We start from the raw sequence: 68,234 nt of genomic DNA on the forward strand, positions 1-68,234 counted from the left end.
ACAGACGTTATCTGGTTTCATTATCCCAAGGAACTTGTGAGATAGGTGTTATTGTTCCCATGTTACAGATAAGGAAACTGAGGCTCATACCCAAAGGTACAAAGAGTCCTGGAAATGCAGCACTTTTCCATTTGCATGCACACCATTGTTTTTAACCTTCACTGCAACCCTTGTGAGATACATACGATAATCTCATCTTTGCAAATGAGGAAATTGAGGGAAAGAAAACCATTCCCGGGATCACTCAACTTAAAAATATTAGAATCCTGATTCAAACCTAGAATTCCCGGCTCAACATTCCATATCCTCTTCATGACTGTGGTTTTTCTCAGATGTAAGATCACAAAGAGGCAGAAACATTCTTACTATTCTATTTCTCATATTGCTGATATATTCCTTTTATTTCTATTTGAAAGAAAATCACTACATGAAGCATACACAGTTACCAGTGTGACTTCAGCTGTACCAGCGGCAAAGGGCATTATCTTTTTTTTTAAGATTTTATTTTATTTATTTTATTTTATTTTTATTTTTTAAGATTTTATTTTTTAAAGTCATCTCTCACACCCAATCAGGGGCTGGAACTCATTTCCCCAAGATCAAGGGTCACACACTCTACTGACTGAACCAGCCAGGCACCCCAATCTTCTTAAACGCTTTTTCCTCGTGTGAACTATTTTAACAACACCTGAAGCTATCTCACTTAGCGTTTCTTTAATTCATAGGGAAGCCCAGCACTCTCTCCTGTTTGTTTACTCTCTGCTCCACTATATATTGTCCACTTATGAAATTTGTCTCTTTGTTTATTGGACTCTTCATTATATTGGTATATTGAAGTGCCTTCTTTATTTTTTTAAAGATTTTATTTATTTATTTGACAGAGAGAGTGAGAGAGCACAAGCAGGGGGAACAGTAGAGGGAGAGGGAGAAACAGGCTCCCCCTGAGCAAGGAGCTCCACGTGGGGCTTGATCCCAGGACCCTGGGATGATGACCTGAGCTGAAGGCAGATGCCTAACCATCTGAGCCCCCCAGATGCCCCTGAAGTGGTGTCTTTAAATATTAACCCTTTGTCATATTTGGCTCCCACATTTTTTCCCAGGTAATTGTTTCCTTTTTGATTTTGTTAATTTTCATTTTATGAGAGTGGCATACAGTCTAATAGTAAAATGTTGTTTCCTATATTGCTTCAGCTCTCAGAAGATTGTGTCCCTCTTCTAAATATCTGGTTAGAATCAAATCCCTTTGTGTAATGTGCTAATCCATCTGGCACTCAATGTAGCATAGAACATGGATCTAGGGGTACCTGGGTGGCTCAGTCAGCTCAGCGTCTGCCTTCGGCTCAGGTCATGATCTCAGGGTCCTGGGATCGAGCCCCGCATCAGGGTCCCTGCTCAGCCTGGAGCCTGCTTCTCCCTCTCCCTCTGCCCCTCCCCCTGCTTGTGCTCTTGCTCTTTCTCTCTCTCCCTCTCAAATAAATAAATAAAATCTTAAAAAAATAGAATATGGATCTAAAGCGTATTTCCCAATTTCCTAATTTAAGCCAAAGCTAGATTAAGCTCACACCCACCAGGACCGTGGCACCCGGTGGGAATGGCCAGGATCGTCCTCATGTTCATGTCATAGCGTTGACACGGCTCATATTTTGGACCTCCCTTAGAATGTTACCCAACACCAAAGATTAAATTATTGATTCGTTCATCACATTTTGTGACACTTTCTCAAATAGCTAAAAATGTACATATCAGTGGGTTTATTTCTAGCCTTTTTTCCCCAAGAGGGGAAAATGGATTTATTTGATTTATTTTTCTACACCACTTGGGTAATCTTTTAATTATTGTAGATTTATAACATAATTTTTTATGTGGCATGGTAGAATAAAATATTGTGGCATCTTATACGATTTGGGGGCATGTATACAATTTAGGGGACAGAGAAATATAGGGGGAGTACATTTATTTTTGTAAAATTTACAGAAACTATGAGAACTTAACTTTCATTGGCTTCATGGTAAATTCGCCTCTGTCATCTGCCTATTTTCCCCTTGTTTAAATTGTTTACATTTTTATGATCCTTTTATCCTAATGAATTTTATAATCATTTTCTTTGGTTGTTTTCATTTGTTTGTTCTATTTCGCATTACCTAGGAATTTTAATTCAACTTGGGAAGAAATATCATCCTTGGAAAATTTTTTCTCTTCTACAACACAACATTGTTCTGCATTCCATTGTCTTCTTTTGTACTACCCAGTACATTCTTCATTATTTTTCATAGTCTATTTCTTGTTACATTTATTCCCAAGTAATAAATGTATAACTGGTTTCCTCATTGTAATTTCTTTCCTGTTTTAATTAATGAGATGCTAATGCTGGTACATTAGATTATAGACATTTTATATCTAACAACATTTTGCAGGTTTATTTATACTTTTTATCACCTGAAATTGGATATTTTGTTTCTATGGGCCCAACATGCATTCTTCTTATGTCTTAATTTTGGTTCTTAATTTATTGAGCAGACATTCCAAAACAATATTAAATTAAGGCAACACTTAATTTTATTCTGCTTTTTTAAAAATGTCTCTAGGGTTGTCCATTGACTAAAACATTGTCTCTTGATTTAAAAAAAAAATCATAATATTTTAAGAAAATATACTTCTAATCCTTTCTTTTAAAAATGTGTACTTGGAATACGTGTTGAATTTTTTAAAATTACATTTTAGCATGTATGGGAATGAGTCTATGTGTGGATTTTTATTTAATTCACTGATGTCTTATAATACTTTTTAATTGAACCATCCTTGCATTTCAGGGATACATTTAACTTTATAATGCAATGCCCATTTGATAAGGCTTTATTTAAGATTTTCCCATCTATGTTCATGACATTTACTGCTTTCATGGAGTGTTATCCTTATCAGAAGTGTAATAGGTGTTTCTCTGTCAGGAATACTTTTTATAACATAGTATTATCTATTTCCTAAATTATTTTTAAAAAATTCACTGAGATTCAGAGACTTTTGTCTTAGATTGTAACAGTTTCTTTTTTTTTTTTTTTTTTAGATTGTAACAGTTTCTTATGACTTTCTGATTTTCCCCTGCTGTTATCAATCTATAATGATTTTCTTTGTGTTGTGTCAATTTTAGGAATTCTTATTTTGAATGAAATTACCCATTTCTTTGAGAATTACAAGTACAGTAACATCCTTACAGGTAGTTATTTCTTATAGTTATTTCGATGCATTTCTATTTCTATTCTAATCTCTATTTTCATGTGCTTTTTTAGTTTTTCTCTATTAGACTTATCAGAATTTGTCTATATTAATAATGTTTAAAGAATCAACTCTTGTTTTTGTTGACTTGATTTTCTCTTTCAATTTATGATTTCTGTTTTTATTTCTTTGTGGTTTTTATGCTCTGTGATATTAAGTTGAATCATTTATTGACTTTCTCTTTTTAATTTTAACAATAAAACATTTAAAGGTTTATTATCATTTCTCTAACCTTGATTTTGATATATGGTATATTATTATTATTTTCTAAATTGTCTGTTACTGAGTTCTTGATTTTCCCACTGTCCCATTTGCCCTTCAGGAGATTATTTCAAAATATCAGAATACTATTTTGTTTGTTGGTTCTTATGACCCTTATTTTCAATTTTTACTTGTATTTTGGTTACAGTAGCCTATAAAACCTTGGATGAAATTCATTGATCCAATTTTACGTAAACTAGGAAGTGATAAGTTTTGTAAGTGTTCATCAAATAAGTCTAAAGACGTTATACCTCATGTATAAACTACAGAACTTTGTTTACTTGTCATGGCTTTGATTATAAGGAACTTAATGCTCCCCTATAACAGATTTTTTGCTAGTTTTTACAGGAAGTTCTTATATTCTTTGCTTTGTGTGTTTTGTTTCTTTGTTATTAGGTGCATATAAATTGATAGTTATTATATCTTAAGTATGTACAGTGTTTATCTTTATATAACCACCCATTTATTTAACTTCATATGTTTTATCTTGAATTACTTGATATTCTTATTGCAATCCTTGCTTTCCTATATTTATTATCATTGCCATATCTTTATGGAAACACTTAATTTTAGATTGTGTGACTTTTTACTAAGTGTCTTATCCTTGAGCAGCACCATGTTAGAATATCTTTTAGAATCCCTTTTGAGCATCTTTGCCTTCAGAGGAATTTCCACACGGTATTTTTCTTCTGGTTTTAGTTTCATTCTTTTTCCTTCTATAAAAGTTTTTAAACTCTTGGTTGAATTTGATTCACCTGAGTGATCATTTTCATAGCTGATATTTGCCTTTCTTTTAAGCCACTTTATAAGCATTTTAAAAGAATTAAAAGAGAGAAGATCCCTGGCCCTCCCTATATCATCATTCCAAAAGAGCACAGCATTATCTAATAAAATTTAAGCACTTCAAATTTCCAAACTCCCCTCCATCACCTCCACCAATAGCTTTCTTTTTCTATTTGGGTTGTGTTTTCTGGAGCTCTATAACTGTTCATTTGTCTTCCTTCAAATGCTGATTCTTATTTCTTATGTTTTGGTCTCAATATTTTTAGCTATAATTGCCCTATTTTAAATTTACTCTTCAAGTTCTTTTTTGTCCCCCCAAAATACCATATGTAAAGTCATCTTACTTTTCCCTCAATTCTTCTACACAACTCTACAGTATCCTGCCCTTTTTTTGAAATTTCAACAAACCATAGCATTTTATTAATTCTATTTCATGAAGAACTTTGCAGAAAAAATGTTCCAAAGCCAAATCTTTCTTGTTAATGAATGCTTTATAAAATATCCTTTCTCTAAAGGTCACTATTATTCTTGCTCCAATTATAGTATTCGTGTTCACATAAATCATTGAATTATCACCTCCATTCTTTTCTAGTACTTTCTCACCTATTCTAATGGAAAATTTGTCCTGAGTAAATGATAAGTGTAATTTAAACCCTTCTTCATTTAACACCAATTTCTTAAAAATGTCACACTTACTTTTAACAGCTATAATAAATAGCAATATTAGATTAACTCTCTTTAAAACCAGTTTTGTAACTGGTAGTTTTGAGGCATTCCTTATCCACTGGTAGTGTGTGTAGTAGTGAGAAATAAAAAATTGTGGGAAATGGATAGCAAGGAGAGAGGCACAGAGGAGATGAATAGTAACCAGGATGAAGAACCGTCAGATTAATAAACAAGCATTATTCTTCGTTAATACCGGAATTTCCAGCATCCGTGCACCCCCTACTGACTGAAGTCCAAATGAGTCTCTTTTAAAATATATAATGCATGTCATAAATCAATCAAGTTACTCAGGAAGAGTCTTTATTTTCTTCCTAAGAAACTTTGCTGGATCTTCGTTGGCTATAGGGTAACACCACAACTCAGTAACACGTAACTCAAAGCCACTCCACATCTGAAAGAAATCAATTTCTTTCCTAACTAACAGACATTTATTTTTTTTTAAGATTTTATTTATTTATTCGACGGAGAGAGATCACAAGCAGGCAGAGAGAGAGGGGGAAGCAGCTCCCTGCTGAGCGGAGAGCCGGATGTGGGACTCGATCCCAGGACGCTGGGATCATGATTGAGCTGAAGGCAGAGGCTTTAACCCACTGAGCCACCCAGGAGCCCCCTAACAGACATTTATTAAGCGCCTAATAGAAACCCTGGAAGAGGGGTACCTGGGTGGCTCAGTGGGTTAAGAGTCTGCTGTCAGCTCAGGTCACGATCTCAGGGGCCTGGGACCCAGCCCTGCCTCCACCCCTCCCCGCCCCCAACCATTCCCTGCTCTGCAGGGGGTCGGTTCCTCCCTCTCCTCCTCCCTCTGCCTCTGCTCCGCCTTCCCCTCATGCTGTCTCTCTCTCCCTCAAATAAATAAATAAGATCTAAGATCATCAAAAAAAAGGAAAAGAAAAAGAAACTTGGGAAGATATATAAATGGCCAATACAGAATCCCTGAGTCTTAAATTCTCACAGCGGAGACAGACAATACACAGGAGCTTCTGAGCCTCACGTTCTCTGCTCCCCCTCCATGCCCCGCACCCGCCACGACAAAGCACAGTGCAGTCTCCAAAGTGGACATGCGGTGAACTTTCACACGCGCCTAACGTCACCCACAGTCTTCTTTCTCCCTAGAACTTCCTGCTACCTCTTCTCTCCTCTTGAAAGACTATTTTTACCTCTTCATGATCCAACCAACAAATCATTCTTCAAACATTTGAGTTTTTCCAATTTTACATTATTACAAATAATTCTGAGGTCTAGATCTTTGTCCAAATTCCTGGATATTTTGTTGCAGTAGATTCTTTCGTTGGGAATCACAAAGACAAAGAGGAATGTTTAAGGTTCTGCCCAGGAGCATTGTATGACTTCCTTTATTGAAGTTTCCTGTTATGTTTCTCTGAAATTATTATGATTCTCCTCCTATAGGTCCTATGTATCTCTTGTTAAGATTTCTTCCCACGTATCTCATATTTTGGGTTATTTTGAATGAAAATTTGCCATCATTGTTTATAAAGTATCTTTTGCTGGTATGAAAGGAAGCTATTAACTTCTGCATTTTTCAATTAATTTTAAATAAAACTTTAAAGGTTCTATCTGTATCAGCTTTTCAAATAAATCACAATCACCCAAAGTAAAATTTTAGTAGGTATACAACCGATGCTATGTGCTGATAAATCCTGTTAAAAATGTAAGTATCTGTGGGCGCCTGGGTGGCTCAGTGGGTTAAAGCCTCTGCCTTCGACTCAGGTCAAGATTTTAGGGTCCTGGGATCGAGCCCCGCATCTGGCTCTCTGCTCAGCGAGGAGCCTGCTTCCTCCTCTCTCTCTCTGACTGCTTCTCGGCCTACTTGTGATCTCTGTCTGTCAAATAAATAAATAAAATCTTTTTTTAAAAATGTAAATATCTGAATGTACCCGTGCTGAGACACCAGTTGGCCAATGTGAATAACTGAAATTATTTGAGGATTTCATCTCATTCAGAGTTGTAGTCAATACCATTTGAAGAAATAAGGACCCTCTGAAATCACTTCTCACAGAAGGCGTTTTCAACGCTATTACTCTTAGTGACGAGACAAACTCAGAAAAGGGAAAAGCCTGGATATGCAGATACAGTTTTACTTTATTCAAACAATGACTTTTACTGAATTCCAACAATTGTCAACAAATGGGTTCTGTTACCTCTGTTTCCCCATCTGCTAGGTGTCTGAAATGTTTGCAAGAAAGGCCTACGTTATTCTAAGATCTCATTATGATATATCAGCCTGCAAGTTCTCGTAAACATTTTCATTGTTGTTCAAAGAAACATGCAGGCCATAAAAGGGGATGTTTTCTGCTGGAGCTAACGCTTCACTTTGCAGTCTTAGCCTCCGAGAAAAATGCTTACTTTCCTCTCTTCCATGATGGTTTAAGTACATGCACTTGTCAAATATTTCTCTGATGAAAAGTAGAAGTGGGAGCAGCAGGGTGGATGGCGGTACGTTTTGGCATTAAACAAACTGGCAGCACACGGGGAGAGCGGTACGCCGAGCCGCCTGGTTATCTTCCCATCCATCACTCAGGCACGTCTTCTAATAGGGCCGCGCACTGATTTACTAAGGACATATGGCTCAGCATTTTCTTCCCGGCCTTGGGCCCAGGCAAACAGCTGTTCTTTCAAATGAAGGCATTTTGGGCTGTGAGCACATCCCTCCCTCCAGGCCTGCTCTGGGCCACCAGCTGGGCTCCAGCTCTGTTTCTCTCTGCTCTGGCCTCCAAGACCAGCGTCTGAGACTGGCCCACAGAGCTGCTGGGGGCACGGCGCAGACTCGCGCACTTGTGGGTTCTCCCCCTGGCCCCCTGGGCTCTTTCCGGCTTATGGACCGTCATGGTGTGCCTTGAAAGTTCCCAGTTCTGAGACTCGTCCAGTTTCATAAGCCTGTACACTCTTGTCGACCCCCGTGATAAATAGGACACGGCATCACCTGCTGCTGGGGTTTGACTTTCTATCATGTCTTTATTCACTCATCAATGGCTTATTGAGCAGCTACTTGATGTCTGGCACCGTGCTCGGTCAAGGCTAAGCACTGGACACACAGCTGTGACGAAGACAGACATTCTCTCCAGAGTGTTCTTCTGTCCAGCACTCTCCCCAGAACAAAGATCAAACCCCTGGGTTCTTGCAGGCCTCTGTACCCCTCCAATCCTAAATGCTGGGGTTTCGCTTGCTTTGTAGGCTAGAAGGGGATGAGTTCAGTTTCTACTTCATGGAAAATTCACTTGGCAAATTTCCAACATGATGTTGGATATGAACAGAGTTTCTGTTCTCTCAGTCAGTCAGGAAGCACCCATAGAGATAGAAAGGTCACACTCCTTTGCTTTGTTTCAGCTGATTTGTTTGGGAGAAGGTAGGAGAACATACGATGGGAATGGGAGTGGCTATCTCGATAGCATCTCTTCTTCAGGATTTCCCAACAGGATGCTCGGGTGAATCAAGGATGTGCTTCCCCACAGCCAGCAAGACTGGCCTCCCAGTGTTCTGGTCTCCATCTTGGATGCAATAATCCAATTCAGCCTTCCTTTTGTTAACCGCCTGAACCAGCCAGTCTGGGTATATCATGGCAAAACCAAAGACAACGGGTTCCCCGGTGAGCATAGGAGAGATAACTGCTGGCCCTCCAGGCCCTTGCTGTCGGGCTGTCTGGTATAGAGACCCCCAGGGCTTTGGAAAAATCCCATCCGAATATTCCTGTTGGACCCATATTCAAGAACCTTCCATCCACACGCTCATGAGCGCCTCAGTGTACCCCCGCCTTGAATCTTTTGATCCGTGGTCAGATGCGTTATCCATTGCGCCACTGGGCCTGTGCTTGTACCCCACACCTTGATGCTCTCTTTCTTTACTGGGAACTGAATCTTGACCATGAACACATTTTTTTTTTTTAAAGGATCAGATCAGCTCTTACAGGATGGTTCATGGCCAACAACTGACTTTTCTTCCACCTTTCCATCCTTTTGTCCTCGATTTTAATACAACTTCAACAATACGCCCAGAATGTCGCACTTCTGCACCACGGACCTTTTAAGAAGATGATAATAAAGGAGAAGTTGACTGGACTGCAAATTCTCTGAATAGAATCCGGCAGGCACTCATCACACTTCCGGTCAAGTGGAAAACATTCTGGCTCACCCCCACCCCTTCTTGCAGAAGGAATCAGGGTAGCCTGGCAGGTCGGACTCTGGACTGCCAACCTTTGCGCGCTCCTGCGACTGGCCTGGACACCTACCGCCGGGCAACCAGGAAGTGCGTCACGCAAGTAATTAAGTGACGAGTCAGGCTGGGAAGCGCAAGACACCTGTGATGGGAAAGGCACGGCGCTGTCTCGACCCTCCTTGACTAGTGGGGATAATCGCCCCGACCGCCTTCCTGCGCAAGGTGTCCCACTGGCCAATGAGCGGGTCCTGTGGTGTGCTTTGGGCTGCCCTCGAGAAAGACCAGATATTCGTTAATCTCACAGCACTGCCCGGCACTCATTATGGAATGGGATGGACCCCGGGGGGGGGGGGGGGGTTGATCTTTTGAAACGGTAGTCAGGGTAGTCAGCCGAACAGCTTTCAGGAAGCGGATTGGGGCTGTAATTGTTCTCCCCCTCGGTGTTCACGCTGTTGGCCACTGAAATGTTATATCTGAAAGGTCATCAAGATAAAGTCAAGCAAGAACAGGCCATACAAAAAAGGAGCTGTCTGAATCCGACCCAGGCCAAGATGCAGCTGGATTTGTAATTCCCCGTTTCCAAGGTCCCCTGCGGATGGGGTACTTGGAAGGGGAGAGCCCCCTACAAGGCCTCATCTGTTTCTGAATTGGTCCATTTGCCTCCAGCAAAGATAGAGAACTAATTTGCCTCCAGCACAATGCGGGAGACTGCCAAGCTCCACAGACAGCAAAAAGCCAGGCTCTGTCTCCTTTCACAAACCTAATTACGCCTCTCAGAAAGGGGGTGAATCTCCGTGCAGATTGTACCCCCTCTCGTTTTTTGAGACAAGAGGCACGGAGTTAATTTGCTGTTTTGGCCGTGGTCACCAAACAACAGGCCACTGTCTGGGTGACTTCAAATAAGAAATGTCCTTTACAAGGGTTTAAAAAAAAAAAAAAAAAAGGATAACGCTCCTAAGTACGGCCGCGCAGATGTTACCCTGAGGGGGTCCTTATTCTTCAGACACTGGGCGTGCGGCCCGCGCAGCGCCTCCACCTGCCTGTCTCCTGATGGGGTAAGGGGGACCAAACAAAGTTCGTCAGACGAGCATGAACGGTCGCAGAAGCTGCTGGTCGCAGGGCACGTGGGCCACGGTGACATTTCCATGCTCCCCGGCAGGACCTCTGGCCAGGCGGACACCTTTGTGCAGAGAGTCCCTGCAAAGCAGTCTGTCCGCCCAAAACTGCCTGCCAGGGGCCAGTGCTGGTTTTCGAGAAGGACGGCCTGGCTATGGGGCGACCACAAACGGGGACAAATCAATCCAGCTTGGAGAAAGGACCTTTGATTTCTCAGGCCAAGGAGTTACTGGAATCGTCCAAGTCCTCCCAGGAGAATGATAGGAGTTTCGGCATCACTTGGTTAGATCCTTAGGTAAACAAGGGTGGGAGCATATGGATAGGAAGTTCTTTTCAATTACCCGAAATCTCCAGTCGCTAATGGAGTGAAATAGAATTTGACTGAGACACTTGCCTAATTAAGAAGTAACGTGAGATCCCTGACTTGGTAGGGCGGTGGGGGGGGGGGGGGAGGGCGTGGGACTGGGGTCTCGGAGGTATAGGCTCGTCCTGCTTTCTCCCCTCTGCTCTGCCAAGGCGGGTGGGAACCTTCGTGCGCCCCCACCCCAGCCCCGCCTGGGAGAGGCCGCAGGACAGGGGACTCTCGGGCTCGGGCTGCGTAGGCGCGCCTCTCTGGCTCCGGCTGGGTCCGAGCAGCCTCCGGCCCGAGAGGGCCACGGGTCAGCAAGTGGAAAGCTGGAAGCGCGCGAGGGCATCTGTCAGCCTCGGACACCACCCCCCCACCTCTGCCCTCCCGGCCTCTCACCCCGCACACTCACCCCGCACAGTCCCCGCATCTCCCACGAACCCTGCCTGCACGTCAGACCCCGCCCTGAGACCGTCGGGAAACCCTCACTTTGTAGCGTGTAACCGGTGCCCAAGAAGCCCACTGAGTCCGCCTAACACCGGCCCCGACACCGGAAAACACGGAGGCGGCCGAGGTCTCGGCCTGAGCACCGCGGGGGAACGCGGCCCCCCGAGCCCGGCCACGCCGCGCGCAAACCTTCCCCTGCGCGGCGATGCGCACCGCGATCCCGCATCTCTGTCAACCAGGAGACGCGCGCGCGCAACCTGGGCTCAAGGCAGACTCCGGGCAAGGTCTTCCGACCCAGCACGAATCGAATCGAGGGTCGGTCCCACCGCCGTCTTTCCCTCCAGCCCGGGCACCCCGTCACGCGGTGCGTTCGAACTTCCCGGCTCCGTCGCGGGAGAGGAGACCCTCACGGAAACCGCCAGGGAGTCCAGTGTCTTCCCATGGGGTCTCCCAGTCCCCAGCCACTCACATGACTGCCTGAGGACGTTCGTTGGCTTCGAGATCTATGTCCCTTTGTGGGTTTTCTCTTCTCAGCGGCTCACTGCCTTCGTTCCCACGGAGTCACCCGGGGCGGCTGCGGTGCCCAGTGCCGCGGGGGACGCCTTGACCATGCCCCTCCGCGACCTGCTGAGATCCAGCACCTTCTCCCGCGGTTTCCTCTTCACTCCCGTGGTTGTCTTCAGCCCGCGGACCACCAGGGAGAGACTAACCAGCAAACACGGGGGCCCAGCAGGTGACGGGCCAGGCTAGTGTTTGCAGATGACTTTGGCTTGGTAGTGCGCGTTCTCACGGGCTGATGATTCCATGATTCCGTGTAGCCGCATGACAGCAAGGACGCAAAAATGAGAAGTTACAGAAGACGCTCTCAGTTCGTCTAACGCAGAAGCTGCTACAGTTTGAATGACTGGATCTGTCCGGAGCCCCACCCCCAAAGTGACATGCTGAGAGCTCAGTGTCCCGCATGACGGTGTCAGGAGGTGGCCCTGGGAAGGTGCTCAGGTCACTAGAGCGGAGCCCTCAAGAATGGGACTGGTGCTCCTACAGAAGAGGTCCAAGGTGGCTCCCTCGGCCCTTCTTCAGCGGGAGGACACAGCAAGAAAACAGCGACCTGAACACGCTGATGTCCTGGTCTTGGGCCTCCAGCCTCCAGCCTCCAGCCTGCAGAACTGTGAGAATAAGCTGTTGTGTAGAGACCGCCCAGCCTGCAGTATTTTGTTACAGCAGCCCAAACAGACTAAGCCGTAAATACACGCACACACACACACACACACACACACCAGAAGGTACATCTTGAACGCCAGCAGGAGCGTGGAGGCAGACACAAAGGGCTGTGCTGAGTTTGGGAAGAGGCCTATCAGCGAGGCACTCGCGGGAGTGGAGTATTTGCACAGTCTCAAGACATGAGTAAGACTCTTCAGGGCAAGCAAGGGGAAAGTGCTGGCCAGAGAATGGCGCGTACGAAGTTCAAGGGTGGGGGAATGTGTGGCCCTGCAGGAGACAGCAAGTGACTGATGCAACCAGAGGGTTCAGTTGAGTTGGGGGATGGAAGGACAAAAGATCGAGCCCAGGGGCACCTGGGTGGCTCAGTGGGTTAAGCCTCTGCCTTCGGCTCAGGTCATGATCTCAGGGTCCTGGGATCGAGCCCCACATTGGGCTCTCTGCTCAGCGGGGAGCCTACTTCCCCCCCCCGCCTGCCTCTCTGCCTGCTTGTGATCTCTCTCTCTCTCTCTCTGTCAAATAAATAATAAATAAATAAATAAATAAAATCTTTAAAAAAAAAAAAAAAAGATCGAGTCCAGACAGAGTTCAGTTGAGTTTGGGGGATGGAAGGACAAAAGATCGAGTCCAGACAGAAAGACTGGGCCGATTCTAGGAGCCTGGCAGCTGTGGCCGGGGTTCCACACTGCCCCATTATGGGCATTTGGCGGCAGCTACTTCCTGGCTGCAGGGGACGTCTCTGTCCTAGGTGTTCACAGCATCCCTAGCGTCTACCTCCTAGACACCAGTAGCAGCCCCTCCCTATATATGACCACCAAAAAGGTCTCCAGACACTGTCGCATGTCTCCCAGAGGAAATCACCCCTGGTTGAGAACCATGGTGTAGCATAAGCTCTGTGTGGATAGGAACGGCCTCGAACAGGTGATCTGGGGCTATTTGTTGAATGAATAAGGGAGCAAAGCCAGGAAGATTAGAAAGAGAAAGAATACATCATCTGAGTGCAGAAGAAATACAGAGGATTAATGAGGATACAAAATTCTTTTTTAAGAATATTTTATTTATGTATTTGTCAGAGAGAGAGAGAGAAAGCACGAGCAGGGGGAGCGGCAGGCAGAGAGAGAAACAGGCTCCCGGTTGATCAAGGAGCCCGATGCAGGGCTTGGTCCCAGTCTCCTGGGATCACGACTGGAGCCAAAGCCAGACGCTTAATCGACAGAGCTACCCAGGAGTCCCGAGGATATAAAACATTTTAAACAGAAGTGGAGGCACTTGGAAGAGGTCCACAGTGAATTCAGAGATCAAGGTCATTGCCCACAGGCTCCGAGGAAAAGGGGGGTTTGCAGTTTGCAGAGGATGGATAAGAGTCAAAAAAGTATTTGCAGAGGATGGATAAGAGTCAAAAAAGAGTCAAAAAAGTCGCCTGGGTGGCTCCGTCAGTTAAGGGTATGCCATCGGCTCAGGGCATGATCCCGGGGTGCTGGGATCAAGCCTCCAGGCTGCTCCCTGCTCGGTGGGGGGTCTGCTTCCCGCTCTTCCTCCGCACCCCACCCTCCACCCCGACCACTCGTGCTCACACTCTCTTGGTTTCTCTCTCTACCTCAAATAAATAAAATCTTAAAAAAAAAAAAGAGAGAGAGAGAAAGCTCGGAGATAGGCCCCAGAGTACAGCATCCCCACTCCTGGAGTATATGAAAGACAGTAAGAGCCCACAGGCTTATTGTTTTGTTTTAATAGTTAGGAATTTAGTGTATATTTTTAAAAATACCAATTTTCTGTTGACAGTAGCTCCATAAGTGTCTTTGCAAAGAAGCTGGTAGAAAAAAATTAAGTAACGATGGGACAGGTTAGAGAGAACGGGGAAGATGGCGTGTGAAGTTCAGAAGGACATGAAAGGAGCTGAGGTGCAGTTGAAGTTGAGGCAGGTGACCTCATCCTCCTGTCCTGTTGGGCCTGTCTCCAGGCCCCACCGCCAGCAGTCCCCAGTAGCCTTGTGTTCTGCCCACCATCTTCCGTGAAGCCTGCCCCAGTGACTGCAGTTCAAGGTCATGGTCTCTTCGCTCCAAACGCCCAACCTTCACTTTAAAAATCTTCTAGCAGTTTCTTGATTTATGTTTTGCAACCTCAGCCGGAAGTTCCTTGATGTTGGAATCACACCTACATTCTTCCCTCCCACGCCCCACCCTCCATCCCCAGGCACAGGGAAGGGCCCGGAAACCCGCCGGTTGGGTGTCATCCCTGCGGCGAGTGCCACCAGAGCCAGTCACCTACTTAATATCAAGTCAAAGTAATGACCTGCTAATAATTTCCTTATTTCTGTGACAGGCACAGTCAGTGATACAAATCTTAGGTATTTAAAAACCAATCATTTGTTTCCTCTGAGTGTTTCTAAGTGAGTCTCTGGGAGATAACCTACGTCGGGGTCTTGTTCTCTAAATCCAAGTACGAGGTGGTAACATTCTGACCTTCGGGAAACACATAGAAAAGATACTTGGGTCCTAAATCTCCATCCTTCCATGCCCCTGTCCCCATCACTCACTCCAGCTGTAGCAAGTAAAATGACTGACCGATACAGTATGAGTGGGGGACAGGTGTCATTTCATTTTCATGACTTTGAAGAACAGAAATCTTGAACTAGAGGGAAGAACAGCATTCTGTAAAATAAACAGAATAGGAATCCTGGATGGTGAACAGCTTCACGGAGCTCCAGGAATAGCAGAGGACAGGCTGTACTGTGCTGTCGGGTCCTGAACCAGTGTTTTAAACACCCGGCAACATTAACTTCGCGTCTTAATCAAGGCTGAGCCGCTCTCAGCCGCCTTTAAAGCATTACCTCCCCAAGAATTCACTCCAACTTCCACAGGGCTTTTTTTTTTTTTTTTAAGTCCTAGGTACCACAAATTGCACTTAGCAACTACCCAACCATATTATTTCCTTCCTGCCTAATGTAATTTTTCTGTTTTTCTATATAAAGGACTTCAGCTATTTTTAAAAAATTATCCTCCCTCCTAAATTAACCTGGCTTTTATTTGTTTTTAACAATCAAAGGAGCTAGGAACAAGAATGAGGCAGTGCCTCTAACTGGCTTCTAAGTAACCAGATGTAAAGATTTTGTTCCACAGCCATCGTTTAAAATGGCAAATTGTTCTGCTAGGGATAAGGACAGGAGGGGGAGGAGGGGAGGGAAGGCTTAACTTGAAAGCTAGGCCCTGCACTTTGTCCACTGGACAAGGCTAACCTGCATATGATGTCACACGGCATTCCCGCCTGCCCTCAGTTCTTAGTCATTCACTCACTTATGCAACCAATAATTATGTAGGTACCGCAGTCATTGAACAAGTCTGGCAAGAGCCTCACCCTTGAGGGCTTGCATTCCAGTAGAAGTTAAAACAGATAAGTATGTGATTTCAGTAATTCATTCATTCCACAAATAATTATTTTATTTTTCAATAAATAATCATTGAACCTTTACTATTTACCGGGTACTGAAAATCATCTATTGGGCAAACAGGAAAGATCCTTGCCTTCAAGGACGTACATTCAAGTGGAAGTTAAACAAGTAAGAATCTCAGAGAGTGATGCCTGCTAAGAAAAAAAAGCAGTGGAATGTTGTGATGGAAGATCTAGGGGTTGGAGGACCGCTAAGGAAGAGTGATGGGGGGGAGCTCTCTCTCAGGCGTGACATCTGAGATTAGACCCATCTACGACCTCAGGGCCATGTTTTCCCTTCTGTTCCAACTAGTACCCAAGCTTCCTAAATACACCCTTCATTCGGGCATTGGTCACACAGCCTGGTGTTAGTTTCTGAGTGTCTACGTCTTCCACCCACCCAGGGTCGTAATTGCTGGGAGGGAAGAGGAATGAGCACAGAGCTGGTTGGCTGATTGGTTAGAGGACTTTGGGGGTCCCCACAGTCCGGGCTGAGACAAGGAGGTGGCTGGCTGGTTGGCTGGCTGGCTGGATGACTTTGCGACGCCCACCATCTCAACAGAGACAGGCGGTGGCTGGTCGGTTGATGACTTGGGGCCTCCGCATCCGGGTAGAGACGGGCGGTGGCTGGTTGGTTGGTTCCTTGGATAACTTTGGGGACCCACAGTCCATGCTCGGAGTTGTAGGAATGTTCTAAGGAGGCGCCATGAACATCTGCTCAACTACACAGCACAGTACTGTCCGTGTAGGCGGGCCTACAGGCCTGGCAGCGCAAGGGAACTAGCACGCGAGCAAAGCACGGCCAGTGCGCGCAGGAACCCTCTGGGCCCGGCCCAACTCTGTGCAGAGGTCAGCGCTCCCCGCGCCGCCCGCGAGGGGGCGGGCAGCCGGCCGCGTGCCGCGCCTGCGCAGCACAGCGCCCACACCGGCGGCCCCGGGCGCTGCCCCGGAACTGCGCCGGCGCGTTGCGCCCGGCGCTAAGGGGCGGGGTTTCGTTGCGCCGCGCGCTAGGCTGGGGCAAAACCCGGGCCGGGATAGGGCGTGGGGCAGCGCGTCGGGACGTCCCTCGCGTCGGGCCCGACGGCGCGTGCGCGCTGCGCGGCCGGCGGGGTGTCTGGGGGGCGGGGCGGGGGCAAGTGTGGCTTTTCTGCCTTATTGTCCCCTAGCGCCGGCGGGACACCGCGCAGGCTGCCGGCACCATGAAGATCTGGACTTCGGAGCACGTCTTTGAGTAAGTTTGGGGCGTGGGACGGGTCGGCGATGCGTACGGGGCAGGGGCAGCGTGGGCGGGCAGTTCGGGCCCGGAGTGGTGGCGAGGCCGGGGCGCCCCTCAGGAAACTTCCAGGCGTCGGGCCTAGTGGCGGGGGGAGCTGGGTCTGAGTCCCACGGGGCCCGGGTGGGCGGGGACTCGAGGGCTGCGGCCCCCGCGGTGGAGAGAGCCCGGGACTTCCGGCCTCGCCGCAGCCCCGGCCGGGAGGGGGTCCGGACACGGGCACTGGCGGGCCGGCCCCGGGGAGGTCCCGGGGCTGGTGGGGGCCTCGCCCGGCACGAGGTCCTCGACTGCACCCGGGGTGTGACGGGCCCCTGGTGCCTCTCCCGGCCGTGCCGAACCCGGTGGGACGGGGACCCGCGGATTCGAGCAGGAAGCGTGGGCGCTGTCGGGAGTCCGGCCGCCCCGCCGCCTCGGGGTGGAGCGTCGTCCCGGGGGAGCTGGGCGACCGGGACGCGAAACTTTCCTGGCAGGTCGTGACCTGAGGAGCGGAGCCTTGTGGCAGTGGGAGTCCAAGGTCCAGCGCCGGCTCCCGCATACCGAGTGACCTTGGGCCGCCCGTCGTGGGAGACGCGGAAGGCGGTGGTGCGGGGGCCCGAGCGGGGCTTCGCGGCCACGCTCAGTGACACCTCTTGGTCAGAAGGGGCTCATAGTGACACAGTTGTCCTTACGGTTGGGTGTCGGTGACTGAGGCCCCTTCCGGGTCCGTGATTCCGGATACAGACGAGCGCGTGTAAGCGGCTGTGTCTTGTCTTCTCCTTCCGTGAAGGAGCCGGGAGTCCTAACAGTGGACGGACGGCAGCCCTCCCCACGGACCCTCCGCCCTCCTGTCCCTGACTCCCGGTGTCCCCTAACGCCCGAGCTCCAGTGTGATTGACGTTTGAGTCCATTTCCGAGCCGGGCGCTCTGTTCCGCCCATCTTGCCGTTGCTGCCACACTGTTCTGATTCTCGTAGCTTTACAGTATGTTTTAGTTTCAACGTTTGATTTTTTTAAACCGTGTTCCTGGGGGCAGTTTTAAAAGACGTCTTAAACCCTGCGTACCTAGTGGATCAGACTCGTGCAAGAGCCCACGGGGCCCTGGGAAGGGTGGAACGTTAAAATCAGGGGGAGGATTCCTTTTCCCCGTAGTGCTCACAGTCTTTCTGAGAAGGCCTGATGTCCCTGGTGGTCTCTGTCTGGTCACAGTCTTTACGGCCGTCGGGCTCATAGCCGCTGCCTGCTGGCGGTCCTCCATGTCAGCGCTCCAGAAGTTCTTCGAACTTGGCATCTCCTTTTTCTGTCTCCCCTAAGGCACTTCTCATCCTGCACTCTCTCCCGTGTTCCCTCTTCCCCTTCAGTGTCCGTGTTCAGGGACATTCTGGTAGTGGCCTTCTTGTCTTGAATGTCATCAGCGATTCTTAATCTTTTCGCCACAGACCTCTCTGAGATTCCATGAAAGCTCTGGGATCCTCCTCTCAGAAGACAGACACATTCAGACAAATGCTGCACCTGTCCTGGGAGAAGCAGCCCTGATCCTGATTGTGCCCCAGTCATCTGGGCTTTGCAGTCAGGATTTCAGCTGGTACAAGCGTACTTAGGGCACCCGGATCTTACCTCGGGCTCCAGCCTCTCAAACCTCAGACCTGTGTTTTCAGGTCTTAGCAGACATCTCTGCTCACTCGTCCTGTGGGCTCCTCAGACCCAGTCCTGGAATGGAAGTGACCATCTCCCCTCACAAATCTTACTGTTGCCAAGTGTTTCTTAAGGACACGGCTGTCTATAATATCAAAGCCATCATTCTCTGTCTCACCTGTACACGTTCAGCACGTCCTTCTGAGACTTTCCATATAGTTGGCATCCAGGTGAAGCCATTCATTGGCTCCTTCAACAAGTAGGAATGCCCATCGTGTCCCAGCACTCTTCTTTGAATCGGTTACATACCGGGAGATGAATCAAGACGTTGTTGCTGCCTGTCTGGAGTTAAGTAGACCTAAATGTCCGCCTCCCTGATCTTACAGGTGAAGGTACTGGGCAGGTGGGTAAGGTTCTGCCTGCCCTTTGGTGTCCTTCTGAGTATCTTCCGGTGTAGGGTCTTTTCACACATGATTGCGTCAGAAGGGTTCAGATTAATTGCTGGAAGATTCTTAACATGCATCCTTTGTAATGTTTGAACTAATTATGTTTCATAAGGCAGTCTTAGTTCAAGTTAACGCAACACCAGTGTTTTCAAGTTGGCTCAGAGTAGAGAAGGACTATGTTACAAATAATACATACCCACCCCGAAGCCATGTGCAATTATTAATTTTTTAGAGGGGATGGGGGGAAGAGATAAGCGCAAGGAAGCCAGCTAACTAGTGTATGACTAGACTGAGACAGGGACAGGGTTCGTCTGATTTTCATTTTAGATAGTTGCCTTGGTTACAGTCTGAGTGCTCGGCCTGTATCACTTCTATTTGTGGGGAGTGTTTAGATTTACGGAGTAGCTCCCTTATGTACCTGCATTGATTGCTGAATAAGGCTCGAGATTAAAAACTGAATGAGGTTCTTTTATATAATAGCAAAAATGAAAACATTAAAAATAATGTCACTGGCTGTCCACAGTTCTGGGAAATGAATGGTGTTGAGATTGTCCCTCTATTGGCAAGAAGTAGTTGTTGGGCTTAGTTCTCTGAGAAGTTGAACTGGATTAATGGCCTATCTATTTTGCTTTTAGAAAAATAAAAAGTAATGCTGTGTGGTTTATCAGTAAGTGTGGTTTGAAACATTCTCTCCAGATCTCTTTTCTCCTTTCAACAAAGACAAGAGCGCGCAGATGGGGTGGCGTCAGACTGCAGGCGGGCTCAATCACCTCCAATACTCATTGTCCTTAATAAGGGGCTCTTTTGAAAAGGATGGCTTTTGTACCAGCATCTTATTCACACAAGTTGTGAAGTGAACAAATGTACATCACATGGGCTTTTTCAAGAAGATAATTTTAAGAGAGAACATGAGAAAAGAGTATATTAGAAGCGCCTTAAAAACACTTCATGGTATTGAGTGACCTTTTCAAAACAAATCAGAATCACTCCTTTGGGGAGAGCAATGGATAAAGATTGACTGGAGGGGCCACTGTTATTTATTACCGTAATATAGAAAAAAATATATTTTTAATTTACAGTATTTAAATCAATAATACTTTGGATCTTTTTGTAATCCCTAGAAGAATTTACAGTGTCTGTAAGTTCTTTTACTTCCGTTACATCTTTATAGCTTTATGGAATTGGGGCCGGACATAGTAATAACAATTTTCTTCTGCTTGTTTTCACAGAACATGTTTTTTTAAAATGATTTTTGTGAATTAGTGATTCTTAGAAACGAAATTTACATGTGAAAGTGGACGTGGGTAAATAGGAAAGATTGTGTAAGAAACTCTAATGTGTTATAGGCTATTTATATCTTTATAGACCTCAGTTGTACCATTCAGCCTGTGTGCTGGGAAAATACCGAATTCTGTACATATTCAAAATGGAAATTGAGCTCCCCAAATCATCTTTTAGTCAATGTTTCAGAAAATAATTTTGCCTAGTTAAACTAATTAAACTTCAACTGTAAAGAATGATTTGATGGGTTATAAAAACAGTTTAATTTATATGCATATTTTTCAAATGCTTGGTTTTTGGTTCATGTCGGCAGCCACCCGTGGGAAACCGTTACGACAGCCGCAATGCAGAAATACCCAAACCCTATGAACCCGAGCGTGGTTGGGGTTGATGTGCTGGACAGACACGTGGATCCCTCTGGAAAGCTGCATAGCCATAGACTTCTCAGCACAGAGTGGGGACTGCCTTCCATTGTGAAATCTGTAAGTGTGTCTTTATTCCTGTGGAAATGTGACTGCTGTAGAGAAGTTTTCTAAACCACATTATAATTTCAAATAGGTTGTGGGAGCCGATTCTGAATGTCATTTTTGCATCAGTTCAAATTGTATTATAATAAACTTGAGTTATGAGTGTATAATGAATTGGAAATATTATTACAGTCTTCATGAAGGCGCCTGATAAAACCTTCTGAAGGAAGCCAGCTAATGCTCTGTAATCTAAAAGGAGTTCTGTTCTGCTTTTCCTGCTTTTGCCAGCCACTTCAGACCAGTAGTAAGATCTGGAAGCCATGGGATGGTGGCAATGGTTAGCTGACAGTGGCTGTGGTCAGTGATGGGTCATGACACTAAATGAGGAGCATGTTCTCAGGCTCTGCTATGCCAAAGTTGTTCCAAGGTCTGAGACTCCTGCCTATACATTGAAAAACAGGAATTCTAAAAAAAACAAAACAAACAAAAAAAAACCAACCCAGGAATTCTGTTCCATTACATGGGAGCCGGCTTTAATGAGCCAATTTAACCAGCAAGAAACTGGAGTGCCAGATGATTACAGTGTGAGAGGACTCTGGTATGATAAGCAGACTCAGTTTTCTCTCTCCTTGGGGAAGGTACATCCACTCAGAAAACTAAAGGACACATTTTTCAGCAGGAATGCCCTGATTCCTTTCTTTGCGCAAACCACTGTGTGAGACAGTGGGGACACAGAAACGAACAGTGTCAGGAGGTTGGCTGGGGTTGGAGCCCGGGAGCAACGCTGGGTGGGATGCATTATCCCCCGTCAAGAGATGGCCGTTTTTCTGTCTGGAGAACGAGGCTGCAGCACCCTCTCCCTCAAGACTGCTCTAGGAAAATATTGACATATTCTCGAGCTCTCCTTTCTCCAGATGCCATGTTTACCCGAATATTCTGATTTCCGCATTTCAGGCTCTGGGCTCCCTTGTCACACCTTGGCGGTTTCAGGATACGCTTTATACTGCACGCGTTCTCCCTGGCCTGGCCGCTGACTGCCTCTGGGAAGGGTTTTTGTCCCTGGCAGTCTCGTCTCATTCACGGTGTGTGAATTCCTGTTACCCTCAAACGGGCCTCCTTTCTGACCTTTGTCTGATTCCTCCTGCTTTTTTTACGAAACAGATTTTTTGGTTCAAGATATTAACACATTTTTACCTTCATATATTGATACACTTGTTAAGAAATCCCTCTTCCTCTGATTACTAATTGTGAGTGTTTTATTTAGCTCATTGGTGCTGCAAGAACGAAAACATACGTGCAGGAACATTCTGTAGTTGATCCTGGAGAGAAGACAATGGAACTTAAATCTACTAACGTAAGTGGGGGCTCACTTTTGTTTTGATTTTAAACTAGCAGCTTAATTTTTTTTTTCTCTTTTATAGTTGATGTGCAGGTGAATATAGGCTCTTCAGCGTAGCTTAAGAAATCAGTAGTGATATGCTGTGTTTTCTTTTCCTGCCCCTCCCTGGAGTGGTGAGGCCACTTCTTGTATCTAGGGGACAGCACCCAATAAAATGAATTTGGGATTGTGTGCATATTACTGCTGTCATGCTTTGGTCATATATATTATTTTTATAATAAAAAGGAAGCAGTGAATAGTGAAATTTAAGTTCTGTATTTGCAGTAATATCAAAGTGGTTTATTTGTTATTTGTGTATTTACCTAGCAAGATTTTTGAGTTGTGAATTAATTTGCAAATGCTTTTCATTGTGGTTTCTAAAATGATTTGTTTTGTTTTCATTCTGTAGATTTCATTTACAAATATGGTTTCAGTAGATGAGAGACTTATATACAAACCACATCCTCAGGACCCAGAAAAGTGAGTAAAAAATGTGTTGAAAAACTTACAGGGTGTTTTAGTTTTTTTTTAATCATATATTTCTTTAAAAAATGAAAGGTCATTCTGAAATTGTGTGAATGGCTTCTGTTCCAGAACTGTTCTGACTCAAGAAGCCATAATCACTGTGAAAGGAGTCAGTCTCAGCAGTTACCTTGAAGGACTCATGGCAAGTACAATATCTTCAAATGCTAATAAAGTAAGTCAGAGTGCTCCCTAATGGTTACTCCTGGGTTTCTTGTCTTGAAAGAGCTTAGTGCTGAACGTGTGTGTCCTGGCAAACTGACTCTCGGCCGCAGTGCGCTGAGAACCCATCTAGGCTGTTTCTTGCACTGGCTTTGCAGTCTAGCACCCCGGGATTTGTGCACAAGCCATAACTCTTACCAGCCTTCCAGCTTGGACAATTAAGTTAACCTTTCTGTGCCTCAGTTTTCTATCTGTGAAGTGGAGGTCAGTTAGCCATCTTAGCAGTTGGGCTGGTAACTCTCATGAAGAGTAAATGAGATAACATACGGAATGCATGTGCCCAGGGCCCAGCACATCAGAAGTGCTTGGTGATATGTCATTGCCACTGTTTAAAACACCAATTCTCAACCTTTTTCATTATCCTCTCTGCCCTGCAATCCTCAGTTTGTTTTAGGCATTTTTTACTCTTAACAACCACCGTGAAAAGTATTTTTAACACCATGGATAGATGGATGAAAGGATGAATATACTATGTACATAAAGAGAGTTGAGATATTTCCACCTCTCCCTACCCCAAACTAATTTTGCCCCTTGGAGAATGAATGATTTAAAACAATTTAAGTTTAGAGAAAGAGATTCTTAATGCACTCTATTATAACACATGTTTAAGGTAATCAATCATTCGGCAGCCAAAAGATACTTAGAGATGCCTTCTCTGTACCAGACGAAGCGCTAGGCTAGACTAGGGATACAGCAGGGAATACTGCCCTTGTGGTATTAAGAAGGCAACTTTTTTTTTTTTTTAAGATATTATTTATGTGACACAGAGAGAGATCACAAGTAGGCAGAGAGGCAGGCAGAAGAGAGGGAGGGGGAAGCAGGCTCTCTGCTAAGCAGAGAGCCTGATGCAGGGCCCTATCCCAGGACCCTGAGATCATGACCTGAGCCGAGGGCAGAGACTTAACCCACTGAGCCACCCAGGCACCCCATAAGAAGGCAACATTAATTACATCATTAGAAAAGGAAAAGTAGGGGCGCCTGGGTGGCTCAGTGGGTTAAGCATCTGCCTTCCGCTCAGGTCCAGATCCCAGGGTCCTGGGATCAAGCCCTGCATTGGACTCCCTACTTGTTGGGAAGCCTGCTGCTTCTCCCTCTCCCTCTCCCTCTGCCTGCAATTCCCCCTGCTTATGTGCTGTCTCTCTCTCTGTCAAATAAATAAGTAAAATCTTTAAAAAAAAAAAAAAAAATTTTTTAAAGGAAAGGAAAAGTACACAGAGATACAAGTATTTCTTGAGTGTTCTGTTGAGTGCCGAATGAGGGGCGTGTTGGTTGTTAGGGGTGTGCCAGGAAGCCTCTCCAGCAGAGGGGCCGCATATGCAAAGGCCCTGAGAGAGGAAGCAGGAAATGCTTCTTATTTCCTCAAGGACTTGCATGAAGCACCAGGAGAGAACAGTTGAAGAGGAAGTTAGGGACCACATCTTCCAGGGCCTCATACAGGACTTTGCTTTAAAATAATGGACAAAAAAAACCCCAAACCAAAAAACTGGGTTTGACCTTTTGATCCCCCAAAAAGGGATCACTCTAATCAGAAATGAAATGATCACGATCGTTGAATTATAGATTATTTTGAGAACATCTTTTGCGTGCAAAATAAAAATGAGTTTATAGATCAATTTCCAGTTGCCCAAGGTATTCAATATTTGGTAAGTAATATTAAAGAAAAAACAAGGACGGAAACCATCCATTCTGGTGAGGTTTAGTTATACTTGTATTTGCTCCTTGTTACTTCCTGATGTGCCATTTATTTGATACATGCTTTGCTCTCACTTGGTAACAATAGATGTGTTGGATTTTTTTAAGGGCCGAGAAGCAATGGAATGGGTAATACATAAATTAAATGCTGAGATTGAAGAATTGACGGCTTCGGCGAGGGGGAGCATAAGGACACCAATGGCAGCAGCAGCGTTTGTAGAGAAATGAGGATGAAAATCAGTACCCGACATCTGCCCCCCAGGTCTCTGCAAACTGGCAGTATATTTATTTGTTATTTAAAAAATAAAACTGTATTTTAGGTAGAGGGGTGGTTTTTTTTTGTTTTTGTTTTGTTTTTTATTAAAAAAGCCGAAGAAAAGCTGTAGGACTTCTGATTAAAACAAAGAATGTTCAGGGTCTCTAAATAAGAGGGATCATCTGAAAGTAGTATTGTTTGAAATGACCAGCTGATTTTGAGTATTCCAGTATTTATGTGAAAATTTAACAATTTTTGAAAAGTACTTGGAAAATCATATTGGCGTATTAAATCTCCTTTAAGGTAGAATTGTAAAGCTTTTCATGCATTGGAACACTACCTGGCTTTGGACCAACCCCAGAAAAAAGCAGAGCCACCTAAACACCTACAATTACCCTGCTATGGTAAGCTGCAAGAGCTTGCATGAGGAAATGCTCTGTAAAAGGAGAAAGTCTAGTTTGAGAAAACATAGTAATTTGTATAAAATAACTTGCCCTTCTATAAACCACCATTAAGAACCACAGTGTTTTTTGTTTTGGTACTTAAATGACATTTTTGGAAGTGAAAATTATCACTAAAATAATACATGACTCCAACAAGCAAACAAAAAAGGATTTTAGCCTGCTAAAGAGTACTGTATTAATTTGCCAAAGTTTTGTAACTTAGGAAAGGTATTACCTTCCTTGGATTTGTACTTTATGACTTAGTATGCTATACCGTGGGCTGGTGATGTTCACTGAAAAAATAAAGTCATTACCGGAATTTTGCAGCACTCTAAACTTAAACAGAAGAACAGCTGTTCACATCTTTTAGCATTTCACATTTGCCTAACTTATAAATTGCCATGTGTCAAAATCATGGCTCTGTAATTGCTAAAGCATGATATGTCAGGTTATTTGAATATAATTACTTTTTGAAGTAACTGTGACCACAAAACATCTTTTTCACATGAAGAGCTGTACGTCATTTGAAATTACTCAAACGATGTCTTTCTGAAGCATAAATCCCAGGTACTTAGTGTTTTTAATAATACAGTGCAACTGCGGGGGATGGGGGCGGTGGGGAAGAAAAAGGAATAATAATGAGAAGAAAAGCATTGACCTAAACCAACCACTATGTGAATTGCTTTGCAGCTTTTGTGGGAAATCGATTTTGGATGCTAAGGGGCAGCTGCAGTCTGGAAAACAATCCAGTAAATGTATTTCGTATTTTGTAGCAAGCAGTTACGGACCAGGAAAGACTATCTTTGATACTTGCAGTTGTTGCACAGAGTATTTTTTGTTAAAAGGCGATTAGCTCTTGCCTTTATCTTACCGTGCTAATGTAATAAACTCATCAGGTTTCCTGTAAAGGAAACCAGTTAGTATATATACATAAACCACAGAAATGGTATAGCAAACTATTTAAAAATTACTGTTTTTCTACTTAAAATGTTGTTTAGCTTAAGACTTCTTAGGACATTTGTAAAAGCAACTTCAATCCAATAAGGTTTTTGATTATTTTTTGTAACCGGAGATGGTTTTTACAAATGAAATAACATTTCAGTTAAACGAAACATAGCAAAATATTGATCTTTGATTAAAAGTTGCTTTGTATAATTTCTGTAAATTATACTTGTTCTGAAAAAGGTGTAATGCCCTAATGATAAAAAGATTTCTAAACAAATATTTATCCTGTTTGATTTTTTTTATCCTGCTCTAATGATAAAATTCTAGGAATTTTCATTTTCCAGTGTAGTGAAGTAGCTGGTAGGTTGAAACCTCCGTAGCCGGCAAGCGGATGTCTTGGGGGGACTGAACAGGGACAGGGTCTCTAGATTACACGCGGCCTGTGGCGCGTCTGACCCCACCCAGCATTAACCATGGGAGTTCGGTGTCTAGTTTCTGAAAACTACTTGTAACGCGCTCCTGCGCCCCCCGCCCCCGCCCGTGCCGCCCAGCCCAGGCCGTCGCACGTCGCGGGTGACCCTGGAGGCCCGCGCGCTGTCCGGGCCGGCTTTGCCGTTGCCCGCTGCCCCTCGGGGGAGGGGGCCAAGTGCTCCCCGCCGACTCCGGGGCGCGGCCATGACCTCGGGCTGCGGGGACAACCCTGCCCCGCGCGACCCCCCTCTGCCCCCTCACCCTCCCCCGCTTCGCCGGGCTACTACGGAAGCCCGAGGGGCACACGCTCGGGGCAGCCGCGGAGCCAATCGGTGGGCGCGGCCGGCCGGCCCGCGCGGGGATTGGTACCCGAGGCCCCGGCCGCCCGCCCCCATTGGCTCCCGGCGTCGGGGCGATTCCGCGGCGGGGCAGCAGGGGCTGCTCGGGAGGGCGGGCGGGGCAAGAGGCGGCGAGATTGGCAGGTCCGGAGTCCCGCCTCTTCCGGTTCCCAGGCCTGACCTTCCTGCCGCTGGGCCGTGCGCCGAGCCGACATTGAGGCGTCCTCGTGATTCGACCCGACGCGCCCACCCTCGCGACATCATGGTGGCCTACTGGCGACAGGCTGGACTCAGGTAGACCCGCTCCTCGGGGCTGCGGGGAGCCCGCGGCGCGGCCCGGGGTCGGAGGTCACGCCGCGCGCGGCGGGGGTCGGGGCCGGGGAGCTTGGACCCAAGATGGCGGCGCACGGCCGGGTGGGGGCGGGGGCGTCTCGAGAGCGCGGCGGGTGCGCGGCGGGCCCAGCACCTGCGGTGCCCCCACCCCCCGGCTCCGACGGGGCGCCAGAGCCCCGGGGCTGAGGCCTGCACGCGTGACCCCGGCCCGGGCCTGCGTGTCCGGCACACACGCGTCGTTACTGCACACGGTCCCGTCGCCGTCGGGCCGCCCTCCCGGCGAAAGGGCAGCGGGCTCTCGGCGCACGGCACAGAGGGCAGTGGGGACGCTCGGAAGCTCACGCGTGGAACCCGTCTGACGACACGACCTCCAGGGACGGGGGAGCTGTGGACGCCGCCCTCACATCTGGTGGCTTCGTGCAGCCCCTGGGCCATGCGCCTCGGCCTGGGGCGCTCCCCGCGTGACTTGACTAGAGTCGCCCCTTCGTGGGGTCAAGCACAGTTTTGTCCGGGTGGAAGGTGGACGGTCCGGTAACAGGGACCATTTCCTAAGCAGCTACTCGGACAGGTGTGGTGGCCCTGCCCGACTGTCCTGCCAGCCGTCGGTGGGGCGGCAGCAGCGGCCTGTTTCATCCTCTTGTGTCTGCAGGTGCATGAAGTAGTGGAAAAGCTCGAGCAGCCTTGAAGGTCAGCCCAATTAGTCAGCACCCCGGGAGGCATTGGAACGCCTGCCTCTGGCCCAAAAAAACAAATCTGAAACATGGGAAAATAGACAGTAGTACTCCCCACCCCCTTCCTGTTTTCAAAAAGTGTAAAAAGTGAGCTGACATTTTTTGGAAAATAAGATGTTGATGGGGGAGTCCATCTACCAAACAGGAAGCAGGCTGTTAGATATTTTATTAGAATTGAGGGTGTTCTGTAAGGACTTTTTGGTTTCATTTAGAAACCTTGATTGGGAAGTGTCTTCAGTAGCAGACTTGGGAAACAAAATCCAGTATTTTCAAGAAAACCTTTAAATAATCAGAACTCTTAAATTCAAAGTAGTTCTTTTTTAATTGTATGTATTTTACCTTGTAAGAATAGTATAAGGAAAAAATTTTAAGTAGAGAAATTGTAATATTATTATTATTATACTTGTAGCCTCTCATAACAACATTTGGTCTTTTTCTTCTGCTGTGGGATTTTTAAGAATCACTAAGAGTCTTTTTTATTTTAAATTAGCATGTATTAAAGAGAGAAGATGGTATAAAGAAGAAAAACCAAAGATGAGCCATCCTAATACTTGCTAAGACTTTGGTACATTTTTTTCTGGCCTTTTTCTCTCTGTAGATTGCTTCTGGCACTTGTCATTTTTAAATCCAGTTCCATGATAATGTACAATCAAACCAAAATTTAAAGTATGGAAAAAGGAAAAAAAAAAAAAAAACACACAGTAACAACGACCAGCCTGGCTGGATCATTGATCATTAATTTTGTATCATTTTTCCTTTCCTCCCAGCTACATCCGGTACTCCCAGATCTGTGCAAAAGCAGTGAGAGATGCACTGAAGGCCGAGTTCAAAGCAAATGCTGAGAAGACTTCTGGCAGCACCGTAAAAATTGTGAAACTGAAAAAAGAGTAATCTGTAAGTTACTGGTTTGTTAGAAGCTTGCACCTTAAGTTCTCAGAGTACTTTCAAAATGAAGCAGTTTTAGTTTTGAATTCTGTCCATTTTTTGGTCAGTCAGTACATTCAGATGTTAGTGGGCAATGACTTAAAGCATACAAGTGATAGGAGTCCTGTGGCATCATAAAGGAATCTCATTTCAGGCCCTGACAAGCAGAAGTGATTGGCACATTGATTTTCAGCTCATTTAGCAGTGCTTAGGTGAAGAGCCATCTTATTTTAATTAAATCAGTTTCCTTTGCACAACATCAAATAATTTGGAGGATAAACTCCCCGCTTTCTGTAATCGCTGTTGGAGTTACATAACGGTTCAGGGGCGTGACAAATTGCAGTTCTTTGCATCTTCATTTCCCCCACATCTGCTAATGTTCTCACAAATGACTACTTCCTGAGCATGAGGGCTATAAGCACAGGCAAGGGTCCTGCAATTTTACAGAGCAGGAGCATCTGCAGGACCCTGCAGTGACAACTGTTTCTGCTCAATTTATGGTTCTGTCCCAGGCCTCGGTTCATTTTACTTCTCCAGAGATGTGAGCCATGTAGAGTTATGTCCTGTGCAGTAAAAGAGTTTTGTACAGTAGATCAGTTCTGACTCTGTGCTTCCAACTACTAAAGTGACTTGATCTCTAAGCCTCTTTCTTGACATTGTTATTTCAAAGAGAAGCAAGGCAAATAACAAGAGAGGTGTTTTTCAGATTTCATTTTCTTTTGTGTTTTTTTTTTTTTTTTTTAAAGGCATCTGACCTGCAGAGGCAAGGAAATGTGATCAGTATGGATGCTTCGGCAGCTCGTGGTTATGAGCAGTTGTACTTACTGGCGCTATCTCCCCTTAGCACTTTTCATTTCCATTTTGAATTAGTAAATATTTTATTATGGGTCTGAAGATGCGGCGTTTTGAATGTATCCCTTTTTCTAGGGGTTCTCTGTCTCGTCTCATAATTCTAAGTAATGAGACCTGGTTTTACGTTGGGTGGTTTTGTTTCAACACCTAGCTGGCTGAGAAAATCACTGAGCGCCTGCAGCGGAGCCAAGCCAAACTCCACATCGAGCTCCTTCGACCTTGTGATGTCCTTGGGGTCAGGAAGTAGTGTCCCACTCCAGTAAACAACACAAAACTGCTCTCTGCATGTCCTGCAGGGGATGCTCCCGCCCCTGGAGCACAGGGGACTTTCAGTGTTTTCAAAAAGCAGACTAGTTTCTTTATTGCCCAGAGAGTACTTGGTTCGACTTATAGGGGAAGTTCCTGTTCAGCTAAGGCCATGCACGTGAACCAGCAGTTTTATAGTCAAGAGTCAAGGGTCAACATCAGAAGTGACGCCAAAGTTATATTACACAGTTCGTGACAGGGAAGTCATTGCCATGTTCGTGTTGGATTTTTAAGAAAACACAAAGGACTAGCAATTGTTGCATTTTCTTTCCTCCTAGACCCTGGGTAAAGCTTGAAATGCTACATTTTCCAAGGTGAAGATGTGTGGGTCCATGTTACAACAGATTGAAAACGATCTCCCTGCATGGAAAAAAAAAATCCTTGTCTTGTTCTAGATTGACAATGCCAATAAATTAAAATATGGTTCACTCTTGCTGTTGGTTTTTGTTTTCCTTTGGACTTTGTCTTCGTGGGAGCTCTCTGCACCTGCTGGATTTAGGACCTTAGGAACTGCAGTTTCTTAAGGTTGGGGGAAGCAGGTTTAATATCTGGTGAGCAGAGGGAAACAGAAAAGATGTTTTAAATGTGTCAGGATAGAAAGTTCTCTTTTTCATATCATTTGACAAAATTAGCCTCTCGTTGAGGCTCTCACTGTCCCTTATCTTCGACTTGCAGAAGTGGCGGGTGGCTTATTACCCGCCGGCCGGGCTCTCCCACGCAGCTGGCTTAGCCATTTGCCTAAATGACAATAATTACCAAAAGCATAGATTAGAAGAAAAAAACAGTAGATTGCGGTCTTCATTTTTTATTGTACACTTAAAACCTGTGGAGAAGAACTACTAATGTGTTTCAGCAAGAAATGTGCTTCATTGTTTTGTAAATGAATCTCTGTCCTGAGAGCACTCCCTGTGGGAGGCGGGAGACAGGCCGAGCCGCCCAGTACCTGGCTTCTGGAGCTTTTGCCTGCACATCTCAGGCATGAGGATGGCAGCTGCCCCATGGTGTTTGCATAGTGACTCTCTTCTTCATTAAATGCTCAGGCGTGAAGACTTGTTGCAAGTGTTTTGTTTTTATCTTCCTTTGAAACTTGGAAGCACTCCGCTGAGTAAAACACCCACTGCAGAGTTAGCTGCTGGATCTGAGCTGTTTTGGAGAATGGAGAAATAAATTTGAACGGGAAATTTTGAGACACGGTTCAGATCTATACGAGCACCAGTTCTCCCCTTGGTACTTAGGCCAACAATAAGTTCGGGGGCCCCTGAGCAGTGCCGTGAGGAGGAGGTGCCCGAGAGAATGTCTTTGTTCTCCACCTTCTGCAGGCGATTTCCTGCCCCGGGACACTTGACCTGGAGGTTTTATTTAATTCTTGGCCCAGGACAGGCAAGGAGGAGCTCCTGGTTGGAGTCTGAGAGCCAGGCCACTGGGCAGTAGCCACTTGAGGGCCCCCCGGGAGCTCTTTGCCTGGGCCGGTCTGCTGTTCTAAAGTCAGGGCACCTCAGCCGTCAGCACTGCGGTCCCCATGATCGAGGTACCAGGAAGGATCTTTCGTTACAGGGCTAGGAATCAATGAATCTCAAGGCTGTCGGGCCTTTTTTCATAGACGAACAAAGCTCATGGGCAAAGGGCTGAATTCTTTGCAGCTGGGTAACTAGAGAGAAGTCATCGATGGCAGATAGGGTAATTAAGGTGAGACTTAGGGCCACGGCTGGTGATGGGGAAAGGGGTACAGCAGCTAAATAAAAGAGAAGTTCACTGCCCAGCCGAGATTGTTTGAGCCTCTCTGCTTAAAAATCCTGAACTGATACTGGGAGAAAGTAAACTTCCCAGTAACAAGGCCTTCTGGGCACCTGGCAGGACTACTGTGTCCAGACGCCCAGGGGACCCTGATCCAACCTGGCTATGGGTATTAAACTAAGTAGTTGAGTGATTTTTGAGGGATCATCAATCTCTGCTCGTGCAGGGTTCTTGTGTGTGAAGTGAAGGAACTGGACAAGCTCTGAGATTCTGATCCCATGTCTCTGTCACTGAGACCAGTGTCGCCATGGCAACCATACCGCTAAAGGAATAGGCTCCTCAAAATCTGAGGGGACAGATTTCTCTTGGTTTCTAGTGGGTTTTTTTGTTTGTGTGTGTGTGTTCTATTTCTACCATACAAAAGAGTAGGATGGTGAGATACATTTTGAAATATTTTTAACTACTCAAATTAATCAGTCTGGGTGGTTAGGCTCCAAGAAAAGGAATTTATTTAGTCTGAAATAAAGCAATTTAGCCATTTAAAATTGAATTTCCTTGTACTTTAATGATTACTATTGAGCAAACAAAAATCTTGACAGCAATATAAATCAGCAGGGTTTTTTTAATTTAGATCTGCATCCTTCCTTGTATCCATTTGATTGCCTTTTTAGATTTGAGAAGGAAAGTGCTAGAGGAAGCGTGTGTAAATTCTTATAACATCAAAGGTCATGAGTCTTTTTAGCTTCTGAGAAATTATGAACTTCAAACTGAGTATATAGTTACATTTTCTTAATAAATGTTCTTTTGCTTTTAGTGCTTGAGCCACAAGAAAAAAGTGTTTAAAACTTCTTTTCTAAAGTGTAAATAGAAGGCATGTCACAATGCCGACAGGACCTCATTTTCTCTCTGTATATATTTTCGTCACTTGTCACGATGCACACGTGGAGTGACGTTTCTCGAATGAGCAGCCGGTGTCATCCGCTCTCCTGCTTCCTTGCTGCAGATTACAGACACGAATCGGGGAGACGAGCACCCCAGTTGCCTGCAAGTAAATATTTTCTGCAGGGAGGGTCAGACTCTCTTCCCATTGCCGGCTGCCCATGGATCAAATAGGAGAGCTCAGTGGTAATTCTAGAAGGCCTTTAAGACTCTTATGGCCCCGGAAGGCATGGCTGTGCGTATGTCAGAAATAGGTAAACCGTAATTAGAAAGTTATGGATGATTTGATTACACTCCTGTGTATCTGGTCTGTTGTAATGTGAGCAGATTAAACTCGGGTAATGGTCAAAGCTGTGTCATCATGCAAACATTTATGGCAACTTCTGCAAATTAATTTGAACTGTAAAAGTTCCCTAATGAGACCGCGTCCTCCGTGAGGAGGAAGGACACTGCGGCAGCGGCCGGATTCCTGCATTTGAATGGCTGCCCGGCGCACCCGGTGCCCTTTCCCAAAGAGCAGAGTCTACCCAGGGCTTTCAGGTGTTTATGAATGAAAGTGAAAAGGGCATTTTGAAAGAGCCTTTACAAGGAAAACCGAAAATGGTGATTAATGAATTCCCAGAATCCAGCACCCTTTAGAAACAGTATCCACAGTACGCAAACGTCTATGTTAACAGCTGGCTATTCAGAAACAAAGAGCAGAGAATCAGGATCAGGCTTGGTGACTTCAGCCCGTCATGGGTGGGGGCGGGGGTGGCCAGGTATTTTGGTGAAAAGCACTGCCATTTTTTCTTTTTCCAACCCCTTTTCCCGTTCCAGTGAGTTCGCCGACGTGCCCACCAGGTCTACACGATTCACTAGTGGATGCTGACTCACACTGGCCTCGGCCGCACAGCTCCCCACATACCAATTAGTCACCTGGCTTTCAAGAGGCCAGCGAGCACCAGGAGGTGGGATGCTGGGCAACGCTCTTGACAGAAGCTGGGGTATGACTCTCCGCAAGGGTGCCACGCGGGGGTTCCAGGGTGCTCTCAGCGCCAGGAGAGGGTAGAGAGTGGACGTCAGCCAGCGGCTTGCACCCTGCGCCCACGTCCTCGAATCCACAGCGCAGCGCTGCGCGTGCAGTAACTGCCCGAGCAGCTCCGCGAAACAAAGGTGCTGTGCTTCCCGGTAAATGCACTTTGCTAATTAAAAAAAAGTTAGTAGAGCGTGCAGCGCAGAGCGAAGTCTTTGAAGGTTAGCCAATGCCCGAAGGCCCCCAGCGCCCCCAGCTCCCTCCCGGGTCCCGGTCCCTGCGCCCTGCGCGCGTGCGGACACCGGTGCGCCCCGTGGGGAGCCGGCGGGCCGGGGCTGCTGCAGACCTCACAGGGCCCCGCGAGGCTCGCGCGGCGCCTCTTCCGGCTCCATCTCCGCGTCCGCGTCCCCCGCGAGCTCCCCGTCGTCCTCTGGACCCGCTCTGGCGTCTTGCAGCTGCTGGTACTCCGACACCAGGTCGCGGATGTCGCTCTCGGCCTCGGCGAACTCGCCCACGTCCATGCCCTCGCTGGTGTACCAGTGCACGAACGCCCTCCGCCGGAACATGGCCGAGAAGCGCTCCGCCACGCGGCCGAGCAGCTCCTGCACGGCCGTGCTGTTGCCGATGAACGTGGCGGCCATGCTCAGCCCCGGGGGCGGGATGTCGCACACGGCCACCTTGACGTTGTTGGGGATCCACTCCACAAAGCAGCCGCTGTGCCGCGTCTGCACGCTGAGCATCTGCTCGTCCACCTCCCTGGTGGACATGCGGCCGCGGAAGATGCAGGCCACGGTCAGGTAGCGGCCGCGGCGCGGGTCGCAGGCGGCCATGGCGTTGCGCGCGTCGAACACCTGCTGCGTGAGCTCGGCCACGGTGAGCGCGCGGTACTGCCGGCCGCCGCGGCTGGTGAGCGGCGCGAAGCCGGGCGTGAAGAAGTGCAGGCGCGGGAAGGGCACCATGTTCACGGCCAGCTTGCGCAGGTCGGCGTTGAGCTGGCCCGGGAAGCGCAGCGACGTGGTGACGCCGCTCATGGTCAGGGACACCAGGTGGTTGAGGTCGCCGTAGCTGGGCGCGGCCAGCTTGAGCGTGCGCAGGCAGATGTCGTAGAGCGCCTCGTTGTCGATGCAGAAGCAGGCGTCGGCGTGCTGCGCCAGCTGCGGCAGGGACAGCGCGGCGTTGTAGGGCTCCACCACCGTGTCGGACACCTTGGGCGACGGCAGCACGCTGAAGGCGTTCACGATGCGGTCGGGGAAGTCCTCGCGGATCCTGCTCAGCAGCAGCGTGCCCATCCCGGAGCCCGTGCCGCCGCCCAGCGAGTGCACCAGCTGGAAGCCCTGCAGGCAGTCGCAGGCCTCGCTGGCGCCGCGCACGGCGTCCAGCACGCGCTCGGCCAGCTCGGCGCCCTCCGTGTAGTGGCCCTTGGCCCAGTTGTTGCCGGCCCCAGAGTTACCTGCGCCGAGGGAGGCCGCTTACCGGGCTGGCGGGGGGGGGGGGGGGGGGGCACCGCTAGGAGGCACCGGCCCCTCCTCCCGGGGGGCCCTGCCGGGACAACCTACCGTAGATGAAGCTGTCCGGCTGGAAGAGAGCTCCCAGTTTGCTGGATCGGATGCTGTCCATCGTCCCGGGCTCCAGGTCCACCAGCAGCGCCCGCGGCACATACTTCTTACCTGTGTAGAAAAGTAGGAAGAAGTCAGCAAACTGGCGTTTTTCTAGAAGTTAATGTTTCATCAAAACAGAGCCTTGTGATCCCTGTCAGGAGAAAGGTATTTCTAGAAGAAAGACATCTGAAGTAATACCCTTGACCCCAACAAGTGCACAGATCTATAAGATACTTTGGAAATACGTTATCCATCATTTTCCGTGCTGCTGTGTTGTCTCGCCGATGACCGAGATCCTGCCTCTGCTCGAAGGGATTCCGGTTTTCATTTAAGATTTTCATCTAAACAGGAAGGTTGGTGCTTGGGCAGCGGGGGTTCAGACACGTGTCTGAACCACTCAGTGCCTTCTTCCCCGGGCCCTTGCCCCACTCCGGCCCCGGACACCCTCCAGTCTTAGGATCCCGCTGTGCCTCCCGGACCTCACCCCCGCCCAGGCTCCCGGGGCAGGCGAGCACCGCCAGCAGAGCACAGCGTCCTACCATGGGCCTCGTTGTAGTACACGCTGATCCTCTCCAGCTGCAAGGCACAGTCCCCGCAGTAGCTCCCGGCCGCGTCGATCCCGTGCTCCTCGCCAATCACCTCCCAGAACTGAAAGCAGCAGGAGGGGAGGTCCGTGTCCGGAGGGACCCCAGAAAAGGGCAGGAGGGTACCCGTGAGCCAGCGGATTGACCGGAGCAACAGGAAGGGAGGGCTGCGGGGCCTGCCCGGAGGGGTCCCTCTGACCGCCCCTTCCCCAGACGTGCCTTCAGGCCCGTTTTGTCAGTGCCCGCTCCACGGGGTCATTTGCTCTGGCCGCCACTAAACATGAATATGAAGACTGTGTTTTATACCCACCTGAACGCCTTAAATAAAATGCCGACACATCAAATATTAAATTGGATTTTGCTCCTACTAAATGGAGGCTGTGGTAGACATTAAAGCTGTCGTTTTACAACTCACTTCAGACCGGGTATCTCTAATTTCACCTTCTAGTGCTTCAAGCTAGTAAAGTATAGATCCCATTAAATGAAAACAGACTGAATTCTTGTCTGATCTCACAATAATATCTCCTTCACTTGGGGATTTATTTTCATGCAGTTTTCCAAAAACCCCATAACTAGGACATCCGGGCCCGGGTTTTAGCCACGTGCGTTTTTCATGATCAGGCAGGCACACGATTCCAGATGATACACAGCTCTTCCAACTGTTTGAAACATACGACACTTTCAATCACACATACGGTATTTATTAATATAGCTGTGTGCAGAGCTCTTAGCATGGGAACAGTTACTGAGATGGCCCCTTTCATTGCCCTAGAGAAGGACATATTCAAGTGCAATGAAAATATATTCATTTATGTTAAAATCCCCCAGGGTGTTTTCCCAGCCATATCAGAAGTGATGGCCCTGCTCTGGCCATGGTCTCGTTAACCAGACTCTATTTTATAGTAACTTACCAGCACTGTTCAGGATCTGAAAGAATAAATAAATTGGGGGCGTCTGGGTGGCTCGGTCATTAAGCGTCTGCCTTCGGCTCGGGTCATGATCCCAGGATCCTGGGATCGAGCCCTACATCGGGCTCCCTGCTCAGCAGGGAGCCTGCTTCTCCCTCTCCCACTCCCCATGCTCATGTTGCCTCTCTCACTGTGTCTTCTATCAAGTGAATAAATAAAATCTTTAAAAAAAAAAATCCTCTTTAAAAAAAAAGAATTAATAAGTTCTCTAACACTGCAAACTAAATGTCTCTCACAGTTCTTAATGGCCCCAAATAATAAGTGGTCGCCAGGGCTCTAAGGACCAGACAACACGATGCCAGAGGAAAAGCTAAGACCCTATCTGGACGCTGCACTTCCCCTCCCACGCCTCCCTCCAGATTATCTTCCCACTTCAAAGTGCCGGGGCTGGTGCCTCCCACTTCTCTCTGTGTTCCACTTAGGAACATCTCATCACCGCAGCACAGAAAGAGAGCAACTTCTTTTCAAGCAGTGATATTCTTTGCCCCAGGTCTTAAACACCTGCATTAAAAGACCAGTTTTTCAAAGCCGCCTTATTCCCAAAAGCCGAAAGTTGGAAACAACCCATGTGTCCACGGACAGATGCGTGGATAAACAAAGTGTGGCCTGTCCTCGCAATGGACTGTTACTCAGCCGTGAAAAGGACGGGCATCTGGACACAGGCCGCAGTGTGGTTGAGCCTTGAGGACATAATGCTCAGTGACATAAGCCAGACACAGAAGGGCAGATACTGTGCGATGTCACTTCTGTGAGGTCCCTAGAAGAGTTCAGATTCGGGGGTCCCTGGGTGGCTGAGTAGGTTGGGCATTTGACTTTTGATTTTGGCTCAGGTCATGATCTTGGGGTCATGGGATAGAGCCCCATGTTGGGCTCTGGGCTGGACGTGGAGCCTGTTGGAGCTTCTCTCTCCCTCTGCCTTTCCCCCCACCGCCCCACCTTCCATTCACATCCTCTAAATAAGTAAATAAATTTTTTAAAAATTCAAATTCGTAGACAGTAGAAGGATGGGTGCTAAGGGCTATGTGTGGAGGGGAATGGAGAGTTAGTATTTAATGGGGACAGAGTTTCAATTTTGCTAAAGGAAAGGCATTTTGGAGACTGGATGCAGAATATTGTGAAGATACTTAACAGTATTGAACTGTACACTAAAAAATGACGAAGACGATGAATTTTATGCTGTTGTTTCACCACAATTTTTAAAATTTAACTTTTTAAAAATTTAACTATCAGGGTGCCTGGGTGGCTCAGTGGGTTAAAGCCTCTGCCTTCGGCTCAGGTCACGATCCCAGGGTCCTGGGATGGAGCCCCGCATCGGGCTCTCTGCTCAGCGGGGAGCCTGCTTCCTGCCCCACCCCCGCCTACTTGTGATCTCTGTCTGTTAAATAAATAAATTAAATCTTAAAAAAAAAATTAAAAAAAAATTAACTGCTAACTTTAACTTTAATTAAATTTAATGCAATTAAAACTTTTTAAAGATTTATTTATTTGTTTGTATTTATTTACTTTAGAGAGCGAGAGTCGGGGAGGGGGGGCAGAGCGAAAGAAGGTTTCAAGCAGATTCCCTGCCGAGTGCCAAGTGCGGAGCCCACGTAGGGCTCCATCCCATGACCCATGACATCATGACCTGAGTCAAAACCAAGAGTCGGATGCTCACCGACTGAGCCACCCAGGCGCCCCAGTGCAATTGCATTCTTCATGGCATTCCTGCTAGTGACAGTAATTTTGAAATGGCAAAAGGAACCATCAGATGATTGTTAACACAGTACAAGTGTGTAAAACTAGGGTTGAAATTTGGGTAGGAGACCTGTTGGGCTGTGTCATCTCTCAGTAGCAGCCGCTGAATCCGGCACCGCGTACAAAAATTTGGGTGGGGAGGAGACACACTCATGTGTATTCCAGAGAGCGCATTTTCATTATTTTGGCAAGTACACCCCAAAACATTTCGGGTTAGCTCTTTAGTCTCTGATAGCTTACTGAGTGGGACAGAGGTGGATCTCTTCAAACTTTGTAACAAACAAGGGAGGGGATGGAAAGGCATCTTAGTGATATCATGTAAAAAGTTGCCCAACAAGGGTGCCTGGGTGGCTCAGGTCATGATCGCAGGGTCCTGGGATCGAGCCCCGCATCAGGCTCTCTGCTCGGCGGAGAGCCTGCTTCCTCCTCTCTCTCTCTCTCTCTGCCTGCCTCTCTGCCTACTTGTGATCTCTCTCTCTCTGTCAAATAAATAAAATCTTTTAAAAAAAAAAAAAAGTTGCCCAACAAACTTTAGGAAACTGTTTAGGTACAAACTACCATCTTTAGATATGAAAGTTCGTTGCTAAGGTGGTGAAAGTCAACAAGGTTCCCCCTTACGTGGCCTAAGTGGCGTGGTGGTAAAATTGACATGAGTTCGGTTAACCCTTGTAGCCTGTGCTACCTCCTGCGTCTCCTTCACCGTGGCCATCGGTCAACGAAGCCAAGTGTTCAGCGAGTGCATGCGATCTCCTGGGCTTGCTGCCCTCCCCGCTGACTGCGGATGTGTTCTTAGTTGGCTACACCCAGGGACGGAAGAAAGCTAGTCCTAGTAATCAAACTTTCCTTACCTTGGCTCCGATCTGGTTCCCGCACTGGCCGATCTGAATATGTACGATTTCACGCATCCTTGCGTCCAAGTGTAAGGTCTTCACGAACCGTCAGTCTCTGGGAGAGCCGCCCTTGGCCGGTGGGAGCCCAACTCGACTCTGGTCACTGCAGTGATGGGACCAGCTGAGTAAGCTGGTCCCAGTATAACTGACCCAAGGGTGTGTCCACTACCCAGAGGTCCAGCCCCTACTCTCTTCTGCTCTCTGCCTGTCACCCTGGTGAAGGGGGTGTCTCTTCCTCTCCCAATACAGATTATTGCCTAGTCACTTCCTAGACTTCAAGACCAAAGACTGCCTTTATGCACAGAGCCTGGAGGTCTCGCACCTGGTGTGGGCCAGGCTGTGGCGGACTCTGGGCTCCAGCACTGGCTCGGGACTCCCAGATGATGGGGCTCATGGCGCAAAAACCAAGCCACAGCTCCCAGCTCGTGGGGTGACAGGACCACCTCCAGAGGGCTCTCCCTCTGGAGAGAGTTATATTATTAGGAATCCTCTGTCTAAACCCATTGCTTGACAGATGAGGCCATGACATCCCAAAGCATGAAGTGACTTCATAGTCACACAGCCTGTGAGACATCCCTCCCCGCTTTATTTTATTTTATTATTTTATTTTATTTATTTATTTATTTTTTTGCCTCCCCACTTTAGACCCGGCCATGGCTCCCGTGTCTTCAGCTCTGTTTCCTGAGGGGTGGTCTCACGGTCACTGGCAGCACTGAGCTGTCCTTTGGGGGAACATGGGTGGACAGTTTTTATTTTTATGTTGTCTACTTTCATGTTAATAGGAAAAAAATAATTAGTATTTATAATAGTAAAATGTTAATGAGAGAAAGTTTCCTTTGAACTTGGCCAAAGTTGCAAAGGCACATGGGATTCTTCTGCACTTGGGGAAAAAACTGTCAAGAGCCGGAATCTCAACTCCATGACTCACCGTCAAGGCCTTTCCCAGCGTGGCCCCACACTTCCCCTCCAGCCCCTTTCCCGGACTTTGGTCCTCAGAAAGCCGGTGTTGTCAGGGCCCCCGATGCCTCCACTCTGGGCCGTCAACAGGTTTGGGGCCACCTGCCTGCACCTTCGCGCCAGCGTGGCTCTCCCCCTGCCCTACGTGCCAATTCTGCTCTTCCAGAAACAGAGTTTCTTGCCCAGACCAGGACCTCTCCCCAGACAGCGGGCCGCCACCCCAACAGGCACCTGCTTCTCCAGGCCTCTCTCCAGTGTTTGCCAAGCTCCCTGGGCCCCCACCCTCGGAACAGCTCCAGATAGGGACCTGCCGTGTGCCGAGCACACGCTGGGAGGCAGGGATACAGAAATGAAGGAGACTGATGGGGACATGGGCCCCCAGGATGTGGATTCAAAGGCAGGACTGCAGGCGCTCGGACCCGAGTCCCTGGGCGCTCCCTCCCCTGACTCTGACCGAATGGACGGGTGACGGCGGCAGAGGGGCCCTCCCTGCCCATCATCACTGTGAATGACAGGCAGCTCCTAAACCCTGTGCACTTTCCCCAGGCCTGGTGAGGCCCAAGATGGGAGGTCAGTGATCCAGACCGGAAAGTCACTAACTGCTCTGTAGTAGCCTTTTTACTGGAAAAGAGCCTCCACTTTTCCCAATCCGGAGTTCAGACACAGAGTGAAAGGCGCTGGAGTGTTCCCTGCAGGAGAAAACCAACGTGGGGAGGAAGGACTTTGTCCCGTGGGCGCCTGCCCAGGGCTGCTCCTGTCCACCGTCCAGGGACCTCATGGGCCACATGCAGAACGAGAGCTCCACGTGACCCTGGGTCGGGGACACAACCAGGGTAGAAGTTGCTGTATGGGACACAACCAAGACAGCTGAGAGATTTGAATACAGATCTTGGGGATTAAATAATCACATTGTATCCACATCGTATTTTCTGAATTTGATCATGGCTGGGGTACACAAGTGGAAATTCTTGTTTTCAAGAGATAGTAGGAAATATTCAGGGTCAAAAGTCCCCTTGCCCGCAGCTTGCTGGCAAACCGTTGGGCAAGAACAGTAACAATGTGATGAATGTGGAGGGGCGGGTTAAGCGAATGGGGCAAAATGTTAACAATTGGTGCATCTTGCAAGCGCAGTGCAAAGCTGATACTCTTGCAACATCTCTGAGTTTGGAATGTTTTTCTACTCCAATCTGAATGACCACATGATTACACCTGCTTCTGGTCCAAACCCCACCACCCCACCCCACCCCACCCACGACCTTAAAGAGAAGAAAGTGTCAATTCAAGAGGAAGAAATGTGCATGTACTTAGCAGGATTTTTTTTTTCACAAGTTAAATAAATACATACACAGAATAAACCTTTCAGCTTCCGTGACACGTCACCCCCCCCACCCCACCCCTACCTCCGCCTCTTTGCTCTTCCCTCTGACCCCTCACCTGCCCTCCCCCCCCCCCACGGCTTGTCAGACGCGAAACTCCGGGGCAGCCCCTCTGCCGTACCCCCTGAGCCCAGGATCACCGCAGCAGCAGCCTGGGTGGGAGCCCCGGGCCGGCGCCAGAACCTAGTTTACAGCTACCACATGGGACGCCCTGGGTTTGCTAATTACGAATCCTCACGCCTCCTCTCCCTGAGGCCCAGGAGCTGCCCACGTCCTTTCACCTTTGCGTCCCCGCAGTGCCTGATACCGAAGAGGGCCTCGGGAAACTGTTGGTGCGCGCGAGTAGCTGCGCCGGGCCGAGCGGCCTTGCTCAGGATGGCAAGTTCTCTTAAAGCCAAGAATGTATTTATTCACGAGTGTGCCCTGACGGGTGAGGTGGGGGCATGGTGCCTGAGGACTTTTTTTCTCTGGCCCCTACGAGGTGGTCCAGGCTGAAGGTCTAAACTGTTCCAAGAAAGCTGGATGTCGGGAACGGACTGCAGATGGGGCGGCCGCGTGAGCTCTTCGCGGGAGCCGCGGCCGGCCGGGCGGCTGCAAAGGGCATTTTCGACCTTCCTGTGTTCATTCTTTGCTGTATGAGCGGGATCTAGTGTGTTGGGGGTCCCCCCGCCCCCCGCCAAACCTCCACCCTGGAGCACATTCCTCTTGGTCATCTTAGTTTGCTCAGGGAGGGAAAGGGCCAGATTTCCAGATGGGCGCTTAAAAGGTTTTTCTGTTAATGGGGCAGTTGGCAAAAGAAAAAAAAAGGTGGAGGGGGAACAGAGGAGAGGAACCCTGTTTGCTTTGATTCCCAGCTCCACGGGCAATGTTGACTCAGTCTGGGTGGCTGTCCACTGTGAGGGGCGGGACAGGTCTGGGCAAGGAGGCTTGGCAGCCCCGGGCACTCAGGGAGGCCCACCTCCTCCCGAAACTTGAATTTTCCCAGCTGTCAAATGGGAGGATGGCCCTGGGTCCCAGCTTGCTGGGAAGACAGAGCATGCCAGGGGTTAGCCCCCAGTACCCCTTTGCAGGCAGTGTTTTCCACATGGGCTTTGCAGGATGGAAGTAGATGTGTGGACAGCCCAGTTCACTGGATACCTAGGAACCCACTGTGTGTCAGAGCCCAGAGGGCTGCGCTCGGGCTTCGGAACTGTGTGGACAGAGCAGAGGGGCAAGTAATGGGTCCGCACTGTCTCTAGTCTGTTGTCCTCATTTACCAAGGGACCTGCTCCCCGGAGGAAGGAGCTCTCCTCTGCCCGCCAACTTAGCACAAGCCAGGGCAGTGCTGGAGGTACATGCGTTTCCTAGACCCAGAGAAATGGTCCCTTTCCGGGGCGCAGGTAAACTGTCCCTTGAGAGACTGGCCTTCCCCAGAGTCTGTTCTCAGCCAGGCTGGTGACCCCAACCCTGAAATGCAACAAGGAATTAGAGGTGGCCGTCTGCGACGAGTGGTAAACTCCTTTTCGCTCCACGAGGAAGGACCGTGGCAGAGGCAGGTTGGGAATGGGGGCTCAGGGCGGATTTAGTGAGCACCGCCCAAGAAGGCAGAGGGCAGGAGCGAGAGCTTCCCAAGTGGGTATAATGGTGCACGACGAGGACCCCGGGATGAGGAAGAAGGACAACCAGGCTCACCCTTTGCTGAAACACCATCTCTCCCCTGGCGGGCCGTGGCCGTCCGTCTATGAGAAGACGGTGCTAGCGAGCCTTTTCCTGCATGACACTTGGCTCTATTATGGGAACAGAAGGAAGACGATAAGGAAAACCAAGTGTCACCCAGAAACCCGAAATCGGCTGCTTACAGACTTCCCCCAGGAGATGTCCCTCAGTGGTCAGACGGAGCTCCCCCACCTCCACTGGGCAAATGAAACATAACTACGAGAAAAACAGAGGACTCGGAGATTTCATTGATTTCGTCCGCCCCTGATTCTTCTACTTCTGAGCGCACTGAAGTTCCTTGAATAACTCAGAGAAGATTGTTGAATTATAGTGTTTGCTTGTGATTCAGAAGCAGGAATTTTTCCAAATGTCTTAGCAAGAAACTGACATCTGAGGGGCCATTATGAGTGAGTCAGCGGGTGTGGGCGGACCGTCAGATGAGCTGAGCTCTCCTCTGGTGTACTCTGCCCCGCGGTTCTCTTACTGTACGAGAAAGTTCTGGGAGGATGAATAAGTAAGTGCAGGAGCAAAGACCCCGGAAGGCGTTGCCGGTTTTCACGAAGCAGAGCGGCCCGGCCACACGCAGGTGGGAGCCCCGCCCCCCGGCCGCAGCGCTCTGTCCCACCCCCACGACGCGGACCCGCTGGGCTGCCCTCCTCTCCTTCCCAGCCGATGGGCCCAGACAGCGCGAGTGCTGTGCCCCCCTCTGCGAGGACTCCGAGAGCCCGCGTCCCAGGCCGCGGCATCTCCGGGTTGCAGGAGCAGCGCGCGCGCCGCACAAGCTCGAGTACGCACCGCCGCCCGCGCAGGGCTGTGATTCTCGGGGTGATGGGACGCATTAACCTTTTCCACCGCATCTCTCCCATCTCCCAGGGTGTGCGGCTCCTGATAAGCAATGTGCTGTGGCGGGAACAGAGATAAGCAGAGTAATGGTTCACTACCCGGAGCCGAAATCAAACATAAATATATACTTTTTGAAGCCCGGTGTTTGTCCAAGAAACCCCTGTCGTAAAGTCTCAGAAATCCATCCGTTTACCCGACAAATATTGGCTGAATACTATTTGGGGGCTCGAGGGACCTTGGAGAGGTGGGAGGTTTGGGCCCTGCACCCCAGGGACGCGGCACAGGACAGAACCACCCCCTTCCAGTTGGCCTTTGCCAAGTTCTCGGTCATCTCACACGCACTGACCCCTCGGGCCTGCTCTTGAGCGAGGCGATGGCTCTCTCCTTTGTGCAGTGGAGTCTAAGTTTTGGGGAGGGAAAGGGCAAGCTCAGATCCCAGGATAACATGGCAGAACCAGAGACAATCACAGGTCGTCGGACCCTGACATGGAGAGGTTCACTCCGAGGAGTCAAGAAGCGGGCTGACCAGATGGCCTCCAGCTGGACGTCCAAGGTGTTGGGACTGCTCAGTTCACCTCCCTCCTCGCCTCTGGTCTGTAAGTGCGTCGGTCGCCTAGCCCCACCTCCCGGGTACGTGGCCCCACCTGTCCACTCTCCCTGCCCCTCTGGGAGCATCCTTGCCAGCTCTCCTGTCTGTGACCTCGAGAGCCCCTACAGCATCCCCCCGGCTCACCCGGCCTCCTTCCATTTGTCCCTCCACGTGGTCACCAGAGAGATCGCATGAAACAAAAAGCAGACCTTGTCCACTGCCTCCTGGGGAACAAGCTGTGACCAGGATAAAACCAACCCTCTCCGCCCTCTTGCCACAGTGGATGTGTGGTTGTTCAGACCTCGGATAGAAAGACACCTGTCAAGGGCACACAGAGGGGGCGAGGGGGAGCCAGATGCAGGCCTAGCCTAGGGAGGATGGGAGAGAGAGGTGGGCAGGATAGGGCAGGCAGTGTGCGAAGTATGGCCTGGATTGTAAAGCTCCAAGCCGTGGTTCCCTACAGTTGCGCGGTCTGGGAGGGACGTTTAGGGTCCCTTTTGCTCTCCGGTGACTTCCCTGCCTACCTGCTGGCCAGCCACCTCCACTGCTGTGCCCCCCACCGGCTTCTTCCAGCTGAACATGCTTACCCTTGTGTGTGTGTTTCAAAGCCTTCGCGTACATTCTTCCTTTTGTTTGAAAAGTCCAGCACTTTCCATGGCTATGTCCTTATCATTCAATCCCAGCCCCTTGGAAATGTATAAGAACTGTCCCTGACACACCTGCACCCCAGTGTCTAGCAGCAACATCCCCCACAGCTCAGTTCTGGAAAGAGCCCAGATGTCCCTCAACAGGTGAATGGAGAAAGATGTGGTCTATGGGGTGCCTGGGTGGCCCGGTCGGTTGGGCATCTGCCTTCGGCTCAGGTTGCGATCCCAGGGTCCTGGGTTCAAGCACCGCATCGGGCTCCCTGCTCAGTGAGGAGCCTGCTTCTCAGGCTCCCTCTGCCACTCCCCCTGCTAGTGCTCTCTCGCTCTGTCAAGTAAATAAATAAAATCTTAAAAAAAAAAATATGGTGTATACACACGCACACAATGGACTATTATGCAGCCATCCATAAAATGAAATCTTGCCATTTGCAATGACGTGGATGGAACTAGAGGGTATTCCGCTGAGCGAAATAAGTCCGTCAGAGAAAGACAATTATCATATGATCTCCCTGATATGAGGAAGATGAGAGACAGGACGGGGGGGGGGTGGTTGTGGGAGGTAAGGAGGGAAAAAATGAAACAAGATGGTATTTGGAGGGAGACAAGCCATAAGAGACTCTCAATCTCACAAAACGAACTGAGGGTTGCTGGGGGGAGGTGGGGTAGGGATGGGGTGACGGGGTGATGGACACTGGGGAGGGCACGTGCTATGGCGAGTGCTGTGAGTGCTGTGACTTGTGTAAGACTGATGATTCACAGACCTGTACCCCTGGGGCAAATAATACATTATATGTTAATAATAAAAAAACTATACTAGAATCAAAATAAAAATATATGTACGTATAAAAAAAGTAACAGAGAAGCAGGTGAAATTAGTTTTAAATCTGTTATATGTTATTTAACCCAATAAACCCCAAATATGATTCTTAATATGTAATAAATTAACAGTAATAGTAAATCAATAATGAAATAATTATGTAAACAAACAAAAAGAACTGTCCCAGACCAAACTCCCCAGAGGGTGGTCTGTCCCTAGCATTGCTCTATGGGACTTAGCACGGCTGTGTCCCCAGGCCTGGGACAGTGGTCGAGCACAAACTGGGAGCTCAACCAGTGTTGGCCAACCACCCGACTGGAGAGAGCGAGCGGATTTGACCCGGTGAATGCCCAAGACCCCTCTGGTCATGGGCCGCTCCTGATGGCCATATGTGACCTGCCCAGCTGTGACTGATGTGTTCTCAAGGTGTGGCTGTGGGTCAGCCCCTCAAATGTGACCCCAGGGAGCCACGTTTCCTCCCAAGCAGATGTGTGCAGCCCGGAGAGGCTGTGGTGATGGTGACAGTCAGGGACAGTGGCAGGAGAGCCTGCATGTGCCCTCACTACCCCACTGAAAGGCCTCGGCCACAAAGGCATCTGGGAAGTGACAGGAGCGCGGCCGGAGAGGGGCTGCGGCCACCAAGGAAGCCACGGTGCCCCGCAAAGCCAGACTTGTCAGCGTCCACCAAAACAAACGCGCTATCCAGGATGTGGCCAAACTCAGGAATGTGGAATAATCGGAAACGTGTGCGGCTTGGCGGGTGGGAGCCAGACGACATGGCACAGCGGGAGGAAGGAAAGGATTTGGAGGCAGCGCCGCAGTCAATGAAAACTCGTCCCGTGTTCTTCTTCTTCGGGTTGAGAGAGGGGCCAGCCCTGCTCTGACTGTGGGGTCTGTGTACTCTTCACCTCAGCGAGCGGGGACATCACCCTTACTTTTAGAAATGAATAGGCTTTTGTGTTGGGGCGTTGGGTCACACGTTTGCCAGGAAGCTTATGGGGTGAAGAGGAGAGGACTGACCCCCTCCCCCCACAGGCCTCCACGGGTCTCTGGAGCCTGTCTCCCCACCCGTCAAACAGGGTGCGAGCCTCCCACCTCACCTCCACAGGGTCGCGCCAGGGATCAAACGAGGACAGACATTTCCCAGAGTGGACCGTCTTCCAGAATGTCATCACCTCCGCCTTTAAGCCCCACCAGGGAGCAGGGATAACCCGGTTATATCCAGGAAGATAGGCCTCGGGCACCCTTGTGTGTGTGTGTTTCAAAGCCTTCGCATACATTCCTCCTTTTGTTTTAAAAGTCCAGCACTTTCCATGGCTATGGCCCAGAGAGACAACTTTGTCATGGTTTCGGGAGAGCCTCTGAGTTCTCGGACGTCTGCTCGAGGAGGCTCCAGACTCGTCGCCGCTGGCCTAGAGGAGCTGAGAGGGCAGTGCCAGGAGCCAGGCGCAGGCCCGGGGGGCCTCGGAGATGAGCTGGGCTTGGGGCCCTGCCCTGAGCCCCCTCCGGCCCGGGGCCAGAGGAGAAGGGTAAGTCATTATCTTCAAAATGCCCTTGGGCTGGGGAGTCCGGTGGTTCTGCTCTGAGGAGAGCAGGGCCTGAAGGTAGACTCCACTGGGGCCTGGGGCAGGGGCTGGGGGCAGCTGGTTCCCGCAGGTTCCCTGGCACGTCCTTCCTTCCTCACGGTCCCCAGGACCCTTGCAAGTTTGCCTGTGAGCCCTCACTCGGGCCCCGCGGCCATGCGCGCTGGGCTGCCAGCCCTCGGTGCGTCTGAAGGGCCGAAACTCGGGTCGGGTTGTGTCCACGGTCATCCCCTCGACGGGACACTTTTGGGAACCTCTGCTGAAAGGAATCCGCCCCCCGTGCCCGTAACCCCCGGAGGGACGCGGCCAGCCTGCTCCGAGAGCGGTCAGCCAGGCCAACAGGCTCCCACGGACCACAGCCAAGTTCAGAGGGAGAAAGAGCCTGTGGTCGTTGGGTCTGAGCCATCACAGGGGCTGCGGACGCCGAGCGATCACATCAGACCTCACTTCCTTCTTGCCTTGAAAGTTGTGGTTTTAAAAGTCCGGACCCCTCCCCCTCCCGGTGTCCTGTTTTCCATCATTTCCCGGGTGTGCGCTGCTTCTGCGTCAGGAAGATCCTGGGAAGCCACCAGCTGGTGGGCTCCGGAGGTCCTACATGTCACCAGTCAGAACATCCCCGCCTCCCCGTCACCTGCCTGTTAAAGGGTTGACTGCTTCCTGACCTTCTTACCTGCAATGTTGTGATTTATAAGAAATGTCTGTTTGGTCATTCGGATGACCACAATATATTTCTCATACATATTTGGTCTTTGTCCACAGTTTATGGCTCGCAAGTCCCTAAACCCTTGGAATTTTGAAAGTGGTTAAGGGCGATAAAGATGGGGAGGTGGGGTTTCGGTGTTTTGTTGGTTGGTTGGTGGTTTTTTTTTTTTTTAATATTTATGTATTTGTTTGACAGAGAGAGAGAGAGAGACACAGTGAGAGAGGGAACACAAGCAGGGGGAGTGGGAGAGGGAGAAGCAGGCTTCCCGCTGAGCAGGGAGCCCGATGTTGGGCTCGATCCCTGGATCCCAGGACCATGACCTGAGCCAAAGGCAGCCGCTCAATGACTGAGCCACCCGGGTGCCCCTGTTTGCTTTTTTCTTAAGTAGGCTCCACGTCCAGCCTGGAGCCCAGTGTGGGGCTTGAACTCATGACCCTGAGATTAAGCCCTGAGCTCAGATCAAGAGTCTGAGGCTCAACACACTGAGCCCCCAGGGTGCCCCAAATTGTCTTTTGTTATATTGATAGAAGCTACTTTGTACCCCACCCAAGACGGGCGCTGGTAACCCAGAGGGCCCGCTGTGTGGTTAGTGGGTTACAATTTCTGATCCCTTTAACCCCCCAACCTCCTCTGAGGAGGGGAGGGGCCCCTGGAAAGGGCCTCGAGACCCCACACCCTTCCCCCTTCCTCGCCTTTGTTCAGCGGCTGTTGATTCTTACCCTTCCGTACTCCGGTAAGTGTGAGTACCTCCCTGAGTTCTGTGAGTCGCTCTGGCAAATTAACTGAATGTAAGGAGGGGGGTCTTTGGAACCCCCAGCCTGTAATGGATTGGTCACAGGTGACCAGGGGCTCACAACAGGCCTCTGACGTGAGGGCAGTCCTGCAGGATGGCGCTGTGGGGTCTGGAGCCGGACAGTCTGGACTGCACTGAAGTCTCCGCCCGCCAGCTAGTATCTGAGAATTGCTGGGTATTCGGGGGCGAGGGGAGGGGACCCCCGTCTCATGCTGGCACTGGGTCAGGGAACCTTTAAAGACCACCCCTCTGCCTGACCCCAGGCCGCAGCGGCCTAGGGATCAGTCAAGCCCAGCAAAGAATCTGCAGGGCCTGGAGCAAGCTGAGAATGTGGGCCTGGGGCAGGCCCGCGTCCGAGCTGAGCCTGGGGCCTTCTGAGCGCAGGGCTGGGGCTGGGGGGCGCCCGGGGCATCTTCAGAACAGCCAGTTCTCCCGGTGGCTGTGTGAGTCGTGTCCGGGGTGGGGGGCGAGAATTCCTGTCCCCATTCAAAGGCAAATGGGACATCCTAATGCAGGGGAAGGGGACAGGGGTCCGGCACTTGAGACGACGACAGGGTGCTAAGAAGAGCAGGTGTCTGGTCACTAGACGTCTCTCCTGCCCCCCGATGGGTCGTTCAGATAAAGGTGATCTCTGCTACTAACCCTCATTCTGGGAAAGACCTGATTTAGCTCCTTCTGTGGAGTTGGGGGAGGGGCAAAGTCTCTCTTGAGCCCGCAAGGTGTCAACTGCCTTCAGCTCTGAATGCTCTTCATGCCAGAGTGGCCGTCAGGTGACCCGCCCTCTGCCCCTGCAGTGGAAAAACTTGTAAGTCAGCACATTTCCCCCCAATATTAGGGATGTGGCCTCGGACCTCACAGCCCAGCCACTGGAGGGGAGGTGCTGAGTGAGCCCTCCCCATCCCTCTGTCTGCCTTGTTGTAGAACACGAGACTGGCCTTTGTACCGTCTGGGCCCTGACAGTCTGGGGGTCCAGGAGGCTCCGCAACAATATTTGTCACCCACGGTGTTGTCACCACTCTGTTCTCAAGCAATGATGGGCTTTTAGCTGCTTCTTCAGTGGGGACCAGAAGTCCCCCTTTCAGGGAGACCCCCCCAGGGGACATGAGAGGGTCAGCCATGGCTTCCTTCCCCACGTGGGTGACCTGACTCGCCTTAGTTGACATGATGTGGAAGAGGAAGTCTGTGCACATATCTCACACCCAGAGCGGAGCAAAGGGGTCTGCGGCCAGGCCCGGGGCACCTGATGGGGCAAACCCACCTCTGCGGGCCTGGCTTTAGTGCCCCCACCTCACCTGCGCCCCCCTGCCGCCCCCCACCCCCAGCTCAAACTTGAGTGCTTCCTTGGCCCTTCAGGGGCAGGACTACATTTCTGGACGGTGAAGCGGGGCCAGGTCTTTGCCAGACCGGCCTCCCAGCACTGCTGGGGTCCCGGGGCCTCCTCAGCCCTCCCGAGGGTGCTCATGGAAATGGCAGGGAGCCCGGGGGCCTTTCCATTCCGGATGGCCAGCTTGGCGCAGGCAGAGGAGGGGCCCGCAGGAAGGCGCGAATGCCCGTTCACTCGGCGGAGAGCCGAGCAAGGTCATTTGAGGACCCCAGGCTCCTGAGGCCCCTGGAACCGAATGCCTGGACCTTGCCTTCCAGGAGGAAGGAGGCGGTGTCCGGCCCGCTTGGGTGACTGCCCCTCACGAGGAGCAAGAGGGAGGGAGGGAGACGTCCTCAAGTCATAAGACCGAGGCCTGGGGGACCCAGTTCTGCTTTTGGTTCCCCTTTTGCCCATGAGGTAGTTTGTCAGCGGGAAAGCTTTTCAAGCATCTTTGGGGTTGGAATGCAGAAACGATGATTTATGAGCCACGTGAAATCCTCCCTGAGCGGCCTTTTCTAGACGGGTCCCCCCTTGCCGCGCTGCGGAGGGTGAGCCCCCCTCCAGGAAGCGCCTGGGCCTGGGCAAATGGGGCCCAGAAAGCCAGGCCGGGGGGGCCGGGGGCCTCCTGGGTGGGGCCGCGGGCCAGCAGGTGCACGGCGCGGGCGGCGGGCGGGGTCAGGGTCACGGCCGGTGGCCGGCCCCGCCTCGGGGGTGGGTCACCGGGCGCGGCCACCTTAAGGCCCGGGCGGGGCGGGGCGGGGCGGGCGCAGCGCGAGGCCGGCGGGCGGGGAGCCATGGCGCCGTCCGGGCCGCTGCTGCTGGTGCTGCTCGTGCCGCTGGCCGCCGCGCGGGCCGGGCCCTACTTCCGCCCGGGCCGGGGCTGCCGCCTGCCCCTGCGGGGGGACCAGCTGTCGGGGCTGGGGCGCAGGTGGGCTGCGGGCGGGCCGGCCCCACGGGGGGCTCCTGGGGGCCCTGCCGCCTCCCCGAGGCTCCAGGAGCCTGGCGCTCTGCCTCCCTTGACCTTTGAGGGTCAAATCCGGCCGCTGTGTTGGGGGACACTCTCTCCCTTTACATTCGCCGGGTTGGACCAGCCTGGCCTGGGGCCTTTGGGGCGTTGCTGGGGGAGCAGTGTGGTTCCTGCATTTGGGGGTGCCCTGCTTCCTTCACATCCTGGGGGAGGGGGTCTCCCATGGAGCTGGGCTCACCTGGTGATTCCCGCGCTCATCCCGCCCTCATCTTGGGGGAAGGGAGTGGGCACTGATTGTGTTGGTGCTGATCTCTTCCCAGGACCTACCCCCGGCCGCATGAGTACCTGTCCCCATCCGACCTGCCCAAGAGCTGGGACTGGCGCAACGTGAACGGGGTCAACTACGCCAGTGCCACCAGGAACCAGCATATCCCCCAGTACTGTGGCTCCTGCTGGGCCCACGGCAGCACCAGTGCCATGGCGGGTAGGCTGGGGTCCGCAGCCCCTCCTGACTGTGGGCCACCAAGGCCGGTCTGGACGGCCTCCTGGGCAGCACAGGAGGCCACCGCGGCCGTGATTCTGTGTGATTCTGTGCGGGGAGTTTCTGTGCCGGGAGTTTCTGTTCGGGGACTGGGCGTGCGGTGGGAGGTGTCTGAGCCGCTCAGGCCCCGCGGAGCTGACCTGTGCCCCCTGCCGCTCCTCCCCCAGGCAGGGAAGGCCAGATAGACCGATACAAGCCGGATCGTGTTTCCATCACACAGGGTGGGCCTGCTTGGGACCTGAAGCCTGGTGATAACGTGGCTTGTGGGTGCCCTTTCTGTCCCCAGAGCTTGTGACACCCCCCCCCACCCCCGCCCTGCCTTTGGGATCAAAACAGAAACGCAGACTCACTCACCCCCCTGCCAGGGATGCGCTCAAGGAAGTAAAACTGCTTTCCAGCAGCAGTTAGTATGTGAGCTGCAGGCCTGTCCTGGGCGTGGGATACTGAGCAAGGCTGGCTGGTTTTCTCATCTGGCCCTGAGCCGTCTGGCCACCGTGAGGGGAGGCCTTGGGAGAGGAGGGAGGAGAGACGTCACCCGGCCTCGGGCCTCCGATCAGCCCCAAGCCGGCCTGGTAGCGTATGGGAGGGGCTCTGCCATCTCCAGTGGCCGCCCAGGGGCCCCGGAGCCTGCAGTGGCACTGGCTGTGCAGTGCAGAAGGGACTGTCTGGGCATCTGGCCCCAGGAGGGCAGAGGCCCACTGCCTCCTCCCTGGTGGGTAGCTCACTGGGCAGGCCTGGTGTCGTCACGTGAAGTGGGTTAAGAACGGGCTGTCTCCGTAGAAGCCTCTGAGCTGCCCTGTGACTGTTCCCATTTTGCAGACGAGGGAGCTGAGGTCCCTGGCCGGGGGGTCAGGAGACTTGGCCACGATGGGAGGTATAACCCAGGACCGGACTTTGGGCCGGGGCCTCTTTTGGACTGTCTTTAGGTTGAGCAGAGGGTGGGGTCTGGACTCCAGGAGTGGCCAGCTGTAGCTGGGGCGCCCAGTGGGGTCACCCCTTGGGGACTGGTAAGCAGACCCCAGGGAGGTGGGACGTCCTTCTGACCCTTCGGGAAGGAGGAGGAAGGGGGCAGAAAGGCTGAGGCCCCCATTTTATGGTGTGAGAGCCCTTGAGGGAGGCTGGGGAGGCCGGCTGCCTGAGATGCAGATGGACCGGGGTCCCTGAAGGGTGCGGAGACCTTGGGCCCGGCGCGCTGACGGGGTGTGGGCAAGCCTTGAGGCAGAGGGTCAGGGCACAGGCGGGGCCAGGCATGGCCCTCACGGTGAGGAACTGAAAGAGGGCCTTTGTGGCCTCCCTGAGGGTGGGGGACGGAGGGAAAGGCCGAGAAGGTCACGAGGGCAGGCCCGGACCTGGTTCCCTTTCTGGATGGTCAGCCCTCCCGCGTTTCTGGAACGGACTCTCTTGGGCAAACAGCTGCTTCTCTCCTCTCTCTCCTCGAACCTCTGACTTTCTCCCCCAGCAGCAGGGCCCTGCTTCCTCTTTCCCCGAGAAAAAAGAAGCCCCGAGAGGGGACTTCCACGCGCAGTGGCCCAGCTGCCACCTGACGCAGCTGCTCCCGGCCCGCCTTCCGTCCTGTCCCCAGGTGTCCGGCACCCAAACCCCTGGCCCGATGCCCTGTGCTGGGCCCCGGGCGTCACTGTGACCAAGTGTGGGGGGCGCTTCGAGCCTGGACCCCCTCCAGCTGCTGCCCCCCTCCCCCCAGTCTGGGCTCCTGGGAGGGTGTCTGCAGCCCCTTCTTCCCTCCTTGAGCCGACTCCAGCCTCGCTCCTCTTCCCGCTCTGCGGGCACCATCCCGCCAAGATCACCTGCGGGGGGCCGCCCCCTGGACAGGGCAGTGGTCCCCCGCAGGCCTCGGCCTCAGCACCTGTGCTCCATCATCCGTCTGTGACACGCTTTCTCGGCCCTTTCTCCTCGCACTGCGGTCTCCTCCTGCCTCCAGGCTGGCCCCCCATCGCTACGCCCACTCCTCATCCTCCTAGTGGTACTTCCGCACGTCGGGGTCCCCTGGACTTGGCCTTCGGGGGCACCCTCTGCTCGGACACCTGACTCCTCAAACCCCAGGCTTTCCAGCCTTGCCGGGTGCAGCGAGTCAGGACCCCAGCCTTCCCAGGACCCACACAGAAGCCTCGCCTTGCCCCTGAGACAATCCTGGGCCGGACCGTGTCAGCTGTAGCTTCCGAGTATGTTCTGCAGCCCCGTCGCTGCACCCCCGTCGCTGCACCCCAACTCTGGAGCCCTGGCTCCCGCACCTGGCCCCGCCCTGCCTGCTCCGCTCGCTCCCTCGCCCCCCACCGTCCCCTCCGCTGGGCGCAGCCTGCTGAGCCCCGGGTCGGAGCGCGCTTCTGTTCCGCTTGGAGCCCTCTGAGATTTCGGGCAGGTAAAACCCAGAATGCTCACTTGACCTACGAGAGCCCCCGTAAGCTGGCCCCCCATGCAGTGTTGGGACCCTGTGCCTCAAGGCTCGGACGGTCTCACTGCGCGCCGGGTGCCGGCGTGGGGAACAGCCTCGTGCATGGCGGAGGAGGGGAGCAGAGCGGGACGGGTGCGCAGGGGCTGCCCTTGTGTTCGGGCCACGTAAGGGGCGTATGAGACCCTCGGTGGCTGGGTCGGGCAGGGATTGGATACGGGATTCGGGCGTGGACGGGGAGGCCAGCACAGGGTGGGGAGTGGGCTCCCCGGAGGCATGGGGCGTCCGAGGGCAGATGCGCCCCGGGAGCCCAGAGCAGGACGCGCTTCCGGGGGATGGAGCGGCCCCGGTGCCCGCCGCTGCTGGGGGGGGGGGGGGCGGGCGGAGGAGCCCTGGTTGGGGAAGCAGGGGTCAGCACTGGCCGCTTCACGGGAGGAGGGGGGAGGCCGGCGAGGTGGGCCTGGGCCTCAGGGAGGACGGGGCTGGGAACGGAGAGCCGGAGGGCTGTCGGGAGCCTCACGACGCAGCGGACAACCCCCGTGTCGGGCCGGGGGATGCGTGTGGGAGGTGCGGAGGCTCTTTGCTGCTGTTTCGAGGCTGGCAGGTCCGCACGTGTGTGCAGGTGCTGATATGGGAGAGAGAGACCTGGGTCCACGTGGGCCTAGGGTTGGGGGCAGGACCAGGCCACCTGTCATCCCAGGAGGTGCGGTGGGGACCCAGAAAGCCCACTGGCCGGCGGAGAGAGGAGGGGCCTGTCTTTGAATTTTCCAGTGAAGTTTGGGGGTGAGGGGCTGGGCGAGGTGAGGGGTCGCTGTGGGCCCCTGAGAGAGCCAGGCAGCAGGGGCCTGCGGTCAGCGTGTCAGCAAGCATCTCCCAGGATGGGGGGACACCCCTGCGTGGCCACAGCGTGTAAGGAGACCCGGACCAGTGGAGGTGAAGCGTTTGGAGATGGCTGTGGGAGAAGGGGCTGGTGCCAGGCCTTGCGCGGAGTAGGGGGTGAGTGTGGAGACCCTCCCTTGGGGAAGCTGCCCCGGAAGCGACCTCCGGGGGAGGGGGTCAGCAGCCAGGGCCGTTTGTGGCCTCAGTGGGGCCACTGATACGTACTGAGCACCTGCTGTAGGCACGGGAGCTGCGGCTGGGACTGAGCGCCGCAGGAGACGAACACGGGGAACTCTGGGGGGGGCTTAGCAGGTGACATGGTGTCAGCACAGCTGGGGAGGGCCTGAGAGGGGTGGGGGGTGGGGGGCGCGGAGGCTGGCGACCTGCAGCCAGCAAAGGGGTGTCTGCAGGAAGGGGCTCTCTAGGCCAAGGAGCGGCCAGGAGACAGGGAGGAAGGTGCAGCGGGTGGCAGGGGCCTTGCTGGGATTGCTGGGGTGTTCCAGAAGGCCGGGTCGGGCGTGGGGGGAGGGCTGGTCAGAGAAGCAGGAGGGGAACCACAGGAGCACCGGCGTGTGGAGCACCCCCGCCAGGTCGTGGGCGAGTCGGGGAGGGGGTGGGGGGGCTGCTGCTGGTGTGGGGAGGGCCCCAGGAGCCAGGACCGTCCTGTTCCCGGCTTGGTCTTTGGACCCGCAGCTCTCGTCCTGCCGGCCCTTCTGCAGGTGCTTCCTGGGCACGGGCAGCTGGACAGACAGACCCAGCCCTGCCCTCGTGGCAGCCAGGCAGGCAGGGTAGGCAGACATACCTATGCCTGGAGGGGCCAGGGAGGCCCCTGGAGAGCCAAGACTCCCGAGCCTGGGTCGGAGCCCCGGGCGGGCGTGCTGACCAGGCACGGTTGCTGTCCTTGCAGACCGGATCAACATCAAGAGAAAGGGGGCGTGGCCCTCCACCCTGCTGTCCGTGCAGCACGTCCTCGACTGCGCCAACGCGGGCTCCTGCGAGGGGGGCAACGACCTGCCGGTGTGGAGGTACGCCCACGAGCACGGCATCCCGGACGAGACCTGCAACAACTACCAGGCTAAGGACCAAGGTAGGCCCTGCCCGTCCCGCACGTCCTCCTCCCGGGGAAAGTGGGGCCGGGGGGTTGGGGGAGGGCCAGATAGAGGTGGGAGCCGCCCGCCACCAGTGGGGCAGGGAGAGCAGGCAGGTGGGGAGCCTGCGGTCCTCGTTGGGAAGTCCGGCCGGAAAGACTTGGAGCGGGTGTCTCCAGCCTTGTGCCCCCTGTGGCCAGCACCGGCCGTGGCATCTGGGTTCTACCATGTTGGCGTTCCGGTGGTTTCCCAAAATGGGCCCTTGTCAAGGCAAGAGTACATTTTCTAGGAGTGGGTGAGGACGGCGGGCCGGCAGCTAGGTCGATGGAAGCCCGCGGTGCGGCTGAACCCGGTACCGGCCTGCCACCCTGGCCCGGGCCGTGCGCGTGTGGGTGCACTCGGAGCGGAGGGCTCTGTGTGGGCCAGCAGGGCCAGCCGGCCTGGAGTCTTGGGAGTTGGCACAGTCCTTCTAGGCTGCTCCCCTTGGAAACCAAAGGAAAGAAAGTCCAAACCCCAAAGCCATAATTGGCAGTTTGAAGTCACCTGTCCCTGTTTGAGTGCCCTCTCGGCCAGCGCGGAGAGCTGGGGTGAGCCCCGTGGGCCGTCGAGAGCGGTGTTGGAGGAATCGGGAGCTCGGGGGGCTCTTCCACCCCCACTCTCTCCTTCTACAAAAGGGTGAGCTCCAACAGCCCCCTGTGCCCTCTCAGTGCCCGAGCAGACTCTGGGCACCATCACACACCCACGGGGTACCCCCGCCTTGCCTCTAGACCCATACTGGCCAGCCAGAAAGAATTCCCCCAGACTGGTTGGGTGAGTCTTGTTGAAGTGGTAAACACAGCGGGGGTCAGAGAAGCAAGGAGAGGCCAAATGAAGGGGAGAAGTCTCTGCAGAATTGGGAATCAGGTGGTCCCCAGGGCCGTGCTTGACCTGCACCAGTCTCGTCCGGCCTAGAACCCCTGTAACCCATGCGACGGGACCAGGTGCGACTGAGCAAACAGCTGTTGGCAGTACACGGTCTTGCCTCCGTATCAGCAAATGTGGCCACATAGCCATCCCTTTCCAGTTGTATTGGGCACAGGGCATTTCGTGTCCCAGGGACAAATGAAACCAGCAGCTTAGTCCTCAAGGAGTCTGATGTCCTGGGGGAGGACTCTGGACAGATGGGAAATTGTAACAAGTCAGTAACCCAAGAGTGGTAACAAGGCAGGCTGGGGGATGTCAAGGGCCTGGGAAGGATGCAGGGGATGGTGTGGTCTTACAGAACTAAGAGCTCCCCCCCCCTTTTTTTTCTTAAAGATTTTATTTATTTATTTGACAGAGAGAGAGCGCACAGGTAGACAGAGCGGCAGACTGAGGGAGAGGGAGAAGCAGGCTTCCTGCTGAGCAGAGAGCCCGATGCAGGGCTCGATCCGAGGACCAAGATCATGACCTGAGCCGAAGGCAGCCGCTTAACGGACTGAGCCACCCGGGCGCCCCCCGCCCTTTTTAGCCTAATTCTTGATACCTCCCTATGTTAAAAAAAAAAAAAAAGAAAACTGGTTATTTTTTTTTTCTCCAAATGTATTGGCCTGTTCACTAGGCAGCAATACCATTATCTTCTTGAAAGCTAGTAATTATACTCTTTTCAGCTATGGAGTCTTGTGAAAAGACCCGTTCTTGGCCTTTAAAGGAAATGAAAGGAGGCTAACTTTTGAGTGCCTACTAGGTGCCCATTGCTGTGTGTCTGTCTTTCCTGCGGGGGGAAGGGCTCTTCACAACCGTCTCACAGCCGGACGGAGCACCCTTTGGCAGCCCCCGATGGCGAGATGATTGCTGTTATTAGTGACATCGGCGGGGACGCCTGGGTGGCTCAGTTGGTTGAGCAGCTGCCTTCAGCTTGGGGTCGTGATCTCGGGGTCCTGGGATAAGAGTCCCGCTTCAGGCTCCTTGCTCAGCGGGGAGCCTGCTTCTTTCTCTGCCTCTGGCTGCTTCTGCTCTCTCTGACAAATAAATAAAACCTTAAAAAAAAGAAATGGGCCAAGTGGAGAGAGGGTTGGGACGTGGGTCTCTGTGACAGCGGCCTCACGCGGACTTTGCCTGCTGTCCCCTCAGAATGCAACAAGTTCAACCAGTGCGGAACATGCACGGAATTCAAGGAGTGCCACTACATCCAGAACTACACGCTCTGGAAAGTGGGCGACTACGGCTCCCTCTCCGGCAGGGAGAAGATGATGGCGGAAATCTATGCCAACGGCCCCATCAGGTAAAGAGGCAGGGGTGGGAGGGCTGCGGCCGGGTCCCTGAGGCCCCTTTCCTGGCTCGGCTTCACCATCTGCAGGAAAGCTGACACTCACGGGACGGTAGCAAGGGTGGTGCACTCACACACGCACGCACGAGGGAAGGACAGCGTGAGTTCAGGCAGGATGGTCCCCACGCACGGTCCCAGGTGGCCCCCCAGGACTGTCAGTCAGGGGCTAAGTTCTCCCCACCAAGGTGCTAATAACCCTTCAACGCCTCGCGCTCAGCTGCGGTATCATGGCCACGGAGAAGATGGTGAACTACACAGGAGGCATCTACGCGGAGTACCATGATCAGGCCTACATAAACCACGTCATTTCTGTGGTCGGCTGGGGCGTCAGCGACGGCACGGAGTACTGGGTTGTCCGGAATTCGTGGGGGGAACCGTGGGTAAGATGTCCGCTGATACCCCCCTCCCACCAATCCCCAGCTTCTACTGGCTATCCAGTCGAGAACCATGGCCCGGAGCAGAGGGGCTGCTCACGCCAGCCCAGGGGCAGCGCGGGTGACATCGGGGGCAGGGAGGGCGGTTGTCACTGTCCTAGAGGTCATGGTGTATATAGCCGTCTGGCCCAGTGGCTCCTCCCTGTCCCCGTACCCCACCCCCCCCAACCCCCCCATGACTACCAGCAGTGTCTGCAGACACTGCCGAGTGTCTCCTGAGGGCCCCCGCCCTGACTGCGGAGTGGCTGTTCTGGAACTTTCAGTTCAGCTCCAATGTTGCTTTGCAACCGTCTTGTCCTTTCTCGGCTCTCCTAACAGTGTAGAGTTTTTTCAGAAATACTTTTGAGTTGGGTCGCAAGTCGGGGGGAGATAAATTAACTGCCAAAATTTTCATTTCTAAGACCCAGTATTTAACCATTAACGGCTTGAGACACAGAAATTCATTACTCTGAAGTGGGGGAGAGTGATTAATGTCGAAGTGATGAAATGTCAGTATTCCTGATGAAAGGACTAGACGCCGGGAATGTTAGTAGGTAGTCAAGTCAGCTGGCGCCAAGAGTCCGCATCCTGGCTACACTCATTTGCTTCTGGCTTATAGGGCCGGGCACCCTGCTTGTTAAATATTAAACCAAGTAAAACTATTTCACAGGAGGTATTTCTGAGTCGGGGTCCCGTGCAGGGACAGGAGCAGCTGAGCAGGCGTCAGGCCTGAGGCTGTGAGGGCGGAGGGTCAGCGTGCGTGTGGAAGGCAGAGCCACTGGAGACGGGGGCGGACAGCTAACGTGTGATCCCTCTTCCCACAGGGGGAGCACGGCTGGATGAGGATCGTGACCAGCACCTATAAAGATGGGAAGGGTGCCAGTTACAACCTCGCTGTCGAGGACTCCTGTACGTTTGGGGACCCCATTGTTTAAGGGACAGGTCTCCCCAGAAGAGCAGTATTATCGCAAACCATAATCAGGGGGTCCTATCGCTCCGGGCACTGGGTTGGTTCCACCACGGTCTGAAGGGACTAGGGGCTGGCATCAAATGTGTCTGATGGCTGGTTGCGGCCCTGTACGCCGAGAAGGGGCGCCCGTTGGCACACAGCCTGCCGTGGCGCTGGCCGGGAGCGCACTCCTGGGGAAGAGTCTGCAGTGGGACGGCTGAGAGCCCCGTGCCGGCGGCTGCCCTGCCCCAGAGTGTCTGCCTGGCCACGGTGTGATCCGCAAGGCCTTAACGATGTGACTGCCAGGCTCCTCCGGCCCTGACTTGGTGTTTTCTGTCTGGCAGCTGTGGTCCATGATGTGGTGCAGAAGGACAGACTTCTCACCAGTTCTTATGTTGCCTTGGAATCAGTGGTGGGGGTGGAGGGAGAAGATGGCCATCTGAGATCGCCCAAGTGATGAATAAAGTACGTGACCCCACAGAGGAGAGCCTGAGTGTGCCTTATTTACACACGAGAGTAACGACACCAGGACCTCCACCTGCCAATCCAGAGAAAGGCTTTTTCATTTATTCTTGGAAAATTAAGACAATGACAATAAGAGATCAATTAACCGAGTTCTTGTGAGAAGAGTCACCGGGGAAGGCGGTTCCTCTGCATGTTTCAGGTTCTGAGCTCCCCGCCACCGCGGGAGGGACCCAGCTCCTGTGCTGGGGGCAAGGAATGCGGTCAGCAGGGTGCGGGGCAGCTCCGACTTGGGGGAGCCCTCTGCACTAGCCACCGTACGAAGAGGCACCCACCTCCTCCCTCCACAGCCCAGTCCCACGACGTGGACCGGCCTCTTCAGCAAGAGCTTCTGGAAGGGCTTTCCTGCCGCTGGGCTCCCAGAACACCCTGGCTCAGCTCGGGAGGACGCTCTACATTAGTTCACGAGGATGAAGTTGGACTTGCAGTGGGCTTTCACAGACAAAAGGACAACAGGCACAGGGTTAGAAACAGGAGGGGAACAACGACCATTAAAGTGGTAGCAAAGGGACACGCGTGGCAACCCTACCTATAAATTCTGTCACCGGGTCATGTTCACCTTCTGTTTTAATGGTCCCGGCGATGCTGTCGTTTTCCAAGATGGGGAGGAAAAGCTGCACGAAGTCAGAGGTGTACGGAGGAGCGATGACATCCAGTACCTGGGAGGAGAGAACACTGGCTCACTCCCCGCACAGCCTCTGAGCATCGTCCCACCAACACCTGATGAAATGGCAATCAGTTTGGACAGAACCACCCCTTCTGTTTCCCGGTGACAAGAGGGTCTCCAGCACTAAGAGGGCCAGGTGGTTATGGAGCTAAAACATAGGAAATGGCTCCTGCAGGCCGGAGGGGCTGGTATCTAATCACCGCCATCACCACGATTACCGGAAAGCACAGTTCTCAGAGTCAGGGACAAAATAAACTAAATTTAAGCCCAGAGGCACCTCGAGTGTTAAAGGTATGAAACACGGGGGCGCCTGGGTGGCTCAGTGGGTTAAGGCGGCCCAGGTCATGATCCCAGGGTCCTGGGGTCGAGCCCCACATCGGGGTCTCTGTTCAGGGGGGAGCCTGCTTCCCTTCCTCTCTCTCTGCCTGCCTCTCTGCCTACTTGGGATCTCTCTCTGTCAAATAAATAAATAAAATCTAAAAAAGGAAAACAAAAGGTATGAAACACGAAACAAACAGTGCACTCCTGACCTCAGTTACAAAGTAGCGAATGAGCGAGATGTCAGTGTCCAGCTTCTCCAGGCACTTCCGGATGTAACTGACAACAGGAAGTACATAACCTCGACTCAGCAGGTGAACCATCCTGTCCAACAGGGTCTTCTTCAACTCCAGCTATGGGAGCGGGGCAGACAGGTCTGTTAGAGCAGGCTCTGTCCCCAGCCTCCACGACCCCCGGGGCCGCCCGCTCACCTGCTCCATCACGTCCAGCTGGGAGTGCTCGGTCTCAAAAAGCTTAACGAGCAGCTGCAGGACCTGCGGGTGCAGGAGCTGGTGGCAGGTGCTGATCTAGAAACACGCCGGAGGGAGCCGCGCTGAGCCCTGCGCCCGGAGCTCCAGGCTCCCCTCAGTGCGGAGCACCCGCAGCCCGGTCCCAGCCGGGTGCCCAGGACGGCGGCCTCAGCACCCGGCCCGGGGCCCCGTCAGCTACTGCGCCATTCTGCATCCTTTCAAAGCCCTTGCTGACAACTGGAAATCCGTGGAGCTAATAAGACTCGTTCCTTAAAAGGAAAATCCTCGTGGAGGGTAGAAAGCGGCCGGCCCTGTACAGAGCAGCTCCTGCACTCAGCAGACGTCCCGGCAGGACGGGCCCAAGCAGGACAAGAGACAGACAGACTGCCGCCCCAAGCCCCGCGGCCCTCCTACCTCGTCCAGCAAGGCCAGGTGCACCGGGGTGTGGTCGGTCTGCAGCTGGAAGTACCTGGGCTCAGACACGGTCCAGTCCACCCACTTCAGCACACCCATGGCTACCACTGGAAACCTAGAGGCACAAGTAAGGCACAATGCTTCCTCTACATGGAGTTTAAAAACAAAACAAAAAAAACCCCAAAAAACAAAAAACACCAACACTAAATGGTTGGGCAGGTTTAAAAAACCACCGCCAGGCTGTGTATCCCAGCAAGTCACTACCAATATGCCCGGCCAGGGAGATGCTTATCGTGAGACAGTCTGCAGAGGCAGCATCCTCTCGACACCGGACGAGAACCCCAGCTCCCTTACCGGCTGGCTTCAAACCCCTTTATTGGTCTTTTTAAAAAGATTTTATTTATTTGAGAAAGAGAGAGAGAGAGAGAGAGAGAGAATGAGAAGGGGTGGGGGGGTCAGAGGGAGCAGCAGACTCCCTGCCGAGCAGGAGCCTGATGTGGGACTCGATCCCAGGACTCCAGGATCATGACCTGAGCCAAAGGCAGTCCCTTAAACAACTGAGCCACCCAGGTGCCCCCACTTTATTGGTAGAGAAGGACAAGATCACTGATGCAAAACACTCAGGGAGCTTGGATCGGGTTGAAGTTCTGTTCAGCCAACTCTTTCCTTGTCCCGAGCACAAGTCACCAGGGGAAAGACTCCAATGCCCAAGGGCTCGCCCTATCTGTGAGCTCTTCTAACCACCGCATGTGCGCGTACCACCGCTATGGTCACAAGTTCCTTTCAGCTAAGCAATACCTGGTCGGCCTAACGTGTACTGTACACAGACCCTTCCCTTCCAAGCAGTTTTTGTAATTCTGGTGGGTCTTCCTTTTTCTGGGGCTAATTTACGAACAGACTTCTGGCAGGGAAGCACCTGACAATTACTCATGCTGCTAAAACAGACCAATACACAGATCTATACACCTGTTTATAAAAAATACATAAGATCAGTAAGTACCTCTGAAGCTTTTCTTATTATTTTTTTGAGCTTTTAATAAAATGAAAACCCAGACCACTCCCTCCAGAAGGATCCAGTCTGAATGGGCTCACCTGATGCACTGATAAAGCGTGCTCAGCTCCGCCACCAGTTCCGAGGCCCCTTTGTTCTCGTTACAGCACAAGTTGTGAACGGTCTCCACGGCTTTGGATGTGGACTTCAGTTCGTCCTTGTTGATGCCTACGCGCTTGTTCTGAGAACACATATGTGAACCCGTGAATTCCGATGGTGTACATGGCTTTGCAGGGGGGCGAGGGGTGATCTGCTACCGGCCACCTCTCCCTGCAGACCCCTTCCCATCCCTGGAGTCACGAGTCAACTCAGCCACCACACTCCACGGTCAGCCGGCTTCCAGAAACAAGCCAGGGAGGCGGGGCCTGGGGCTGAGGGACACCTGCTCGGTTTCTCTGGCTGCACTTCCCATTCCGGTCTGAACACGTGTTACATACACCACGCACATTTCCTTGAAAACTTAGCACTTTGACTATTTCACGTGTGAACACTAGAAGAGATGTTTCTGACACAAGTGGGCTCATCACTTCTTATGGCCAAAATTCCCAAATAATACCAGAGACGAAGCTCCTTCTCTCCCGAAAAGCCCAGGAATTCTCAGAACTTACAGTACCTTTTTCCAGGTCTCAACGACGCTTGCCGCATAGGCCAAGATATGGATGTACTTGTGCTTGTGGTCCTGGTTGATTCTGGCCCCTGGCTTGAACAGCGACTGCATGAACAGGTCCAAGAAGGCTGGGACCCGAATCTGAGGGACACGCGGCATCATTGGAAAGGAACGCACGAAAGAGATGTCACGTAAGTCCGCATACACTTATGGAAGCAGTGAGGGCATGCCCGGTCACACCCACCCTCCCATGCTCAACGCAGCAGGTGTCCCAGTGTGTGTGAGGGCTGAGGATGTGATGGGGAAGGAAGAGGAAAAGAACAGAAACGTTTCAACACTGATTTGTACTCAGAGAGAAACACAGGCTTTGCAAGATAACCCTTCCAATCGGCATGGCGGGTACCCCACCTTATTACTAAAATGAAAGCGACTCACGAGTTCAACGGGAGGCGGGTCCATGCTTGTAAACATCTTGAACAGGACTGTGATGTCGGCGGGATTCAGGGCTCCTTTGGACAACATAGCCCCAAGGGCCTGACAGGCCCTGGGGTAGGAGGCAGCTGTGCCCAGTGCCAGTGTGATCTGACTGGCATCATGACCTCTTGACGAACAAAAGCATACACCCCATTGTTAAGAAGGCGGTGCCCTGCCCTGCTCTGCCCTCTCCTTCCTCCTCTGCCTCTTTTCTTCCTTTTTTCATACTGAACACCTGGGACCGTCTGGGTCCCTCTGTTTCTCGTATTTCTGTCATTCACTGGGAACCTGACCAGCCCATAAAAACAGCCTTTAGAGCTAATTGGAAAAGAAAGACTGAACACAGCTCACAGACTTTCCAAAAGGAGCCACACACTTTTAATGTGTTATTAAGACTCCGTTAGTGGAGAATAAAGCTCATGAGGCCTCATTTAGTTCTGTAAGATACAGACTACAGCCTAACAGGGAGACTACTGGATAACTATTTCAGGACCACCATTATTTGCTACTGATGAATCCTAGTATATGAGAACACAAGTTCACAAATTCAGTGAATTGAACAATCATCAATTACTTTGCAAAATACTCATCAAAGCCAAACTGCAGAAAGCAAGCTCTCTACACCTATTGCAAATTACCCCGACTTTCCCGGCTGTACTAGGTAAAAGGAAGTTTATCTGTCAAAACAGGAGGACCCCGAGTCTCTGGTTGTGGAGAAAGGGCAAGGGGGTGTGGGGGGAATTTTGGGGGAGCACCAAGTCAGGACCAGGGCTGGCAACAACACGGCCCTCACTTCTCCTGGGCGAAGCGCTGCACCTCCTGGGCGATCCTGCGCACGGCGGAGCCCCCCTGCTCCTCCTGGGCCAGCACCGACATCATGGCCTGGGCAAACAGGTACGTGTGCTCCCCGTGGCACACCATTTTCTGGAAAATTGCAGGGAAGAGAGTTTGGGGCTTCACGATTGCAGCACTGACAAACGTTGGCAAAAGAGCCAGACCCCCAACCTCTCCGTATGCAAATTAGCTATGCCAGGATGGGCCTTGTGACCCGCACTCCGTCCACAGGGAAGAAGCATTTCATTCATGTCTGAATGGGCATGGCTCAAAGCAGCCTCCTTCTAGTCTGAGATACGCAAAATAAAGGACTTACGGCAAACTCAGGGAGATTTTTTTCAAGGTTTTCCTCTCCTCCATCCAAAATCGTAGCTAGAGAGGTACGGAGGACCCTGGAGAAGACCTCCAGCTGCTGGCAGGCTGTGGATACGCTGGTTATCTCCCCTTGGTACCCGGCATCAGAAATTAGCTACAATACAAAAACAAGAAGACAAACAAAGCGTCAACGGGCAGTGAGCGCACCACACAGGAAGCCTGCCTGCCGTGTTTGCGGTGAGGGGCCGGGCAAGTGCTGCTCTCAGCTCTCAGACCTTTATTCCAATCCCGGCCTTGCCACTGACCGGGCCTGTGGCCCAGACTAACCACCCTGTCTTGGTTTCTTCCCGTGTCACATGAAGGAGACAAACCAGGCATTCTTTCTCTCTTTTCTTTTTTTTTTTTTTTTAAGTAATCTCTGAGCCCAATGTGGGGCTTGAACTCATGACCCTGAGATCGAGAGTCACGTGCTCCAAGAGGCAACCAGGCACCCCAAACTGGGCATTCTTAAAGATTCCTCTCAGTACAACCAGACTCTGTAAATATGTTCCTGCCAAATTCCGAAACACAGTTCATGTTGATCCAAAAACACAGATACGGGGGCACCCGGCTGGCTCAGTCGGCAGAGCATGTGACTCCCAATCTCGGGGTTGTAAGTTCGAGCCCCACACTGGGTGTGGACATTACTTAACAATAATTTCTTTAAAAAACAAAACAAAAAAAACAAAAACCCCACAGATATATATTCTATGCTTTTCTTTCTAACTGTTCAGACTTACTGAAGTGGTGGAGACTCTTACCAAAAAAAGCAAATATGACGCTGCAGAAGAAACAGACCACCTCCCCACCCACCCAAACCCTCTCGCGTCAACACTTCTGCGACTCTGGCGCCCTTCCTACCTTCACAGTGAAGTTAAGCATCAAACAGTCTGGGTGGGCTTCAGCCAGTTTGTAAAACAGATCTCTCCACGTGGTATGTGCGATCATTTGTTCAAGCCAAGCCGGGGTCTGCCGACAAACAAACAGACGGCAACGTAAAAGGTCTAGCTTGGGCTTAAGTGAAGACGATAACGTATAAACAGTCGTCGGGCGCTCCAGCTGGAAGGGCCCCCGAGAGCATCCGGCCCCGGCCCTGCAGTCCTGGCAGAGGAAGCAGCCCCAGAGCCGGTGACAGCACCCGGGAGGCTAAGCAGCAGCACTAGGGCCCTGAAGGCCCGCTCACAGCTTCCGCGAGCCTCCGCTGCACGCGAGAGTATAGGGAAGGTGCCCCTGGGAGACACGCAGGAGTCTAGGGAGGCACACGGAGAGCGGGGCTGCAGCAGACGCACGAGTGACACACGTCCATCGTCTGCGTGCCCCTGGCAGGAGGAGGAGACTCCAGCAGCTCAGTGGTTTCGTCTGTCACCAGGTGTGGTGGCCACAGCTCCCCTCCTGTGTGACTGACAGACCCACGGGCTGACTCTGGGTCCACCTCCCATGTGTCCCAAGGCCAGGCTTCCCACTGGACACTCCCAGCCACCCACTGAGTATGGCACGGCTCCTTGGGCAGGCCTGTGCCCTGGACACCTCAGTTACAGGGGAAGGTGGTTTGAAGACGCCCCACAACACTGCGGAAACTTCCTGAAAACAGCACCGTCGCCTAGGGTTCTTCGCTCCCAATGTTCCTTCCCTCCGTCCTGCCTTCGGGAGCCCCATCTGCATCACAGCCCCCCACTCCTGCTCATCTCCCCACCCACACACTCCCCCATCCTCTCCCACACACGGAACCCCGTCCTGGTGTCCTCCCCCGGGGCACCCGGACGACTAGCGCAGTCCACTCAGCCTGTGCTCGAGAGTCCACTCTTCCTCCTCCCCAGATCACTGCCTGGGCGCCGCTCGGCTCGAGAGAGAGCTCCCCACACTGCGCACTGAGAGCGCAGCTCTGACGCTACGCAACTCGTCTCACACCCT

The 68,234-nt window shown here is 51.7% G+C and overlaps 5 protein-coding genes across 11 annotated transcripts in view; 3 read left to right on the forward strand and 2 right to left on the reverse strand.

The window, feature by feature from the left end:
* The first annotated feature begins 16,842 nt into the window (after positions 1–16,842).
* PRELID3B (PRELI domain containing 3B) lies at positions 16,843–24,977 on the forward strand. 3 transcript variants are annotated; one of them, XM_080831479.1, is made up of 6 exons: positions 16,843–16,994; positions 20,687–20,855; positions 22,105–22,194; positions 22,628–22,698; positions 22,813–22,915; positions 24,763–24,977. In XM_080831479.1, the coding sequence occupies exons 1-6, from the start codon at positions 16,963–16,965 to the stop codon at positions 24,880–24,882; spliced, it is 585 nt and encodes a 194-aa protein (XP_080687605.1). In that variant the 5' UTR covers positions 16,843–16,962; the 3' UTR covers positions 24,883–24,977. The 3 variants fall into 3 exon arrangements, with proteins under 3 accessions (XP_080687605.1, XP_080687607.1, XP_080687606.1); XM_080831481.1 differs by lacking the exon at positions 16,843–16,994 and adding an exon at positions 17,555–17,668; XM_080831480.1 differs by lacking the exon at positions 16,843–16,994 and adding an exon at positions 17,665–17,766.
* A 2,191-nt stretch (positions 24,978–27,168) lies between these two features.
* ATP5F1E (ATP synthase F1 subunit epsilon) lies at positions 27,169–30,686 on the forward strand. 2 transcript variants are annotated; one of them, XM_080831484.1, is made up of 3 exons: positions 27,169–27,401; positions 28,939–29,065; positions 30,532–30,686. In XM_080831484.1, the coding sequence occupies exons 1-2, from the start codon at positions 27,370–27,372 to the stop codon at positions 29,060–29,062; spliced, it is 156 nt and encodes a 51-aa protein (XP_080687610.1). In that variant the 5' UTR covers positions 27,169–27,369; the 3' UTR covers positions 29,063–29,065; positions 30,532–30,686. The 2 variants fall into 2 exon arrangements, with proteins under 2 accessions (XP_080687610.1, XP_080687611.1); XM_080831485.1 differs by having other exon boundaries at positions 27,251–27,401; positions 29,842–30,686.
* Positions 30,687–34,288: 3,602 nt separating this feature from the next.
* Positions 34,289–39,730, reverse strand: TUBB1 (tubulin beta 1 class VI; the record flags this gene model as incomplete). Its single annotated transcript, XM_080831483.1, has 4 exons — positions 34,289–35,391; positions 35,498–35,608; positions 36,079–36,187; positions 39,674–39,730. 4 exons carry the CDS (start codon positions 39,728–39,730, stop codon positions 34,289–34,291), a joined length of 1,380 nt encoding a protein of 459 aa, XP_080687609.1.
* Positions 39,731–51,846: 12,116 nt separating this feature from the next.
* On the forward strand, positions 51,847–60,737 carry CTSZ (cathepsin Z). Its single transcript, XM_080831478.1, has 6 exons — positions 51,847–52,009; positions 52,369–52,532; positions 56,783–56,962; positions 59,055–59,205; positions 59,468–59,630; positions 60,488–60,737. Exons 1-6 carry the CDS (start codon positions 51,876–51,878, stop codon positions 60,596–60,598), a joined length of 903 nt encoding a protein of 300 aa, XP_080687604.1. The 5' UTR covers positions 51,847–51,875; the 3' UTR covers positions 60,599–60,737.
* Positions 60,738–61,145: 408 nt separating this feature from the next.
* NELFCD (negative elongation factor complex member C/D) overlaps positions 61,146–68,234 on the reverse strand; it is a 12,344-nt gene continuing 5,255 nt past the window's right edge. For 2 of the 4 annotated variants that reach the window (XM_080831476.1, XM_080831477.1), the window contains exons 5-15: positions 67,185–67,292; positions 66,286–66,438; positions 65,929–66,059; positions 65,097–65,262; positions 64,668–64,802; positions 64,096–64,235; positions 63,004–63,118; positions 62,551–62,646; positions 62,332–62,472; positions 61,664–61,793; positions 61,146–61,566 (exon numbers count right to left, since the gene is read on the reverse strand). In XM_080831476.1, coding sequence (XP_080687602.1) covers positions 61,532–61,566; positions 61,664–61,793; positions 62,332–62,472; positions 62,551–62,646; positions 63,004–63,118; positions 64,096–64,235; positions 64,668–64,802; positions 65,097–65,262; positions 65,929–66,059; positions 66,286–66,438; positions 67,185–67,292 — 1,350 coding nt within the window. In that variant the 3' untranslated portion in view covers positions 61,146–61,531. The remainder of the gene's footprint in view (positions 61,567–61,663; positions 61,794–62,331; positions 62,473–62,550; positions 62,647–63,003; positions 63,119–64,095; positions 64,236–64,667; positions 64,803–65,096; positions 65,263–65,928; positions 66,060–66,285; positions 66,439–67,184; positions 67,293–68,234) is intronic. The other 2 variants (XR_013966351.1, XR_013966352.1) reach the window with 2 other exon arrangements.

Source organism: Martes martes (genome assembly GCF_963455335.1).
Source record: "Martes martes genome assembly, contig: scaffold_114, whole genome shotgun sequence".
NCBI lineage: Eukaryota > Metazoa > Chordata > Mammalia > Carnivora > Mustelidae > Martes > Martes martes.

Excerpts from the sequence above, each read along its gene's own strand:
- PRELID3B (XM_080831479.1), top strand. The coding sequence starts at position 16,963 with ATGAAGATCTGGACTTCGGAGCACGTCTTTGA. Across the intron at positions 22,699-22,812 it reads CATCCTCAGGACCCAGAAAA|AACTGTTCTGACTCAAGAAG; the intron begins GTGAGTAAAAAA and ends CTTCTGTTCCAG. Across the intron at positions 22,916-24,762 it reads TATCTTCAAATGCTAATAAA|GGCCGAGAAGCAATGGAATG; the intron begins GTAAGTCAGAGT and ends GATTTTTTTAAG.
- ATP5F1E (XM_080831484.1), top strand. The coding sequence starts at position 27,370 with ATGGTGGCCTACTGGCGACAGGCTGGACTCAG. Across the intron at positions 27,402-28,938 it reads TGGCGACAGGCTGGACTCAG|CTACATCCGGTACTCCCAGA; the intron begins GTAGACCCGCTC and ends CTTTCCTCCCAG.
- CTSZ (XM_080831478.1), top strand. The coding sequence starts at position 51,876 with ATGGCGCCGTCCGGGCCGCTGCTGCTGGTGCTGCTCGTGCCGCTGGCC. Across the intron at positions 59,206-59,467 it reads TATGCCAACGGCCCCATCAG|CTGCGGTATCATGGCCACGG; the intron begins GTAAAGAGGCAG and ends CCTCGCGCTCAG. Across the intron at positions 59,631-60,487 it reads ATTCGTGGGGGGAACCGTGG|GGGGAGCACGGCTGGATGAG; the intron begins GTAAGATGTCCG and ends CTCTTCCCACAG.